The 72,089-nt window shown below is 35.8% G+C and overlaps 2 protein-coding genes and 1 non-coding gene across 4 annotated transcripts; 2 read left to right on the top strand and 1 right to left on the bottom strand.

Moving 5' to 3' along the window:
* Window positions 1–5,815: 5,815 nt before the first annotated feature.
* LOC112744340 (uncharacterized) lies at window positions 5,816–7,385 on the bottom strand. The gene is made up of 2 exons (XM_072217840.1): window positions 6,258–7,385; window positions 5,816–6,146 (listed from the first exon to the last, which is right to left on the bottom strand). The coding sequence occupies exon 1, from the start codon at window positions 7,238–7,240 to the stop codon at window positions 6,443–6,445; it is 798 nt and encodes a 265-aa protein (XP_072073941.1). The 5' UTR covers window positions 7,241–7,385; the 3' UTR covers window positions 5,816–6,146; window positions 6,258–6,442.
* A 20,106-nt stretch (window positions 7,386–27,491) lies between these two features.
* On the top strand, window positions 27,492–27,598 carry LOC112763598 (small nucleolar RNA R71). Its single transcript, XR_003182904.1, has one exon. It is a non-coding gene; the product is annotated as a small nucleolar RNA R71 (small nucleolar RNA).
* Window positions 27,599–30,350: 2,752 nt separating this feature from the next.
* On the top strand, window positions 30,351–42,383 carry LOC112744349 (PHD finger protein ING1). Of its 2 annotated transcripts, none has more exons than XM_025793951.3 (8): window positions 30,351–30,692; window positions 37,059–37,135; window positions 37,297–37,368; window positions 38,247–38,434; window positions 39,023–39,086; window positions 39,206–39,305; window positions 41,756–41,912; window positions 41,978–42,383. In XM_025793951.3, the coding sequence occupies exons 2-8, from the start codon at window positions 37,108–37,110 to the stop codon at window positions 42,086–42,088; spliced, it is 720 nt and encodes a 239-aa protein (XP_025649736.1). In that variant the 5' UTR covers window positions 30,351–30,692; window positions 37,059–37,107; the 3' UTR covers window positions 42,089–42,383. The 2 variants fall into 2 exon arrangements, with proteins under 2 accessions (XP_025649736.1, XP_025649744.1); XM_025793959.3 differs by having other exon boundaries at window positions 30,407–30,692; window positions 37,046–37,135.
* The last annotated feature ends 29,706 nt before the right edge of the window (window positions 42,384–72,089 follow it).

The following is a 72,089-nucleotide window of genomic DNA, read 5'->3' on the forward strand; positions in this document are numbered from 1 at the left end:
CAAAATAGCAGTAATAATATTTAAAATATTACTTATTTAATCCAAATCATATAAAATCCTTATTATTTCATGACTACCAACTTTATAAATTTGAATATAGAAAATAATCCAACAATTGTGAAATTGGATAAAAATCATAACTTATCTCAAATCCAATAAATCAAAACTTGCCTTAATTATCTTTAATAAAATAATCTCTGAAATTAAGGCTATAAATAACCATAGAATTTGAGACTTGATCATAATAAGACTTTTTCAAATATTCTAGGTCTTACATTCTACCCACCTTATAAAAATTTTCGCCCTCGAAAATTGATACAAAACGAAAGGAATTTCATAACAGTTCACCCTTAAACACATTTAAGGAAAAAGTAAAAATATCTTAACATATAAACATATATACGGTTTTCAAATACTTGGATGGTCGTATGCATAAAGATACAAAGGTAGGAGTGTGATTGCAAAGCAAACATTACAAGGTAGGCTCAATGCAAAAGATAACATGGGTCAATCATGCGATAGAAGGGCAAGGCATCAAAGGCTATCAAACAGGATGGAGTTAAAACGACGTGTTTATCCTCCGCACACTAATCTCATACCAACCTCAAAGTTTCAACCTTCCAATTCCATCAAGCACTTTACAATCCCAAATTTCGATCACAAGCCTGACAACCACAAACCCGTTCGCAAGGAACAAAACACCCATCACTTGTAACGCTGCACACCTACCATTTCAACTTCCATATACACATATCACGTCTTAAAGAACTAACGCATCGCGTCACTACGTCTATAAGTCGCACGTGATATCAAAATAATTCTCGAGTCTACTCAGAAGGATACAAGATTCTAGCAAGGAGAAATGATATCAAGGATAGTACTCATAGATTAGAAAGAATATATCCAATTCCAAATAAACAAGGATGCTCAAGTAATGAAGTTTGCTAGAAATAAATCAATTGACAACTTCAAAGATAACCCTTGGATCAAAGAAGTTCAATAGGATCAACAAGAAAACCAGCGCATCAGTTTGAAACAAACTTAAACTGAGTCGATGAAATATGAGGTTTACAGAAGATAATATTTCAAACCCAAGACAAAGCTCACAGAACTCAAGAGCACGATTACAAATACTTTCGAATACATTGTTTTTAAAAGAATCGAAAACTTGCAAGAAGGTCGCCTCGCAGTTTAAAAGAAGGTTAAGCAATAAACATCCTTCAAAAGAGTAACAAAAACATAAATGTGGCTTTGCTTTAATACAATTTCATGTTGAAACAGATCATGTAGAATTTTAAAACAAACTGTACACAGGTTTTGGCTAAGAGCAAAAGTATTTCCTCAACTATTTTGGAAGATAGTTAGGTGTACAATCTTAATCAAAAGCAATCATAAAACTCGGAAGAGAAATCAAATGCTCGTTCAAAAATCCTTAAAATCCATATTCAAACAAGCGTGTATAACATTTATAGCGAGAACAAAAGAAGAAGTTAAACTCTTTTTAGAAAAGAAATCCCGAGGTAAAAATTTTGCTTACAATCTGGTAAGGAAACAAGTGGTGTGTTACAAACAAACAGGTTTCCATTAAACAAGGGAACTTTTTAGAACCTCATTTAAAATAGCGCATGTCAATTTTAAAATAATTTTGTCAAAAATCGAACAATGGTTTCAATCTCAATCAAGCAATAGAAAATAAATTCCATTTAGAACTTCTTCAAAGAGAATTCAAAACTTCTTTAAAAGGTTCAAAACAAGACTCCAAAAGTATACTTGAAATCACCATCTTAGAAGGATATTCAAGAAAATTATGATGTACTTAAAAAGAGTCAGGCCATGCAAAAGAGAGGGTTTTAAATCAAGGTAGTTCAAACAAGATTTACTAGTCGTGAAACATCCAACAAGCTTCCAATTGACCCAAAAGAAAAGTCGTAGGAAAAGACAACTAAATCATTAGTAATTTCTCAAGAATAAATCTTTAACTAAAAACTCTTGTAGAGAAAATGAGAGAATAAACAATGCACTAATTTGAAACAAATCAAACTGACTCACGTACGGATGAGGTTCACCAGAAAGGACAAACCAAGATTAATGGTAATGCTCACAAGATGTAAGAAATTAGTTAAAAACAAAGTCAAGTATGACATTCATAGAGATGATAGGTTTAACAAAGAATTTAGTCCGTTCATAATGAACAAAGCTATGAGTCCAACATTTTCAAAAGAACAATAGTGGCATAAACCATGTAGTATGCTAAACCAGACTCAAATCAAAATGAATTAAGTGAAGTTTATCAAACAAAACTCGACCGGAATAAAAGCGAAAAATCCTTCCTTTCCAGAATTTCGGAAAATATCCAAATACATAATCAAATGAAGATGTGCATTGGAACTATAGTAAAATTACTAGAAAGTCAAATTGTAATTTAAGGTAAATGTAGTTCCGTAAACCAGTAAACGCACAGGCGATGTATTAGAAATAAATAATCATTAAACTGTATGAGAAATCTTCAAGTTCCAAATGTGTAGATAAGTATATATCAAATCAACAGCAACTTTTGTGAAAATCTCAAAATTAGCTGTAATAACTGTCAAATAAGAGGAAAGCCGAATCAACAAATTCTTTAAGAATGAATTCGGAACCCGAAGTTAAAGTCATAGCACATTAAGACAAGTTCAAGGCTATATCGAAGAATACTTGAATCAAGAAGAACTCAAACAGAGGAAGATAGATACAACAAGGATCTCAAACAAGCATATGCACTTAGGATCAAACAAGAATGCATATGAATAGAAGAATGAAGTTGATAAATCAAGCTACTTTTCAAAAGAACTAGCAACAAGAACTTCAAGTTAGAACATGAAAGAACAGGTCGACTTGAACAAAATCCAAGACACATAACTGAGCAGCCTCGAGAAATAGTTTCTAGCGTTCCCAAAACCCGCGATTCGCTTTACTCAAAACTCGTATTTCATCTATGATAACCCATTAGTGCTTTCATATACACAAGTCACTAGTATTAAGCCGGCCAAACTTAATATTAGGAGTTATGCAATGCAAGACTAACAGCGTTAAATCAATAGATCGTCATGTGCATAAAGCTCTAATTCTCGTCATTCGACAAGACCTATTACATGACAAACACTCAGAGTATGCAACTGAAGCATAGTCGGTCCATTCCTCAGGCTCTACAGGAAGGACTGCTCTGATACCATAATGTAATACCCTAACTACCAAAGCTCACGCTTCCGGCTGCGCAACTCTGATAGCTCGGACATTACGACGACACTTATACTATTTAATACTAAAATATGAGCCTGTTTAAAAAAACTTTAAACCGCAAATACCGTTCCCAAAAATGCTTTTGTTCGATAACGTACATCCATAGAAACCATACAACTTACAAAAACTCATAAAGAGTACATCCATATATATACATACATATATATATAAATAATATTACAGACATTAACCAATACAATCCCTATCCCTCTTATAGAATATATCAAGATAAAGGCGAGGGTACAATAATTAATAGTCCAAAGCAATACAGAACATCACAACAATAACTAAATAAATTCTTCGTAACTTCTGCGCCCATATCCTGAAAGGGGAAAAATGTAAGGGGTGAGAACATCATCCTCGAAAGGGTTCTCAGTAGAGGGTTTTTGGGAATTACTGTAATAGGATACATGAAGATAAATCGTACCAGTGATTAATAACTGACTTATGCCTCTTTTCAAAAAACAACAGTTTACAATAAAAGTAAAGTCGGAAATCTTTTCTGAAAGAGGAACCATTCAATTCTCAAAACATCAAAGCCTTTCAAAATGGTTTATCTATACTGAACCAAAGTAGCCTTTCACATTTTATTCCAAACCAGAAACCCAAAACCGAAATCAACCATCGGTTCATCTCATTCCAACCACGGCCCTAGGCCCAATCAATCCAACCACGGCCCTAGGCCCAAACAATCCAACCTTCAACCAAATCACCACAATCCAACAGAGTTCTAGTTGCAAACACAGATAGGAAGATGCAAGCACAAACAAACAGTTATTGCAAGTAGAACAATTAGCAATTAATCACATAGGCAAACCAAGTACAATATGCATACCCAAACAATGTCACATAGATGCATATGATGCATGCCTGTCCCTAATGGCTGATGATATCATCTGTCGGTTACCAAGCCAACCCGACGTGTCCGGTAGCTAACCCGGACACAGTCTCTCTGTTGTGCATTATTATCATTAGAGGGTATCTGCGCCCTGTCGCCATTAGAGGGTATATGCGCCCTGTCGCCATTAGAGGGTATATGCGCCCTGTCGCCATTAGAGGGTATCGGTGCCCTGTCACCCTTACAACAGAGAGAAAAACACAAGCATACTCGCTTACAACTTTCATCTCAGCCATTCGGCTTAAATCCACAAATCATTCAATTGCATACATGCATTTATATTCAATCATGGATCACCATCCATCTCAGCCATCCAGCTCACGGTTCAATTCAGAACCAACCAATTTATCAATAAATACAGTCCCTCGGCTTAAATTCATAATTCATAGCCAGCCATACGGCTTATAACTCATTCGGCAATCAGCCATAAGTCAATATCACACACAGCCATTCCGGCCCATAACAAAAACAGTACTTCCATCATTCAACATCATCAAATTCATAAAACCGGCATTTAAGCCATAACTCACTTTTCTCAAGCCATTTCACTTTGAAATCAAATTTTTAACTCTTTTCAGCCTTGGCTTTGAAGATCTCATTTCTCAAATCATCTCAGGCTCATAAGCCAAATTTTACTCAAAGTGAGTTCCCTTTTTAAAACAAAGCCACTCTCGGCATTCTCTTTCCAAAACTTCCAAAACCATGGCAAGTTAAGGATTTATTTCAAAGCATTCAAAATCACCCATCCAACAATGGGATTTTATAACAAAAGTTTCTCGGCAAAGTCCCAAGTCTTTAGGGAAGGTCAACTTATATAAATTCCTTAAAATTCATTGAAACTCTTAAAATCATAGATTTCTCGGTTCAAGTAAATAAAACTGAATTTACTATAAAACCGGCCATACAAAATCACAAGTTCCAACCCGGTCCAAAAATCAACTCATTTGAAACGAAACCGGTTCATTTGAATCAAACCACTTTCAAGTTTCTTTTTAGAACCCATTGTTCTAACTCTTCCAAAATGCCTCAAACTTGATTAATCAATCAAAAGTCTAGGTTCCTTTGAAATCACTAAAAACTCCTTTTTATATTGAAATCAATATTAAAGCATCATTCTTTCCTTCAGTGATTCAAACGGTAAAAATAGTTCAGTTTTAAATAAGCCGAACTCAACGTATAAGGTTCATCAAATAAATTAAGCTTGAAAACATAAATATCCTTTTAATAAATCAATTAATACAATTTCTCAAATCCAACCCTTTTTAAATAACCTTACAAACAAGTGTAGGATTTTATAGAAATTTCGGCAGCACCTCCCCTAAAACTTGGACTTTTGCCACCCGGTTCGGGTCCCAACTAAACCATTTCTCATTCCTTTTCAACAGCTCAAAACCAGAAATCAATTTAAAGCAAGCTAAATCCAACAATCGCCTCAGTGGCGTATCTCAAGGATACCATTTCAAATCAACTCAATATCAATCGATATAACTCATTTCCAAAGCTTTAAAGGAACGGCTCAATAACAAATCATTTGTCCAAAACCAAATCAATTAAAATAAACCGTGCTGAATTCAAAAGTGCATTCGACTTTTCACATCATTAAAATAATTGGCTCAAATCAAATCAATCCTCAACGGATTAAACTCAGATTCAAATCTTTAAAGAATCAACTTCAAACATTACATTTCACAAGCCACACAACAAATTCAGCCAAACCAACATCCATAATCGTTCGAGTCAATCAAATAATACATAAGGCAGATACAATCACTAAATACACAATATCTCACATCAGTATCCATATGTAATAATTCCAATACACAAAACATAGTTTTTTGGAAAGCGCCCCTACCTCAAAACGCAAAATTCCATAACCCAAATGTATCATCAAGTCCTTTCCGCCTCAACTCAAAATCAAAGGCAGCTTCAAAGCACAGCCCCACACATTTTCGCAGCAGCATAAACAACTCTAAATTACAACAAGCAACCTCAGTTACTAACTCTAGGAACATTAATACCATAAAGGCTTTAATACACGTACGGGACACTAACGTAGGGCTTTCGAAACATAATTTCTTACCGGAATAACAACACGAAGCAGCTGCGGATTCGAACCGGCCCCGGCACAGCTCTGGCGGCGGCCAGAAGCTCCGGTGGATCAACTATAAAAACCACACAGCATCAAACCTTCTCGAAATTCCAAAAGAACTGAAATCAAACTTAAAACGCTTACCGGCAAAATTTTCTGGCGACAACAGCAAGGTCTCAAGCGGCAGAAACTCTGCCTGGAGCTTCAGCGGTGATCCCGAAAGTCACAGAGTCGTCCCCGGTGATCAGAATCACAGCGGTGGTTTCTGGTGGAGGTAACTCGCGATGAAATCCAAATGACACAGGCTCCAGTAACGGTTTCCCGGCGGTTGAGGCTCGGCCAGAAGCTCCGGCGACCGTGGCGGCAGCTCCGACGGAGACGGTAGTGAGAGACAGAACTGGCGAGCTCTCCTCTTCCAGCAGCGGCGCTGCGGCAAGGAGCACAACGGCGGCGTGTGAATCGGCGACGGCAGAAACGTGACGGATCTCCCTCACGGCGCGTCTCCCCCTCGCGCGACTAGCAACGGCGCAGGCTAGAGATGACGGCGCGGCGAACAGTGGCGGCGGCGGTGCCAGGCTCTCCTCCGGCGACGCCCTTCCCTCACTGCGCTCTCGGATCAAACTCCCTCTTCTGTCAACGGCGGCGGCGACGAAGGAACGCGATGGCGTGAAGAACGGCACAGGGAGGATGCAACGGGTGGCTAGGGAACGCAGCTCGTTGTGGGGTGCGGTGAGGACGATTGGCGGCGCGGCGACACGACGCGGTGAGGGCAACGCGACTGCACGGCGTGAAACGCGACCCTCTTCACTTCCGATTCTGATCTCCTTCTTCTTCGACGTTGGTGGCGAACGGCGAGCAGAAGGGCGGCGACGGCGAGGCCCACCGCTGCTGGCTCGCCTCTCCCTCTTCTCTTCCCCTGACGCGCGACTCTGACTCCCTCTCCATCCTCTGCTTCTAATTTCGGTTTCTTTCATGGCAATGGGAAGCCATGAGTGTTGCAAGCTGTTGGGGAAAGGGGAAAATCTGCTACTGTTGAGTGTGTTGGTTTGAGGAAGGAGAAGTGTTGCTGCTGCTGTTAGAAGAGAGGGGCGGCAGCAGTTGGGGGAAACCGGGTCGGGTTAGGGTTTCCAAGGTTAGGGTTTCATTTTTGAAAATTAGGGTTAAGGGCATTATGGTAATTTCACATAAAATTAGGAATAATATAGTAATTGAAACTCAGATTAAATCCAACACTATTTGTACATAGAAAATACTATTTGCTCATCAATTTCACAAATTATTTTCAATAAAATGCCCAAATCTAAAAATTAGAAATGGTATACTTAATTTCTTCATTTTCCAAAATAGCAGTAATAATATTTAAAATATTACTTATTTAATCCAAATCATATAAAATCCTTATTATTTCATGACTACCAACTTTATAAATTTGAATATAGAAAATAATCCAACAATTGTGAAATTGGATAAAAATCATAACTTATCTCAAATCCAATAAATCAAAACTTGCCTTAATTATCTTTAATAAAATAATCTCTGAAATTAAGGCTATAAATAACCATAGAATTTGAGACTTGATCATAATAAGACTTTTTCAAATATTCTAGGTCTTACATTTTGCATTAGCTAAAAAATTACTTAAACAGTATCATTCTTTTTTGTTTTCATTGTAGCACTCAAAAGAGCAATGTTGATATAATCAATAAAAATAAGCCTCCTAATAGTTACAACCCAATAAACGTAGTGGAAAGTTGGAAAACTTACGTGATAGACCAATTCCAGCCAAGAGACCCTCACTCTTCATCAATCCTACAATCTTCTAGTAAATCCTTGCATTGCTCTCTGCAAATCAAGTTCTCAATTGGTTTAATTCATTAGAAAAAGAAAAAAAGATGTTGAATTTAGTTATGTGTCACACCTTGAAAGATTCATTGTCTGTTCTGAAGCTTATTCCTAAAACATACTTCAGCCACACAGGAAATCCTCTATATACAACTAAAAAATGATCAATTAAATTAAATTATTAAACATTATAAAAGTAGTAGGGAAACAAGGACGAGGAGGTGATGGCAACCAGACCAAGGACGTGAACCACGTATGTGAAAGGAATGGCGGTTACACCCAACGCCATCGAAACACTTAACTATTTTTCTGTGACTCAACAACCATTTTGCCTTCTGATTAGATCTTCCCACATCTGCACAGAAGCCATTTTTCATAATTTAAATATAACTAGAAAGTAATGCATCGACAGATATTTTGAGACAGATGCAGTGTATTCCATCCATACATTTAAAGTATGCCAGGAACTAAGGTGTTCAAAGTATCATTCTCAGCTTCATACTCACACACCAAAGAATCAAAACCCTAACACCTTGTCGCAAAATTAAAACTTGACTAGTTGATTTTTCACAGAGCACTTACTGCGATTCCGTGCATTTGCCGGAGCCGGCACTACCTCCACAATTTCGTTGGAGCTGCATTCGCGTCGAGGTGGTTGCGATGGTTCTCTCTTTATCAATGTGTGGTAAAATTCCACCACTTCTAGCACCCTCGTCAACAAGAACAACAACGCAGAAGATCAATCAAAGTAAAAATACACAATAAAAAAAAGAACAAGCATTCTTTGTTTCTTTCTACTAGAGCATGAACTAGATCTAAAAGTGTGAAGAGGAAAGAAAAATGAAAAGACGATGAAGGCGAAACCAAATCGCAGAGGCTCGCCAAAGGCAGCAACAACAGCATTGCTTGCGACGGCGAGGTGATAAATAAAGGCGGTAAGAAAATGAGGGGGCGGTGACTAACGTTCAGATCGAAGCCAGAACCTCATTGAAGGTAGCGACATGATGTTGCTTGATATGGCGAGGGAATGAGTGACGGTGAGGTGATGAACAATGGCGGTGAAATAAGCGGCAGCGACAAACCTTTAGATCGAGAACCAGATCGAAAACTCGCTGAAGGAAACAACGATGTTTCTTGCAACGGCAAGGATATGAGTTGCGACGAGGGGATGAGCGGTAGCAAGAAGATGAATGACAGCGGCAAGGGATTAGGGTTCGTCATTCGCTTTTCTATTGAGAAATCACACTAAGTTAAAATACATCTAAGTTAAAAAGACGAAAGAAAAATCACAAATATTCTGGCACCAGCAAAAACTGCCGAAATTAGCGAAAAAATGGCGTTTTTATGAAACTGCCGGAAAATTAATGCCATTTTAAAAAAAGATTGAGAATTTTAAATTTATAAAAAAAAATGAGAAAAAACTGATGAAGGGATTAAATTGGTGCATGGCATTCAATTTCAGGGACTAAAATGAGTCATTTGATGCAAAATAAGGGACCAATTTGGTACACATGTAACGATGACATAGTGGATGACACGTGGACAAATAGCATTGTGACACGTGGCATACCCATCCACGTCAGCATGCCACGTGTCGTTGACCAACACGTCATCATGCTGTTACACGTGGCCAAACCATGAGGTGACACATGTCACCAAGGGTCCACGTCATCAAGTCACGTCAACGCGTCGTCAACGAAAAACATGTCAGAGAATAATATGGTGCAATTTTTTCAATCTCAGGGACGTAATTGGTGCAGTTGAAATCTCAGGGACGATTTTGGTGCATGGCGTCAATCTCGGGGACCACTATGAGGATTTACTCACTTATGACTCGAGCATAAGGATCTGTATATTAAGGTGTTACATTTAAAATAACTAATATATTTATTTAGTAAAATTTAAAACATGAAAACTAGTTATATACTAAAAGTTTTGATATTTTGGATTTTACTAAATAAATATAGTAGTTATTTTAAATATTTAATATCTTAGATCTCACTAAATAAATATAGTAGTTATTTTATAAAAACTATATTAAAATATTAAGATTCAACAAGTGATCTCACAAATCGGTTTTTTAATTATGGAGTCCTATTATATAAATTAAATAATAAGAAAAATCATAATTTTAAAAAAATTTAAATTTTAAAATAACTATTATATTATTTAATGAGATTTAAAAAATTAAATTTTTAAATACATAATAACAATAATTTGATAAACTTGTTTAAATAAAAAAAATTATATTATAATTTGAAAATGTAAAATTTTAAAATACAAATGACAAAATAACTTTGTAATAATGTAATTACTTTTATTATTTTATGTAAAGAGAATTTTGTTTATTAAGGTCTAAAAAATAATATTAAAATTAGTATTATCAAAAAATATTTTAAGTTTAATATTATAAAAAAATAAAAATAAATTATATAAGGACTAATTTGATTAATTTTTAAAATTTTAGAGATAAAAATGACTTGCATATGAACTTTCAAGGACTATATATTTTGATTGTAAATAACTTTTTCACATGCGAGTGACACATGTCATGCTAGGTGTCACTGACCTAACACGTCAACCAATCATCTTGTGACACATGGCATTAATCTACTACGTCATTATGTCACGTGACACTAGGGGGTGTTCAAATCCAAACCGATCCAAATTAAACAACTCATCCAATCCAATCCAAACCAAAAACCGATTAAAACCGCACTAATTTGGATTTGATTGGATTCTATTTTTTGCAAACCGCTGGATTGGATCGGATTTTGGATCTACTTTTTATAATCAATCCAATTCAATCCAAACCGCACAATGTACTATAATATTATTATTTTAGTATTATATTTACAATTATGCTTATAACATGTTCAATTTGTTATATATTTTTCTATTATTCATGTATTATTATTAGTATTATTTAATAAATATTTTATGTTCAAAATGTTATTTATTTATTTATTTTAACTAGCCTATAATTTTATTTCTATTGTTATGTTATCATTGGCTTTTTAAGATATTGATAAGACTTATTATGTCATTGTTGATTATTTAAAATTTGATGTTGAGATTTGTTATATGTATTTAATTTACAAAACCGCAAATCTAATCCAATCCAAACCGCTTGAAATTGGATTGAATTTTGTTTTAAGTTATCCAATCCAAACCGTACAGCACCGCGAACACCCCTACATGCGTGATACGTCATCATCTAACTAACAGAAGGACTAATTTTGACTTACGTTTTATCTTTTAAAGATTAAAATGACTAAAAAAATTATTTGAACAGTAATTTAAAAAAATGTGTGATATTTTCGAAGCGAATTTAACTATTAACTCAAAAGATAAAAGAATAAAAAGAAAAAACAACTCCTAAAAAAGGTCCATCTCTAGAAAATGAAACCAAAAAGGTACTAAAAAAATCCGACCGACTCTACAACTTCTAGGGTTCTATGTGTTGCTAGCCAATCTGGTGGTATATTTGTCTCCCTTGAATAAAACCAAACCTAACACATCAACGCTGTTATAATTTCAGCTCAAACACCCTTTTGATTAAATCCAAATTCGCATGAGATCAGGTGTTTTTCAATTATTCACAAAAAAAAAAAAGCTTTAATAAAATCTGTCTCACGCAACCTAAGTAACATGTTGATCTCATACCAAAATCAAATCACATCATATAGCCCATAATTCCGCTCGAAGAATACTGTTGTCAAAGACCTTTCCAGAACTCCTATGCAGCTAATGTCCACGATGGTCTTACAAGAACCAAATAAAATGATTATTCAATATTTTTAATATTCTCAATCAAAATTAACTATTGATTAATTTTATAAAATTTTCATTGTAATAACTATTCTATGTGTTTTCGTTTAAATATTCATTTTTTTAATATTTTCCTACATAATTCTATGCACAACACGAATACATATATTAGTTAATCAAATAATAGATTTATTGTAATTAAATTAGGAAAGGTGAATGCTATGGTGTCTATAATGTGGTGCCTATTTACTAAAAAAGGTTAAAGTTATTATTTTATTTAAAAGATATAAAAATAAATAATTTTTAAAAAATTAAAACTTACTACAAAAAATAAGTTAAGGAACATTTAAACAAAAACTCATAAGCACCATAGAATTAGCCATTTAAAAATACCTGTAAAAACATGTATACATGCATAATTATTAAGTGTATCAATTCGATTTTAATTATATAAAATATAAAAAATGTTAGGCGGTTAAACAATTTTTTAAACTAAGCCCAACTGATTTCTTGTACGACATATGCATGCACCCTTTTTTTTTTTTTTTCTTTGTTTGTGTATTTTTCTTCTTTTTTCTTCTATTCCTTTTTCTTTCACGTTTTTTTTCTATTTTTTTCTTCGTTTTTTATATTTTATTTTATCATCATTATTATTATCTTTTTTTATGTTTCTTTTTTTCTCTCTCTAAAAGAGAACAAAAACAATAAAAAGAGAGTTAAAAAAATATGAAACAGAAAAAAAAAATCAAGAAAAACAAAGAAAAAAAAAATTTCTAATAATAGAAGAAAAAATTTCTATACTTTTTGCAACCAAAATTCTATATTTTGCGGTTAAAAATTTTTGTTTCATTTTTTCTCTTCTTTGATAATAAACATAAAAATTTTGAAAAAAAAAACTAAATTTTATAAACAATAACACATAAATTATGCATTATTTCCTTCTTGTTATGGGATGGCTCAAAGACAATATTCTGAGCCGTGGTGAAATTCTAAATGCATGATACTCAAGTAGTCAAACCCAATACTTCAGAGTACATATTTAGGATCCAAAAAGGATCATACCAAATGCTAGCGAAAATCTCTCTAAATACGAAAAGATTTGATCATCATTAATGACAATATCTTTTCCTAATTCATCGCCACTCATACTACGTAATGGGGAGCTCGCAATTTTCCAGATACAATACACGAATCTTAAACCTAGTACCTCTCTGATTCTTCTAATATGAGTGTTAGAGTGTGTTTGTAAGTACCACCCTATTTTTTTCGTCAGAAACCACCTTGCTCATAAACACCAAAATCTTATTTCAACTAGCTTCATCAACTCTTTCTAGGTACAAATTGTACATTCTTCCTTTTTTTTTCTTGCCAATATAATTATCTTGTGTTCAACTTTATACAAGTTTTTAGGATTAAGTAGATTTTGGTCTTTAAGGTATAGGGCGAAAATTTTTTTCGTCCGTAACCTTTTTTGCACACAAAATCATCCCAAAAGTTTAACTTAGTTTTAAAATCATCGTTTTTACTTAAATTTTAATTTTTATTACCAAATTACCCTAACTAAATAAATTATATAAAAAAACAGAAATAGCACGAATAAGGGAGAAAGGGGAAGGGGAAAGGGAAGAAGGGGGAAAAGAAAGGAAGAGGGGGGAAGGGGGGACGACACCGGTGAGGCCTGGAGCCACTGTCACCATCGAAAATCAGAACCAGAGGGAGAGAGAGCTCGTGAGGGAGAGAGGATGATTTTATGTGCAAAAAAATGTTGAGGATGAAAACAATTTTTGACCTATACGTTAGGGATCAAAATCATACTTAACCCAAATTTTTATGTCCATCCAACTTCATAAAATTTTATATTTATATATTTTTTTTATAAAATTGTGCAAACTTTTGATTCATTTTATGTTTCTCATCTTTAATTTTGTCTATGTAATTATTTTATATTAAATTTCAGAAATTTCTATAACAACTTTCATAAATTTTTGTGTTTTCATTTTTTTTATAAAATTCTGCACTTTCTATTTTTTTATATTCTTTGACAATAAACATGAAAATGTTTGAAGAAAAAACACAACTTTATAAACAATATCATAAAAAATGTGTTTTTTTCTATTCCTATTCCTACTCTTCTATTTCTACTACTTTCTTTTATTTCTTTCTCTTAGAAAAAAGAAACAAAATAATCAAAACATAAATGTCTGTGAGAATTTAGCACCGGCCAGAAGTTGGGCCAGTGCCTCGGAACCTTTTCTTGTAAAAAGTTTACCCAAACAGAAATAACTTGACTTAACAAGAGCTGTGATTGGAAAATTGCGGGAACCCTTCATAACAACGTTAATGCACTCAGAGATATTGGTCATCATGTGACCAAATCGACGACCCTCATCAGCATACTGTGCCCACTGTGACCGTGGCATTTCCTCAAGCCAGTTTGTGATTGCTACATTTTCGCCCCTCAAACGGCCAAAATAATGAGCAAACTCACACTGTGACTTCGAGTACACTGCGTTAATAAGAACCTTTTTCAAGTCTTTGTTCTTAAAGTGAGTCATGAAGTTGGCTGCAATATGTCTTGTACAAAATGCCTAAAAGGCGTGAGGTGGTTTCCATAAACTCCCTTCGGTATTCAGTGCACCATCAATGGATTTGTGTCTGTCTGAAATCACTAACACCCCGGGTTGCGGTATCACATGATCTCACAGATACAAAAAAAAAAGAATGACCATGCCTCCTTTGTCTCACCCTCAACAACCGCAAATGCAATAGGCAGAATGTTTGCATTACCGTCTTGAGCTATGGCCATCAGCAAGGTTCCACCGTATTTACCATATAAGTGAGTGTCATCAATGGAAATAAGTGGCTTGTAATGCTTGAAAGCCTCAACACACGGTGGAAATGTCCAAAAGACTCGATGAAACATGACAGTGTTGGCAGAATCAGGCCAAAACTGTGTCACTAGTTGCACCCAAGTACTTAAAGAGACATAATTAATGGGCTTATTGTACACATCTGAATTATTTAATAGCGAATAAACAAACTTGAAATAAATCTTACCAAGCAAGTACATCTGCGTAGCGAATAACCAACGAGGAAGCTCGTTGTATGACTCCTCCCAATCGTCATATATTCTAGCAATGACTCTCTATTTTGCAAGCCAAACTTTTCTGTAGGACGCCTTCTAACCAAAGTGATTCTCCGCACCTCCTTGGAGAACCATGATGTTGATTGTTGGATTGGCTTTGACCATCGTGAAAATGTGTTGCATAATCATCTTCGAATCTAACCTACAATGGTCTTGCCTCATCAAAGTTTTCATGCAAGTATAAGGACCAGTGTATCTTCTAACTTCCCACTTTTCTTGCATTCGGTGATATGATATGAGTATGCTCTAATTACAACCAGATCCAAACTAGATACATTGTGAATTGTACTTCAATTGGTCACTCTCTACTATTTTGTACTCCGCAACCCTCCTGATACTGTACTGCTTAACTGCCAACATGACTTCTTCCTTGTTCTCAAATTGTTGTCCAACCTCAAACTCGCTGCTTGGATCCTCTTCAGGGCCTCCCTGGGTAAACGACCAATCCGAAGTCATTGCATCGAGATTCAACCTCGTGAAATGATCTGGCCGGTCATATGGTCAAGAAATCGCAGGTTGTGTCAGAGCAATTTGTGTGTCACCGTGGTAGTTCATCTCTTCTTCCTCATCACAATCATCAAGAATTTTGGGTGGTTCTTCGTCAGCATCATCTCCGTTATTAGGGTTAACTTCATACTGATCCATCATCGAATCTCTGATAGCAGAACCATCATGACTTTCAACACCGTCATCCATTAAGTCAATGTTACAAACTTCAACATTAGACCCCTCCTGACTACCCTCAGGTGGCATATTTAGATCCACCATCGTCCTTCTGATAGTTCGTCTAACAGCTCCACTCAACGGACTATCATCGACAGTATCTGCAGATGATCCTCGGCCACCCAACTCAACGAGAAACACAAATAATTCCAACAGATGAACATTTGTCCATTGGTTGTGCCATGACCTTATAAGCCGTACGTTCTCGTCATCACGCAAACGGTACCTAATTCAAAACAATAGAAATATTTCTCACAACCGTGGTCTGATAAATATACTAGTAACAGAGAGAATATAATTGTAATATACGTTTTATAAAACAAACTGCCATCTACTTTGGTTGGATATCTGTAATAAATTTTTTTCACCCTTTTTGCCTCTTGTTGTCTGACGGAATGCAATATCAAATTCTTCAAAGTTGTTAAACTGTTGACTTCCGCTGTCATATAGGTAATTTATCGATTGCTCTGATCTAAAAAAAATTGAACTTTCTTTGTCATACACTATTTCACCATCGTAATGAATGGATAACAATGGATTCCATGAAATCGTAGAGAAAATGTCAATGGTGAGAAAGGAAGTAAACAAAGAAATTGTGCCTCTCTGATCCGCTCTCCAACAAGTCTGCTTTTATTTTAGAAACCTAACATAGAGTTCGCCGTGGGTACGGGGAACTCTATATAAATTATAGAGTTCGCGAGGGGTGAAATTATAGAGTTCGCCAGGGGTGAAATTATAGAGTTCGTCGGGGGTGCGACGAACATGCCCTTATTACCCAAAAAAATCGTATTCTAGAAAATAAAACTGAAATATCTTGTTTGGGGAAATAATTATTTTTTATTTTATTTTAAAAAATCCCTATTTAGATAGTAGAGTTTTGTCGTAAAAATGTACTATTTCGGTAAAAACGTCCCCCAACCCGCCTCTAGCGTCGTCCGCGCTCGCTTTCCTCTTCTTTTCCGGTTGAATCATAGTTATTAGAACCGAACCGATCGATTTGACCAAAAATCCGGTGAACCGGACCCAACACTGGTCCGGTCCAAGATTTCAACCGCTTAAAGTTGAGAATCGGCACAAACCGGTCAAACCCAGTGAAAATCGGTCCGACCGAACCGCTTAGACACAGTCGAAGGCGAACCTACGGCGCACCAATGTTCTGCAAGTCCGTCGTACTCCATATGCTCATGCACAGTTGAATGCGTTAGCTGGGTGATAAGGATGCAGAAGCTGGTGAATTAAAAATTTATTAAAATGGTTACGTTGCAAGTATAGTTCTTAACTCACCGAAAATCTGCCTATCAATTTAGAAATATGTCACTGAAAGTTTAAATTAAAATTACTGGGAGTTTTAAGTCCCAGGTCGTCTCCCAACGAGTTGTAGAAAAGTGTGCTGTATTATTAATCAGATATTTCAAAAAGAGTTGAGCTAAGTAAATTGGGATTTAAATTGAGGAATTTTAAATAATAAAAATGAAGGGCCTTGACTGGGAATTGATTGGTTAGACTCTTTATCATTGATGGTGTGATTGTAAGATTAATTTATAATTAATAGTTGTTCTGTTTGGTTATCCCTTACTAGATAAGTGAAAGTCAAACAAGTGGAAATGCCAGATCTGTTCACAAGTTGCAACCCACTTAGTTTAAAGGAATTGGCGTCGGTGACAGGATAGCAATCCAACATTTAACCCAATTACAAATTTTTTCTTTCAATCCTTCCAACTCAAGAGTTCCCTTTAATCAACTCCCCATCAAGTAATAAAACTACTCACGCATTGTAAATAAAGAATTCATGGCACATGAAAGGGAATTAAAAGAAGACATGATTATTGGAATGGAAATTAAATTAAAAAGAAATAATCCTTGCATTAATTAATCATAAAAATATCTGAATGACAAAATTGAACATAACAAAGAACATGGAAGAATAAAACCAAGTTAAGAAAACAAACTAGGGTGATGAAGTCTTGATGAGGAAAATAACTCTTTTCAATGTTCCAATGCTAAGATCAATTGAAAATTAAAATTCTAAAAACTAGAGAGAAAAACCTAAGAGAGTCAAAAAAATAGATCTAAACTACTCAATGAATGTGTCTCTTGTTTCTGCATAATCTCTGACTCTAGTCTGCTGTTCCAGGCCGAAAACTGGGCCGAAATAGGGTCCAAAGTCGCTGGTTTCAGATTCTGCAATTTATGCAGATCGCGCATGTCACGCGATCGCGTCGTCCATGCGGACGCGTCGCTAGCACTTTTCCTTTTCACGCGTTCGCGTCGCCCACGCTACCGCGTTGCTTGTGTTTTCATTTCCGCGCGGCCGCGCAAGCCATGCGGCCGCGTCACTGCGATTTGCGCTCCTTCGCGCGGTCGCTTGAGCCATGCGACCACATCACTTTTCGCTGGTTATCTCCTCAAATTCTTGTGTTCCTTCCATTTTTGCTAGCTTCCTCTCCAATCTCCGTCTCATTCATGCCCTATAAAGCCTGAAACACTTGACACATAGATTACGGCATCGAATGGAATAAAGGAGAATTAAAATTAAATAATTAAAGTCTCTAGGAAGCAATTTTCAAACATGTAATAAATTCAGGAAGGAAATCTAAATGCATGCTAAATTGATGAATAAGTGGGTAAAGATCACGACAAAACCACACAATTAAACACAATATAAACTATAAAATAGTGGTTTATCAACCTCCCCACACTTACACATTAGCATGTCCTCATGCTAAATTGAAGGAGACAAGGAAATAAGTACGAACATGCAGAAACTCATGAAATGCAATGCAATCCTACATATATAAATAAATACAACTATATGATTATTATCCACTTGATCAAAAGTAAATAAGCCCTTCAAAACTATTACAAATCAAATTCCACTAATTCTATCATCATGTAATAAAACCGATAAAAGTGCAAGAAGATAGCTTATGAAGGCCGGGAACATGAAAATTCAAGCATTGAACCCTCACTGATAAAGTATGTATGCTCTAATCTCTAGTATATAGGGTAATCACTCTATTCTTCTCTAGTCATGCTTTCTAACTTTTGTTTTTCTCCTAACCAATCAACAACAGTTAATATACCAATGCAAACATCATGAGGTCTTTTCAGGGTTGTAATGGGGCCAAGGTGTAGGTAAGGATATACATATGGCTAAGTGAGTTTTATAAATTGAATCTTTAATTAACCTAAGCTCTCACCTAATATACATATATTCTATATACTTTTAAATTCATGCTTAGCTACCCATAATTCCCTTTTTCAACCCATACTCATGTTTCAACCTTGTATTTTAATTCTATCATATGTGCATTGATCTTTGAATTCTGAATTTAACATTGGGGTAATTTTGTCCCCTTATTTATTAATTGATTGCTTTTTTTTTGAATAAATAAAGCTTATCAATGCACATAGATTTTTCATTCTTATATTTTCACATAAGCGGGTATCCAAATTTCCTTTAAATTTTCATGACACATTCCCTTAACAACTTTTGTTCCCATAATTTCCCATACTTAACTAGCACACACAATTCTATCTTAAGCTAACCAAAAATTTAATTTGGGATATGCAATTGTTTTTCAGCTTAAGGTTAGTAATGTGGTGAAATATAGAACAAATGGGGTTTTAAAAGCTCAAAATGGTTAACAAGGGTAATTGAAAAGGGTAGGCTTGATTTGGATAAGTGAGTTTAAACAAATAATGGCCTCAATCATGTGCAAGCATGTAAATATAATAAATATTGGACATATAAGATAAAACAAAATGTAGATTACAATCATAGAGAAGTAAACACACAAGAATAAAATAATTATGGTTAAATAATGTAACCATACATAAAGGCTCAAATCTTTCACAGGTTGTGTGTTCTTTAACTAAAACATCATGTTCCAAATACAACTCAAGCAGATTTATCATAAAAATTTTGAAAAATTAGTGAAATTTTATTCCAAAGATAGATTTTTAAAAGAAACTTATTGTCTTTTCAATCAAGTAGAACATGCATGCAACTATCCTAACATATGCAATTTATTCTATTCTATAAAAGAAAGAAAAATCTAACTAAAATATCCTAATTATTGGTGTCAGAGAAGAGAATTTACCTTCGGAAGTCAGGTACTGGCCGACCTCCCTATACTTAAGGCTTTGCACCGTCCTCGGTGCCGTCTGTCAGGAACAGGGGTGGGCTGGTAGCAGTATCTCCACAGTCGGGATCATCATGGCTCCCGGTGCTGGTAAAAGAAGTGGAGTCCGGGGTGTCTGAGTCTCTAAAGCGTCCCTTGAGTAGCTCCTTGAGGTGTTTGAATCGGCGCTCATTACGGTGTTCTCTCATCTTTGCTTTTTGTTCATGCTGATCCAACTTTTCAAGTATCTGCTGGAACAATTGCTCAGTGGTAGATGCTTGTGGTGTTGAAGAAGGAATATCGTCAACCGGCTCAGTAGGCTGGCTTGTAGTGGCTGCTGAAAGTCTGAGGTATTTCCCGTTAGGGACATATTAATCATCCCGTGGAAGCATGGCTTCGGTGTCCCCAGCTTTGCAGGAGACTCCGGCTGCGGAGACAAAGGTTGAGACCGAGGCGGGGAAAGGTAAGTTGCCCGCGATTTGTACATGCTCCATAGCATGTCGGATGTGTCTTGAGAGATCCAGAGGTTGGTTTGTAAGGATGCACCATAGTAGAACAGCCATGTCCGCAGTGAAGGAGGACTCATAAGTGCTCGGGAAGACGTAATGGGACATGATCTGTGCCCATACGCGAGCCTCCAAGGTAAGTGCGGAAGCCAAGATTCCCTTAGGACGGTTGCGGTGGTATCCGTAGATCCAACGGTTGCCAGGTAAAGCAATGACTCTGAGAATGGAGTCCCAGTCAAATTGGTATCGCTGGCGCTGAAGGGTGGCTTCTTGAAAAGCGTCTATTCCTGCGAGAACAGGGGGAAGACTCAGAACTTGCTGAATGGCCACTTCTGTAATGGGGACTTGCTTCTGCCGGACATAAACAGACTGCAGGGTCGGTATGTAGAAGTTGGAGTAGAACTCAACTACCCAAGAAAGATTGACCTGCCTTGGCTGTCTCTGTAGGAAACCCCATTGTCTTCGCTCAATTTGCGGCTCAACAAAGGTGGCAATATTGGGCAGGAGGATGAGAAGGTATTCATTGTTATAGTTCCTTCCTGCTAGGATAGGGAACATCTGCTCACAGTAGCGATTGGGAAATCGCACAGTGTCCTTTGTTGGAAAGGCTTTCTCTTTGTCGTCAACCTTTATTATCCTCTTAACTCTTTTTGTTGAGGGCTTGACTGCGGTTGAAGAAGGCTCTGCCACTAATGCTTTTTTAGTTCCTCTTCTTGCTGGTGGTTTGGAGGCAGCTTTCTCTTTTCCTTTCTTGGTGGCCATCCTGAAAGAAGGGAAGAGAAAGGAAATTAAATTCAAAGAGATAGAGCAAGGAAGAGGGTATTGTAAGTGATAGTCAATGCACAATAACGATAAATGGCACTAACACATGGTCCGGATTACATGTGAAAAGCTCATCAATGGAAATATAGCAAGTGCATGTAGGACAATGGAATGCAAGAGGTTTATTGGCATGCAGGCAAAGGCATGAGTAGCATATATCAAACATTCAATATCCAAGTTAGGTTACCATTTGTAACAAACTAACTATCACATTTGTATTGACAATTAAATTTAATTAATAAAATATGAAAGGGAATTTGTGAAAAGCAAGCATTGCAGAGTAGAGTAAAGTAATGTAGAAAAGTGCATAGTGCTATATGGGCTTTTTCACAAACACATGGCATGCATGGTAAACAAGATATAAAAAGTATAAAATTGAACATGCAAGCAATCCCTTAAATAGGAGAAAAATAATTGTCAAACAATTTGCAATAATCCACAAGCATATAATGAGGAATGATGACTCAAAAGGTTTCTAACACCATGTAAAAGAAGAAGAAGGTAAAATAAAGATGTGAAAAGAAAAAGAAAAGAAAAAGAAAATAATAATATATATACATACTATAATAAGAATGATAGAAAAGAGAAGAAGGAAGAAGAAGGTAAAACCTTGTTAATGGTGGTGAGAGAGAGAGAGAGTGAAAGGTGAGGTAGAAGGGGAAAGGGAGAAAGAAGAAAGAAGGGGGGAAAAGAAAAAGTAGGGTTTGGAGAAGAGAAAGATAAGATAATTTGGCTTATTGGGTTGAGCTGTGCAGCGCATGCGACGCGGCCGCGGAAGACACGCGTTCGCGTGGATGCGCGTCAGGAAGGGGGACGCGATCGCGTCGGTCACGCGGTCGCGTGACCTACATTGTGCTGCTGGCGCGAGTGCAGCCTCGCTCCAGCACAACTCTCTGTTCAATATAATTCAATTGCCAAATTAAGGTGACGCGATCGCGTGGGTAATGCGATCGCGTGAATGTGCATCAGAAGTTAGTTGATGCGGCCGCGTCGGCGACGCGGTCGCGTGACCAGGATTGTGCTTCCAGCACCAATCCAGCACCACTCTCGCACAATATAGCATTGTGCACCCTTTTACGTCGAAAATGCAGGGCACACAGCCGCGTGGAGTACGCAGTCGCGTGCGAGGCCATGATTTCCATGCGACGCGGTCGCGTGGAGTAAATTGTGCCTTTGGCACGACTCCAGCGCTGCTCCTGCGTAACTTTTTGTTCATTTTTATTTTTCTTTACTCCCCCTGCCACGCGGACGCGTCGCTTGTGCGATCGCGTCACGCGGCGAATTTTTTTTTTAGAAAGATAAAGACATGTAATTGAAAGAACACGAAAGCACTAATAAAGAGAATAGTTATTTAAAGAAGAAAAACTAAAAGTGAAGAAAAGAACGATCATACCACGGTGGGTTGTCTCCCACCAAGCACTTTGCTTTAACGTCCGTAAGTTGGACGCTCTACTAGCTCAATCTGTTGCTATGAAGGGATCTTCCAGGCGGAAGATCTCAAGCTCTTTGCTCTTCTGCACCTTCTCACCATGGTATAGCTTCAGACGGTGTCCATTAACCTTAATAAGTTCAGAACTTGAAGGATGACTTAGGTGATAAACTCCGTACGGTTCAGCCTTTTCTATTCTGTATGGACCTTCCCATTTTGATCTCAACTTGCCGGGCATGAGCCTCAGTCGAGATTTGTAAAGGAGAACAAAATCTCCAGGTTGGAACTCTCTCTTCTTGATGTTTTGATCATGCACAACTTTCATCTTTTCCTTGTATATTCTGGAGTTCTCGTAAGCTTCTAGGCGAAGGTTCTCCAGTTCTTGCAGTTGCAACTTTCTTTCAGCTCCAGCAGTATCAATCCCCATGTTGCACTCTTTAACTGCCCAGAAGGCTCTGTGTTCGATTTCAACTAGGAGATGACAAGCTTTTCCATAAACTAAGCGGAAGGGACTCATCCCAATGGGTGTCTTGTATGCTGTTCTATATGCCCACAGTGCATCTTGTAGTCTGGTGCTCCAGTCTTTTCTGTGAGGCTTTACTATCTTTTGCAAGATACATTTAATTTCTCTGTTTGATACCTCGGCTTGCCCATTAGTTTGGGGATGGTAAGCTGTTGCAACTTTATGGATTATCCCATGCTTTTTCATCAATCCGATTAGTATCCTGTTACAAAAATGGGTGCCTTGATCGCTCACGATCGCTCTGGTGATCCAAAGCGGCATATAATATGGTTTCTCACAAAGGAAACAACAGTGTTAGCATCATCAGTGCGGGTAGGAATTGCTTCCACCCATTTGGAAACATAATCTACAGCTAACAATATATAAAAATATCCACTAGAATTTGAAAATGGAGCCATGAAGTCAATGCCCCAAACATCAAAAATTTCACAGAAAAGCATATATTGTTGAGGCATCTCATCCCTCTTGGATATGTTACCAAATTTCTGGCATGGGTGACAAGATTTACAAAACTCAGCAGCATCTTTAAAAAGAGTAGGCCACCAGAATCCATAGTCTAAGATCTTTCTAGCTGTTCGTTGAGGGCCAAAATGTCCTCCACTCTCAGATGAGTGACAGGCCTCTAAAATGGACTGGAATTCTGATTGAGGTACACAACGTCTAATTATCTGGTCAGCGCCACATCTCCATAAATATGGGTCATCCCATATATAATATTTAGACTCGCTTTTCAGCTTGTCTCTTTGATGTTTAGAAAAATGTGGAGGAAATGTGCGGCTAACTAAATAATTAGCAATAGGTGCATACCAAGGGACTACTTCAGATACTGCTTGCAGGTTGTCAAAAGGAAAATTATCATCTATAGGAGTAGAATCATCCTTAATATGTTCAAGGCGACTCAAGTGGTCTACAACTAAATTTTGATTACCACTCCTATCCTTAATTTCTAAATCAAACTCTTGTAACAGCAGTATCCAACGTATAAGTCTTGGTTTGGATTCCTTTTTAGCCAATAGATACTTTAGAGCTGCATGGTCCGAATACACTACTACTCTAGTACCAAGTAAATAAGCCCGGAATTTATCCAGAGCAAAAACAATAGCAAGTAGCTCTTTCTCAGTAGTAGTATAATTGGACTGGGCAGTGTCTAAAGTCTTAGACGCATAGGCAATAACAAAAGGATTCTTACCTTCACGCTGAGCCAGCGCTGCTCCTACCGCATGGTTGGAAGCATCGCACATGATTTCAAATGGCTGGCTCCAATCGGGTCTTCTCACAATTGGAGCTTGAGTTAGAGCAGTCTTCAGCTTATCAAATGCTTGTTTGCAATCCTCACTGAACTCAAACTCAATATCCTTTTGTAGTAATCTGGATAAGGGAAGTGCCACCTTACTAAAATCCTTAATAAATCTCCTGTAGAAACTTGCATGGCCAAGGAACGAACGGACTTCCCTCACAGAAGAGGGGTAAGGTAGACTAGAAATAACATTCACCTTTGCTGGGTCTACAGAAATGCCATTATTAGATACCACATGTCCCAATACAATCCCTTGCTTTACCATAAAGTGGCATTTTTCGAAATTCAATACAAGGTTTGTATTAATACATCTATCTAATACTCTAGATAATCCACTTAAGCAAAGGTTAAAAGAATCACCATAAACGCTAAAATCGTCCATAAAAACTTCCATACAGTCCTCAATAAGATCAGAGAAAAGACTCATCATGCACCTTTGGAAAGTAGCTGGTGCATTGCACAAGCCAAAGGGCATTCTTTTATAAGCATAGGTCCCAAAAGGACATGTAAAAGTAGTCTTTTCCTTATCCTCAGGAGCTATATGAATCTGGAAATAACCTGTGTAACCATCTAAAAAGCAATAATGTGATTTACCTGACAAGCGATCCAACATTTGATCAATGAATGGAAGTGAATAGTGATCCTTACGAGTAGCTTGGTTGAGACGTCTGTAATCAATGCAGACTCTCCAAGCATTCTGAACTCTAGTTGCTATGAGCTCTCCATGCTCATTTTTCACTGAGTGACTCCGGACTTCTTGGGCACCACTTACACTGGGCTTACCCATTCACTGTCTGAAATGGGATATATGATACCGGCCTCCAATAGTCTGGTCACTTCCTTTTTGACAACTTCCAAGATGGTAGGATTCAATCTTCTTTGTGGTTGACGGACAGGTCTTGCTCCCTCTTCTAAAAATATTCTGTGCTCGCATATTTGAGGGTTGATTCCCACTATGTCTGCCAAACTCCACCTTATTGCCTTCTTATGCTTCCTCAACACATCAAGTAGCTGTTCTTCTTATTGAGAAGTCAGTTCTCTTGCAATAATAACCGGAAGCTTCTGCTCATCCTCAAGGTAAGCATATTTAAGATGTGGAGGGAGAGGTTTCAATTCTAACTTTTGATCATGGACAGGTTCTGGGTTATCTGGGGCTTGTGAAAATGGTGAAGTATCCTCATTGTCAGTTAAGAGGGTCCCCACACTTGGACCTTGTCCAGTGTGCCTATCTTCAAACTCTTCCTTTTGAACTTCAGCCACACTTTCATCTATGACATCACACTGGAAGATAGAACGATCTTCTGGGGGGTTGTCAATGACTCCATTTAGATTGAAGATTACTATACGGCCATCTATTTCAAAAGAGTATGTCCCTGAAAAAACATCCAATTTGAATTTTGATGTCTTCAGGAATGGTCTTCCAAGTAGGATTGATGATGGCTTATCTGAATCATTATGGGGCATCTCCAAGATATAAAAATCAGTGGGAAATGTGAGCCCTTTAATGTTCACCAAAACATCTTCAGCAACTCCAGCAACTGTAATAATGCTTTTATCTGCTAACACAAAACGAGCTGCCTACCTTTTTAAGGGAGGGAGCCTTAAAACATCATATATAGACAAAGGCATTATACTGACACATGCTCCTAAATCACACATGCAATCATAAATTACTACACCACCAATAGTACAACTAACTATGCAAGGACCTGGATCACTACATTTTTCAGGTAATCCTCCCATTAAAGCAGATATAGAACTACCTAAAGGAATAGTTTCTAATTCATTAATTTTATCTTTATGGATACATAAGTCTTTTAGAAACTTTGCATATTTAGGTACCTGCTGAATAACATCAAAAAGGGGAACAGTTACCTCAACCTTTTTGAATATTTCTACCATTTTAGGATCAGGTTCCAGCTGCTTCCTAGGCTTCCTTGCAAGTTGTGGAAATGGAATGGGAGTAGTGTTTTCTATGGTGCCTGCACCTTTTTGTGCCTCTTCCTGTGGTTAAGCTATCTCTTCTTCAGCTATGTCATGTATATTCTCTTCCTCTTCAACATCTTCGATTTCTACCACCTCTTCAGCTGAGGCGTATTCTGGTGAGCGTGGGTCCTCCTGATTCCTCTCCTGCAGTGTGGTTCCGGACCTCAGTGTGATGGCATTAATGCCTCCCTTTGGATTGGGTAATGGTTGAAAGGGGATTCCAGTGGTGCTTGAAGGTTGGTTACTGGAATTTTGTGCTGAACCAAGTTGTGTCATAAAAGCTTGCAGAGTAGAGGTGAAACCATTCAGACTGGCGTTAATACTGTTCACGATGGTATTTTCCATGGCCAGTTGTCTTTTCTCAAAAGCTTGTAATAATTCTTCATTAGAAGATACAGAAGAATGAGTAAATTGAGAGGTTTGCTGCTGGTTGTTCGGTGGTCCTTGGTTTTGCCTTAGGTGAGGTGCTTGGTAAGGTTGATTTTACTGCCTGTTGTTGTAATTATTCCACCTCTGATTTCCCTGATTATCTCTGCCTCCCCTATTATTGTTGTCCCTCCAATTCTGGTTTGAATTGTCCTGCCATCCATGGTTATTATTTCCACTTTGATTGTACCCTTGGTTGGGGCGGTCATAGAAGTTGTGAGTGGATGCCACCATGTTGTCTTCTTGTTGGAGCTGCGGGCATTCATCAGTGTAATGGCTGTAATCAGCACAAATTCTGCAATTTCTTTGTGGAACTAGTTGTTGGTTTTACTGCGGTTGAGTTTGCTGAGCTTGTTGATTTAACTGCATTTGCTTTAGCAGGTTGGTCATTTCACAGATGCTTCGATTTAGAGCAGCAGTCTCTATGCCAGAAGATACTTATGCAACGGCCCTTGAACAGCCTTGCTTCTGTCTGTGATTCCGAGTAGATTCAGCTAAATCACTGATCAATTGCCAAGCTTCATCAGTGGTCTTGTACTTCTTCATAGACCCATTGCTGGCACTTTCCAATGTGGTCTTATCTTGGGGCCTCATACCTTGTGTGACATAGCTGAGTAGCACGATCTTGTCAATTATGTGGTGGGGGCATGCTTCCAGAAGATTATTGAAGCGCTCCCAGTATTCAAAGAGAGTCTCATTGTCATCCTGAACAATTGTAGAGATATCCTTCCTCAGTTTATCAGTAACTTCAGATGGGAAGAATTTCTCCAGGAACTCCTTTCTGAGTGTATCCCAGTTGGATACGTTTGCTAGAGGTTGAGTGTAGTACCACTCTCTTGCTTTTCCCTCAAGAGAGAACGGAAAAGCTTTTAGCAGAATTGAAGTTTCATCAGCGCCATCACGCCTGACAGTAGAACAGGCTGCCTGGAAATCTCTCAAGTGCTTGATAGGCTCTTGAGCAGGTAGGCCATGAAACTTCGGCATCAAATTTAGCAGTGCGGTCTTTATTTCAAAATCCGTAGCTACCACTGGATGATGCGCTTGAAACAGTCGCAGTGTAAAATCAGGAGCTCCTTCCTCCTGAATGGTAATTCTTCTAGCTGCCATGTTTTCTGCACGTAAAACAACCGAATCAGTAGAACGGGGGCTGGTTTCTTCCTCAGATTCACTTTCAGATCCGCCCTCAGAGCGGACTAACCTACGCTGTTCTTACCTTATTCGTGAAATTGTTCTTTCAAATTCAGGATCGAATATTAGCAAACGCGGATCAGGAAGTGAACGTGTCATTTGACAGAAGAAACACGCAGCTCATAGTAGCAAAATTAAAGAAAATGCAAATAAATAAATTCTAATTAATAAAATAAGCACTCTATTGCAACTCCCCGGCAACGGCGCCAAAAATTGATGAGGATGCAGAAGCTGGTGAATTAAAAATTTATTAAAATGGTTACGTTGCAAGTATAGTTCTTAACTCACTGAAAATCTGCCTATCAATTTAGAAATATGTCACTGAAAGTTTAAATTAAAATTACTGGGAGTTTTAAGTCCTAGGTCGTCTCCTAACGAGTTGCAGAAAAGTGTGCTGTATTATTAATCAGATATTCCAAAAAGAGTTGAGCTAAGTAAATTGGGATTTAAATTGAGGAATTCTAAATAATAAAAATGAAGGGCCTTGACTGGGAATTGATTGGTTAGACTCTCTATCATTGATGGTGTGATTGTAAGATTAATTTATAATTAATAGTTGTTCTGTTTGGTTATCCCTTACTAGATAAGTGAAAGTCAAACAAGTGGAAATGCCAGATCTGTTCACAAGTTGCAACCCACTTAGTTTAAAGGAATTGGCGTCGGTGACAGGATAGCAATCCAACATTTAACCCAATTATAAATTTTTTCTTTCAATCCTTCCAACTCAAGAGTTCCCTTTAATCAACTCCCCATCAAGTAATAAAACTACTCACGCATTGTAAATAAAGAATTCATGGCACATGAAAGGGAATTAAAAGAAGACATGATTATTGGAATGGAAATTAAATTAAAAAGAAATAATCCTTGCATTAATTAATCATAAAAATATCTGAATGACAAAATTGAACATAACAAAGAACATGGAAGAATAAAACCAAGTTAAGAGAACAAACTAGGGTGATGAAGTCTTGATGAGGAAAATAACTCTTCTCAATGTTCCAATGCTAAGATCAATTGAAAATTAAAATTCTAAAAACTAGAGAGAAAAACCTAAGAGAGTCAAAATAATAGATCTAAACTACTCAATGAATGTGTCTCTTGTTTCTGCATATTCTCTGACTCTAGTCTGCTGTTCCAGGCCGAAAACTGGGCCGAAATAGGGTCCAAAGTCGCTGGTTTCAGATTCTGCAGTTTATGCAGATCGCGCATGCACGCGATCGCGTCGTCCATGCGGACGCGTCGCTAGCACTTTTCCTCTTCACGCGTTCGCGTCGCCTATGCTACCGTGTTGCTTGTGCTTTCCAATCCGCGCAAGCCATGCGGCCGCATCACTGCGATTTGCGCTCCTTCGCACGGTCGCTTAAGGCATGCGAACGCGTCACTTTTCGCTGGTTATCTCCTCAAATTCTTGTGTTCCTTCCATTTTTGCTAGCTTCCTCTCCAATCTCCGTCTCATTCATGCCCTATAAAGCCTGAAACACTTGACACACAGATTACGGCATCGAATGGAATAAAGGAGAATTAAAATTAAATAATTAAAGTCTCTAGGAAGCAATTTTCAAACATGTAATAAATTCAGGAAGGAAATCTAAATGCATGCTAAATTGATGAATAAGTGGGTAAAGATCACGACAAAACCACACAATTAAACACAATATAAACTATAAAATAGTGGTTTATCACTGGGGTTCGAACACCTTAACTGAAGGAAGTAACAAATCTGATAGGACCACCAAGCTGGACTGCTTCTTACTAATATAAGTACAAATTATAATACACATAGGATATTTTATTTTACTTATATTCAATTTATTTTAATTTTAAAGTCACTCATTTTTAAATCAATTATATTTTATTTCACTATAATTTTATATTTAACACGAATTAAAAGATAAACAAAAATTTTTTTATTAATTACAATTTATTTTTTCATGATTATACGATATCTATTAATATTATTTTTTCAATAAATACTTGTAGTATATAATAATAGGTAAAGACTCACATACATTTAGGCATTGCAATTTCTCCAGGCGGGGCGGGTATCCGCACGGAATTACCCGCCGAGGGACAAATTTGGGGAGTAAAATCCAAGGTTCTAAAAATTGGACTAGACTGGCCAGTTCGACTGGGTTAATCAGAAACCGGTCATCTGGTTAGTCCGAGTGACTCCCAAAACTGTCTTGCAAAAAACCGGTGAAAAAACTGGTCAAACTGGTGGTTAACCTACGAACCGGGTGAACCAGCCCGGTTTTTCAAATCAACGGTGTTTCATTATCCGTCAAAACAGCATCGTTTTGACACCGAGGGGGAAAAAAGATCTTACTGTACTAGTGACCCACCCACCTAAACCCATCCATTTCCTCTTCTATTTCGAACCCTAACACATAGCTGCCTTAATTTCCTCTTCCATTTTCGATCTCTAACCCAGCAACAAGCTCCACAATCGACCCCGGCAGAAGGAACTCCCGGTCGCGGATCGAAGCTACTGTCAGCTGCGTCATCATCTGGTCATCTGAACTCTGAAGCTTCTGGCGTCGGTGTCGTCTGGTCGCTCTGGTCGTTGGCGTCGTCTGGTCGCCCTGGTTGTCGGCATCGTTGTTTTGGTCATCTTAGAACTCAGGCCTTCTTGCTCTCTACCACGGTGAGTTCTTGGGTTTTTGAATTAATTTTTTTATTTTGTTAATTAACTATATGAATTGTTTGTTGGAAGATTGTTAGTTCAATTGTCTTGTTAGTTATATGAATTGATGGCTTGATGTAGAGTTCTTCTTCTGCTTTTCAGTTTTTTTTTATTTTGTTAATTATACGAATTAATCATTCTGTAATTCTGAATTTGCTTAATATAAATTTGATATAATTTCAATTTTGGATTCTGGATTTTGAATGCTATATAGAATTGATACAATTTTGGGACTCTGAATTTTGAATGCTACATTGACTTTTGCTGAATATAATTCTAGATTTTAAATGCTGTATGAATTGATATAATTTCAAGGCACATATTTTCTTAGATCTTTCTTTTCTTATACAGAGCCAACAATGCATATGATGTATCAAGTTATTGCTAGAGAATTAAATTAAAATTAAGTTTTTGTTCAAAGTTTTGCTTCTGCTGCTTTTTATTCTGTTATTTTAAATCCTTATATTTCATGTAGGCCTAGAAAAGTTCAGGTACGCGGGGCAACACATTGATGCTCATTTGTGTCAACAGCATTAAAGTGGTCCTTTAATAATCAATTTTTTGTTCATCAAGGACTAATTTTATGTTTATGAGGTCTAATTTTATGGAGACATGTAACATATTGATAATGAAGAGACAATTAGATGTCTCATATATCTTTGGGACTAATTTGACCAATTTAGTGATATATAAATTGATGATCAATTTGATGTCAAATGCATATTCGAAGGACCAAATAAACTTTTGATTATTTGAAGGGCTTACTCGTGTTTTGAGCTGAACTCTTTTTGTTTATTTATTTATTCTTTTTAAATGTATTACCTTGATGTTGTGTATGACATTAGGACATAATGATTTGTTGTTGCATTGCAATCACAGTTAAAGAACATAGCTTACTATGCTTGTGTTAGAATGAGAAATTTGTCATCTTTAATTTTAAGGGTTAATGATGCTTGCTGTAGACAAGTTTCATTTTGATTATTTTGGGTGTTTCTTTACTTTGGCTACATCTTGTTGTTGGATCCAAATTAATAGACATATCACTTTTATTTTGGATGCAAACTTTATATATACAAGTGCATAAAATTCTAACATCCTTACCAAACAAAAGTTTATTAATTAAACCGGTTTAACCATGGTTCAACCTCGGTTGAACCATTAAACTATTTAACCAGTCACTTGATCAGTTCAATGACCAGTCCGATTCTCACAACCTTGGTAAAATTCTCCGCGGGTGACGGGGACAGGGATCAGTTTATTATAGGGCGGGGGCGGGGATAGAGGTCCCCGCCCCGTGGAGACATGTATAATCCCCGTTATGAGAAATTACCAAAATGTCCTTCATATATATATATATATATATATATATATATATATATATATATATATATATATATATATATTAGTTTCACTCCCATCACATTGACCCTAGCCACCATTTCATTTTTGCCAACATGAAACCCTAACCTCTTCTCTCTGAGACTCCTCCAATCCACTGTCTACCTCTTCTTTCATTTCTCACCGCCTCCCCTGAAACCCCCTCACCGTCGCACTCCCAGTCCCCCTAAACTCCCTCACCCTCGCAGATTCCCTCCCTCAAAATAAGGAACGTCGTTTCCGTAATAGTTTTTCATTGCGGATGGCGGCTCATGGCTGTGAGCCAAAAATCCGCCATAAAGTTATAGCGGATGGCGTTGTGAAAAATGGCAAAAATGGCGGATTACCTAAAATACACATATATGTAAAAAAAAAAAAAACATGTAGAAAAATTGCAAATATAATAAACTATAAAATCTATCTATATAAGCAACTTTCTAGTCATAAAACATCTAATTAATATAGCAAATATAGTAGCAAATTTAGCAAATAAATATAACATCAAGTTCATATCATAACTCAAAAGTCATAAGCAATCCATAAAATAGAAGACATAAAACATAAAAACTATAAACCATCTACATTCTAGCTCTCATCAAATTCATCAAAATTAACACGATTATTATCGTGTCCCTCTACCCCCTCATCATCCTCTGATTCAGTATCATTGAATTGAATATCCTTTTCTTGTTCTTTTTCATTTTCAGAATCCTCTTCATCTTCAAATTCTGGTTCTTCTTCCTCTTCCACAATTACTGCTTTTCCTTTTCCTTTTTTTGAAGCCTTAGACCCACTTGGTCTACCCTTTGCACCACCTCTTGCAGTTGTAGGTTCTTTTCTTTTTTTATTTTGTTGTCTTCTAGTATATGTTGTAGGCTCATGTCCTCCCATTGCTTCAAAAACAAGGTTCCAACTCAAAGTGTTGTCATCTTGATGAACCAAATCAGCATCATCATCCATATTATCATCATCTCGAAAGGTGGTAGTCCCAATTTCTCCCACTAACCACTCATTACACTCATCAATGTCATTGAGTGCAATAAGGTCAACTTCATCTTTAAGGTTGTACCTCTCGATGAGTTGTTGGTTATACTTTATGAAGACTAAACTCTCTATCCTTTCATGATCAAGCCTATTTCTTTTCTTAGTATGAATATGCTCAAATATACTCCAATTGCGCTCACATCCAGAAGCACTACAAGTCAAGCTCAAGATCTTAATAGCAAGGTCTCGCATGTTTGGAGTTTCATGCCCATATGTTCGCCACCAAAATGCTATAAAATTAAAATAAATTTGTCCAAGCCTTTAATCGAACTAAATTTATAAAGCTTTGTAAAATTTATAACAATCTTACCGGGTGAAAGCTTTTTCCTTTGAGATTTTGCAAAGGATGATCCAAAAAGTCCATAGCCGGCCTTATATAGTGCTTGCTCCTCTAATATCTTCTCTTGCACAGCTATACTTGGCACCAATCTAGTGATACATTCAAACCACCCCTTTGTAACTTTTAAATCTAACTCAATGCGAGGATTATCATAAAACAACTCCAGATTCAGAAAATGACCAGCTGCATGCAACAGACGATGAAGTTGGCAATTCCATTTGTTGTCAACGATTTTAAAAACTTCAGAATATTTGCTCACATCATTAGAAAATGTTTTCATGATGCATTCCTTTGCCTTCTCCATTGCTTCATATATATAACCCATTGGTGGCTTCTTCTCCCCATCAACAAGTCGAAGCACCCGAACAAGAGGCCCCATGATCTTAAGGGTGTACTTGACATGATTCCAAAAGGAGGGCCTAATCACAATCTTTGTTACCTCCCTCCCCTTTGCCTCCCTTGACAACTTATTCCTTATCCACTCATCCGAAGTGAACATTCTTCTTAGATTTCCTTTCTCCTCATAAAACCTTTCCAAAAAGAGAAATGAAGTGGCAAATCGGGTGACTGCATACCTCACCAATTCCTTGCCATTTGTGAATTGTCTCAACATGGATAAAGTGCTAGAGTGGCTATAAGTGAAGCTAACCAAAGAAATGGCACTTTTTATGGTTTTTTGGATTAATGGTAACTTTCCAATGTCTTCAAGCATCAAATCCAAACAATGGGCAGCACACGGGGTCCAAAACAAATTCGGTCTTTTCTCCATCAGCAACTTACTGGCTAGAACATAGTTGCTCCCATTGCCAGTTACAACTTGAACAACATTTTACTCCCCAATTTCATCAACAATACCATCAAGAAGCTCAAACATTTTTCACCCATCTTCACATAATCAGAGGCATCAATAGACTTCAAAAACATTGTCCCAGCAGGAGAGTTTACAAGAAAATTGATAATGCTCTGTTGTCTCTTATCGGTCCAAGCATCTGACATAATAGAGCAGCCATACTTTTCCCATTGTTCCTTATGACCCTTCAACAAGTCTTTGGTGTATTCTAACTCCTCATTAATGAGTGGAACCTTTAGAGCATGATAAGTGGGAGCAGGTAAATTAAGACCAAAGCTTCCAACAATCCACAACATTTCTTGAAAACTCTTCAACCTCACTGGATTCAATGGAATCCCAGCTTGGTAGAACTACCGGGCTATGTATCGATGAACTCTACGAACCGCTTCCTTATTACATGCTTCCTTGATATTCTTTTGCCTCAATTTCTCCTTTTTGTTTCTTGCAATGGCAGTTTCAGGTTTTTCATAAACAAGTCCATTGGACCTCTCATAGAACTTGCCCCCCTCTAGCTGCTGCCATTAGAGTTGGATTTGGAATTTCATCAATTCCTTGAGCATCTTCCTCTGACAATCCAAAACCCAAACTATCTAAGTCAAGCTCCCTAGCATTGACACTCTGTTCCTCTACGCTTGCCGGCGTAGAACTTTGTCTTCCTCGATTTTTTTCTGGTTGTAAAACTCCCATAATTCAGCAATAACATCCTTTGGGACCATTTGACATCCAACAACATTCCCAGGCTTAATCATGAAGTGCTCATTTGCTCGTGTAATTCCTCCTCTCATAATTTTTCCACAAAAATTACAAATGGTATCATTGGTATTTCCATCTTCTACAACACTAACATATTTCCACCCAGGATCAATTCTTGTGGCACGAACAGTAGCTGCAGAACGAGCAGCAGTTCCAGCAGCATGGCCAGCAGAGGCAGAGGCAGGGGCAGGGCCAGGGGCATGGGCATCAGAATTACGGGCTGGTCTAGAAGTTGACATGGTGAACGGTGAACCTAGCTGAAAGGAAAAAATTGGAGAAAGAGAGGTTTATGAGGGAAGAGAAGGAGACAGTGAACTAGTGAAGTAAGTGAACTGAATGAAAAAAATGGAAGAGTCGTTACTTTTACGAACCAGAAAAAAGAGGGAACTGTGGTGATGAGCGTCGGACGGCGGTGACCACCAGTGGTGTCGGCTGGCGACGAGCGGCAACAGGCGGCGGCGATGGGCGGCGACGGATGGCGACAGGCGGTGGCTAAGATGCGGCGATGGAAGGTAGAGAGAAGAGAGAAAGAGAACAGAGAAAGAGTCATTTTGGACGTTCAGAGAAGAAGTATGGTTTTTGATTTGGAGCGGCTAAACTGGTTAACTTGTATCATTTAGAGTTTTGCACATTTACCCAATTACCCTCGAATTTTTTGAAAAATCCGAGAAACCCGCCATTTTTGCCATTTTTCATGGCAACCCGCCATGGCGCCGCCGCAAATGCGGCGCCTTTTGCCCCGCCGTGATAAGCACGTTGCGGTGGCCTATGTATGGCGGTGAGGCTAATTTCTGCCACGCCATTCCGCCATAGCACTGCCATGGCCGCTATTTAAAAACACTTTGCCGTCTTCACGCATCAGAATCGTTGCACCGTTGCCTTCTTCATCGCGTCAAGAGAGTCGCGCCGTCGCCTTCTTCGGCGCGTCAGCAGCGTCGCGCTGTCGCCTTTGTTGTTGCCGCAAGAGCGAGCGTCGCGCTGTCGCCATTCTCGTTGCAGCAGGAGCGTCGGTCCGTTGCCGTATTTGTGGCAGCAGGAGCATTGCGCCGTCGCCGTTTAGAGAGCGTTGCCATTTCCGCAAATCCTTTTTTCTGTGATATCTGTGATTCATGTGATTTTCAGTAAATTTTTGCAATTTCTGTGATCTACCTTAAAGTATATGTTAATTTGATTTCCGTGATATCTGTGATTTTCTGCAATTTCTGTAATTATTATTTCATATATGTGCCTTTGTCAGTGATTAATAGGAAGGATTTGGCATAATACTTCAGTTTTTTGCAATTTCTATGACTAACTCTGTGAAGTAATACCTTCAATTTGATTTACCAATAATCAATGATTATTATTTATTCATTTTGATTTAACCCCATTATTGAAGTATTACTGAATAATAGACTATCAATAGCTCTGTGATTTGGCTCTGTGATTTGCCTTCAATTTCTGCAATGGTATTTGGTTTTATCAAATTTTTTCCTTTTTTTATAAAAATCCGCGAATATCCGTGGACGGGGTGGGAACGGGGACAGATAATGGAGGCGGGGGCGGGAGGCATGTCCCCGGTCCCATGGAGATCTGTTGCCATCCCTACCTACATTTGTCTTCATATGAAGTTGATAGTTGAAAATCGTTAGATGATAATTTAGTCAAACTTGTCAAATCATCTAACGATTCTTAAATATCAACTTCACATGAAAACAAAATACTAAAACTTATTTCAGTCTCTGTCTCTCAGTCTCAGTCTTTCAGTATCTGTCTCTCTACCAAACGCTACCTACGTAAGCAATGATCTAGTGACCTAGTAGCCTGACTAGTGATCGGGCTAACCGATTCGACCAATAACCACCGATTAAATCAATAACTCAGTAACATAGTAGCCTGACCAATTCGATCATCAGTTCGGTTTTGATACCTATGGGTTGAATGCTATCTCTCTCCGTCTAATCGTCTCAGCCGCATAACACAGGCCGGACAAAGCAGCGGAGACATCGGAGTTCGGACGGAGCACAGCCCTAATGTCGTTCCTTGAAGAATTTCAAGCCAGTAATTCACTCCCTTCCCTTCTCCATATCCTTTTCATTACTCACTAATTCTTTTAATTGATTTTTTAGGGTTCTAGACTATTTGTTCCTTTAATTTTTCTTCTCAATTCACAATTATAACAATCTCTTTGGTTTTTTTTTCCATCCTTGTCTTACCTGCAGATTTGGAGTCTCTTCCCGTTATTCTTCAGAAGAAGTATGCCTTGTTGCGTGACCTAGATAAGAGTTTACAGGGTATTTGTCCGTTTTTATTCTTTGCTATATTCTTGTTAAGAAAAGCCAATTATCTAGTTTGTTCTGGTACAATCTTAGAAATTGTGTTTGGTGGTTCATTGACATGATTTAATCGTGAGGCGAGTTGCCATTTCATCCCTCAAGGCGCATTTGTTGTGTCCCAAACTTGTAGTAATGCTGTTGAACTTCTCCTGGAATTATATTATTCTTTTAAACAAAGGTGTAATGTACCTAGCCTAATCGGATAATTACATCATTGGCTGTTTCGGCGGCTTGAATTGTGACCTTGAGGTCACACGGAGATAACTTAATAGTTGCTCCAATGCTCCCCTTTTAGACGGTCACTGCTATAAAAAATAAAAAAAATGGGTTAGAAGCAACCAGAATTAGTTATTAGTTATGTGATATATAATACACAAATCCAGTGTGGTGGGTGTTTAGAAACTTGTATTCATGTCATAATGCTTGATACTTTGTTAAGAAAATGAATTTAGCACCTTTTGTATCAAAAATACATTTGTTAGGCTGGATTGTTTTAATGTGCGATGGGAAATTACCTAGGTACACCATATTTACTATTTAGTTTGTGATGGGAATTTAGCCTGTAGTTTAGCTCAGATATTTTGAAGTCCATGTTTTTGGTTAATTTGATTCTAAAGGCTTATTACATTGTCTTAGTTTGTATATTTTATGTTGCTTACTTTGCTAATTGCTAATACCTATAATTAGTTTTTAGATATCAAATTAGTGGCATGTATGCCCTTTATTATTGTAATCTTACTCTCTGTCCAAAATGTTCACTTATCTCCTGGAAAAAGTAATTCCCTTTGGGTCGTGTTAGTTTTCCTCCACATAACGACTGTGATCTCTGTGAGCAGAGATTCAAAGGCAAAATGAACAACGCTGTGAACAAGAAATTGAAGATATTAGGCGAGGAGTTAGGTCTGGAAACATCACACCTGATACTTTGGTTATACGATTTTCTGATGAAGCACTTGATGAGCAAAAGCATAGCATTAGGATTGCTGATGAAAAGGTTGCTCTGGCTGTCCAGGCATATGATTTGGTAGTACACTTATCTTGCTATTTTTTTTTTCAAGACCTTTGATTGATTCCTGGCTTTAGATATAATTGCTTGAATAAGTATTGCAGTTTTGTGGTAACACTTGTTTGATATAGCTAAATGATGGATTGTATTTGTATTTGTTTGACAGTACCATGTCTTCCTTGCTAGTTTTTTAATTTTTAGTTTTTTTCTCAATGATTTTGTTCTCAGTAGTAAATTATTTCACAATGACTTCATTGTACTCATGTGCTAAAAGATTGATCTTATCACAATGCCAAGGTTATGCTCTTGTGAGTTTGGCTGCTCTTTTAAAGAGAGGCATGTTTTCTATGAACTGACAGTACAATAATTGTTCAGATATGAATGTATGTTATTTTCATTTGCTTTTTCCCTGTTTGCCTTTCATTTTTAAATTTGGATTATATATATATATATATATATATATATATATATATATATATATGATTTGGGAAAACAAATTTGGGTTTTGGAACAAAATATAGTAGAGCCAGCATTTTAACGTAAGTACAAAAACTTGTTGGCTTGTTGGTGTGGATTTTGTAATAATATATTTGTGATTTTTTGCAGGTAGATACACGCATACAACAACTTGATCAGTATCTGAAGAAGTTTGATGAGGAGCTTCGGCTCGGTACTTTCTTTTATTCATCTCATGATCTATACAAGTTGTTAATGTGCTATATCGTAATTGATAACAAATGAATCTAATTGTTTTTATTAATTATGCATTTATTTTATGATTTATATCAGAAAGAGAAAATGCTGCAATAAGTGGAGTTCCTGCTTCAGCTCCTGATGGCAATACAAAATCTGGAAGGGGTAATGAAGGTGGCAGAGGAGGGCGTAAAAAGTATGTGAATCTTCTAGGACTATTTATGATTCAATTTTTGCTTGCTTATCACTTGGTGTGTGTTCCTATGATTTTCAATTATCTTCACTTAATAAGATACCTTCTTCCATGGTTTTCCGTTATGGATTCAAATGATGGGCATATCTTCAAACGGACCATAATTATTTAGTAAAATGTTGAATGAAATAGAAGTTAGGAAGTTTGGGAAATATATTTCTTGTTTTGGTAGCATTTAGGAGAAAAAGTGTTCAGAGACATCTTAGTATGTTGATGCCCGTGAGTGAATGGACTTAGTATGTGATGCCCTTGAGTGAATAGACAACTGGCAATAGATTGCAAAAGGAAAAACATTAGTCTCCCAAACATGCAGTCCTAGTTTTCTTCTTCAGTTAATGCTTCTTTTGTTTACAATGGAGGTTGAAGTTATGTGATCGTATTGTAATGATTAGAGCGTGAAGATATTGTAGATACTATGCCTTTACAATACAATCTGCCATTCTGTTGTTTGGTATTCTTGCATATTTCTTTGTAACGCTCTGTTGTCTTGAATCCGATATCCTACATTCCTGTAAGTACTACAAACTATACATAGAAATGCCAAATAATCCAAATCCTTTTGATGATACAAAATTGTGTTGTCAAGCAACACTTGCCTTGGTTTGAAAACCAGGAATTAGATAATCTTATTTTACCTAAATTTAGAAAGCCAAATATTTATAGCCATGATAGTTACTTTAGTGACTAAAGTGTTATCATTATCCATGGTTAAATTTGAAAGTTTATATATTTTATATAACATTTGAAAAAGATATCTTAGTAATTGACATAATTAAATAACATAATAGTGTTTATAATTATATAATGGAAACCATAAATAGAAATAGTAGAAATCTGAATTGAAATCAATGTGAAAGAGATGTTCTTGAGCAAGTATAGAGTGCTCGTTGCTTCTGAATACTGATCCTTAACCTTACTGCTGGCCTAAAATGGAAGGTAAACCTCCCTTTACATCATATACCCTCTGCAGCACTCACTCTTTTCACATGCTACTGCCACCTCAGCAGTTAATTACACTTAGACCCACTATAATTGTCCCAAGTTCCCCTAGCTTCGTATTAGTTTAATATTGGCCTATTTTAACTTGATCACAAAATAAGTGAAATAAACATCTTTAAAATATAACTCAAGAAAATTAGAGGGGAAAGAAAATGGATGGAAAAAAACTGGTGGGACCCACCAATTTTTTTTCTCTCCAACATTGGAAAGAAAATGGAGAGAAAACTAATGTTTCTTTCTCTACTTCCAATACTACCCCTTCATTTTTTTAATATATATTATAATATAAGGGTAAAATTGTCTTTTTATAACATTTCTTTCCTTCTTATTTTCCTTCCATCCAAACACATTTAAAGAAAATAAAAATCCACTCAATTTCTTTCCTTTCCTTTCTTTCCTTTCTATTTCCTTCCTCTCTATTTCTTTCCTCCCAACCAAACATAGTCGAGAGTAACTCTTGTACCTATAATGACAAAAATTCAGATAGGCAAGCATTGTGTTGTAGGATAGACATCTTTCTTCTACTTGGTGTAAGGCACATGGTCTTCCTTTAGAAAGGTATCCCACAACAATCATTTTTTCCCCAATATTGAGAGATTTGAAAGTTTTGCAATTGTCCCCCCCTAAAAACCAAATCTTTTGTATTGGAGTCCTCAATACCTTTTATATTATCCTTCTCTCCTTATTAATACCAATTCTTTTAGAAAATGTAGACAAATATCCAACGGAAGTGGCAAAAAGGTGTACATCTTAAGGGCAAAAGTTTGAATGTAGGAACTTATAAACTTGGTTGTAGAATCATGAGTTTTGCAATTTTATTAGAATTGATGTAAGGTCATTTGTTTGACAAAGAGTGAGTTCCTATGCTAATTAAGTCTATATGCAATTTTGTTTTGGAAAATAAAAATATAACAATTTATTTGTATCAAATTAGCTTAATAAGTTAAACAAATGTTTCATAATCATAAGTAAATGAATATAAACTTGTAAACTTGTGGAATCGATTAGTTAGTGATTTTGTTTCAATTTACATAAAAACTCTAACGAGTTTAACGTAAATTCATTTTTGCATGGTAACGTTATGAAGAGAGTTAAAATAGTAACTCTTGACTTTGACAACTATGGTTTAGAATTGTGTAGATAAATGACCTAGATAAATTAGCAGATTTTAGTTTGCGACTGAATATTTGTTTCTTGAATTAAAATTTTGAATTCCACATTGTAGTTGTTAAGACGGACACGTAAAAGGCTTATAATGTGATATGTCACATATCTATTGTTTCCGTTGTTTGTGTATGCCGCATGATGCATGCATTTATGCAGCATCTCTGGTATGATGATGGAAACAAAATAAAATATAATAGAAAGAACTTGATTCACAACTGCTATTGCAGACGCCAAACATCTGTTGCAGTGGCAACAGAAGCACAACCTGCACCTGTGAACCCAACTGGCATGGAATTGGATTTACCAGTTGATCCAAATGAACCCACATACTGCTTTTGTAACCAAGTTAGCTATGGCGAGATGGTTGCCTGTGATAACCCTGACGTAAGTATTTACTTTACTTTCTTTCTTTTATCCCTAACATATTTTGACAATATCTGGGTTTGCAGTGCAAAATAGAGTGGTTTCATTTTGGTTGTGTTGGTCTGAAAGAACAACCAAAAGGAAAATGGTATTGTTCAAATTGCGCAGCAACAAAAAATCGTCGCAGAGGCAAATGAGGTTTGACAGAAGAACAAGATTAATAGTAAAATGGGTGATTGTATATTGTTAATATGTTTAGAGGGCGCAACTTTAATGTTTCAGGGCCTTGAAACTTTGCATCACTGGCCGTCTTTGCATCTTACGTTATTGATCTTGCAAATGGAGCTATTATTTCGTTGTTAGGTCAAACTTTCATAAAGCGAGAATTTTTTTGTATAGATTTTGTGCAGAATGTAGTTTCTACTCTCAACTAAAATTATTACAAAGTTTACTTGAATTATAGTTAATTCACCTATTTAGTTGACCAAGAAACCATCCTTCATTTACTCTTTATATTTATGTAAAATACCATAACTACTTTTAAACTAGATGATACAATGTTGGAAAGTTCTTAGATGGTGAAAGTTATTTTGTGGTGTTTAAAGGACCAAGGTGTTTCGAGAAATTGTAACAATTTCAAGCCTAATTTGTAAATATGGGTTTTTTAGCATAAGTTTTCAAATTCTCCCATGGTCTAATGAAGCAGGTAGATGTTATTATCAGGATTTCTGCTACGTAACACCAACAATTATTCATGCCGGTATTATTATTACTTAAAATATACAAAATTATTATTAATTAAATACTATTTAATTTATATTAGAAAAAACAATTCTAAATATAAATAAAAAAATTTGATAATTTGAATTAGATCAATAAAGTTTTTTAATTTTGTTTTTTTTTTTTGTTTTTTTTTTTATACAATTGAGAAAAGAATTTCAGTTGATTTTAGAATAATAGTGGATAGAATAGGATTTAAACTTTACTCAAATCTTATTTGTAAATTTAAACATTTTCACCTAAGCCCTTTCGTACTCTAAATTTTACAACTCACCCTGCAAAATCAATTTATTTTCACTAAATATAATATTTAATTTTTTGCATTTCACATTAATGATACTAGATACTTGTATGCAAAAGAGGAGACTTCGAATTTAAATCTTCATTTGTTCAGTTATATGTATTCGTATTTTTATCAACATAGAAATTATATATTAAGAGTACACTATATCAATTGGGATACATCTAAAATGTTAGATTTCCGCCCGGAAATATACATATTTGATTTTTATGATTAAAATATCTAGTGGTTAAATTTAAAAAACGTGTTGTACCATACATGTTTGAACTTGCAATTATTGATAAAGTTTTTTTTTTTAAATTCAAAATAAAAGATACATAAAAAATGACCAAAATGCATTTTTGATTGTCTTATTATTGGTCATGATTTTATTGTTAGACTCACTAATTATGTATGAAGAATAAGAAGATGAATAAAATTCACTACAAAAACGATAATTAAATGAAGGATAAACCATTAAGATTGTCTTCGAATTTTTAACAGGTTAGCAAAAATATTTTTCACTTTTGATAACAATAAAAATATCTTTAAAATATTATAAAATACGATAAGAATAACTAAAAAATATTTTTTTATAAGTAGCAAATAACTTTTGTATTTGACAAATTGCTTATGCATTTAATAAAAAATTTAACAAGAATATTTAAAATGATATAAAAAAAATCTAGATAAAATTCAACTTCTAGAATTATTTTTCTTTTTTTCTTGGCCGTTAACTGTAATAAATCCCAAAAAAATTTTACTAAGCGTAAAATCACCAAATTTTAAAAATAAAAATATCTTATTTTTTTAATTATGCTTATAAAGGTTTACATTAAAATTAATTTCTAAAGCATTTTTTGAGAATATATATTTAATTTTGGGTATTTTTGTTGCCTTTTAAAATGTTTTGAAGATAATTTTGTCGTTAATAAAAATAGCGATATTTTTCTCCGTGTATTCGAAAATTGGATCGATTTTAGTAGTTTATCCTTGAAAAAAAAAGATTTAGCCATCAGGGGAGAGCTACACATATGAAAAGGGGGCAATGGCCCCCAAATTTTTAATTTTTGTTAAAAAAAAAAAGAATAATAGACATGGTCTCTCTTTTTTTTATTTTTCAGTTTCCCTTTTTTTTTGGATACATTTTTTCAGTTCTCCTTTCATTCATAAAAAAAATCAGTCTATTTTTATATAACATTAACAAAGTATAATAGTTATAGACTTAGTCTAATAGTTTACTTTATTTAAAAATCAAATATAAATTTTTTTCTCTCAATATCTTCATTCACTCAAATTTTTTACTTTTACTTTGCAGTAGGTAATAATTTTAGTAAATTATTAAACACCGTCCCTCCTAAATTGTTAGTCTAGCTTAGTAAATTATTAAACACCGTCTCCCCTAAATAGTTAGTCTAGTTCCGCCCCTGGACACCATTATTTTATATTTTTAATACGTTAATTGTAAAGAAAAATACAATTTTTTTTTATTTCAATATAGTAATTACATCTATTGAACCTTTATACAATAAAAGTTAATTAATTTTAACGTAACATACACTATTAATTTTAATATAAAAATTATATATATTTAAAATGAATTGAAAATGCTATATGCATTTAATAAATTTCTCCTATTTCAATTTTAAAATAATCACACCTGAAAAATAATGATATATCTTCGTATGAATTATATTATCTTAGAGTAATACTTCAAGTGTATATTAATTATTGATAATATGCTTTATTATATATATGCATATTATTACATAAAGAAAAAGTAATTGAAAAATGAGTAAATAATTATTTCTGACTATAAAAAATTTGAACCGTGATAAAATTAATTATGAAAAATTAAAATTAAAATTTTATTCATATAAAATATATTTTATTCCATAAAAATGATCCATTTTTAAATTTTTGTTGATAATTCTGTAAATACTCCTCACCTTTCATATTTTCTCAACTCCCTAAAACCTCCACTCCCTCCTTTTTCTCTACCTCTACCCTCTACCCTTTTTCGCCGCCACAACCCCCTTCCACCACCACCATCCCTTTCATTCTCCCTCATCCTCCCTTTCCCTCCATCCTCTATCACTAGCTCCTCGTTCATTTGAGCTTGAGTCTCTATGTCCAGTTTTTTGTATCTGGTCAAGTCCCTCTTCACGGTTCTCAAGAAGATCACAAAGGCAATGCCGGCGAAAAAAAAAAAAGATGACCATGAGTGAGTTAAAGATGGAGAATCAGTGACGGTGTTCCTCCACGGAAGAATCGCACCGTTCCCTCTAAGAAACTTCCCGCACCAGCTCCGGAGCCTGACTTGGAAATCGTCTCAATCCGGTGTCCACTCAAACTTCCAACTGAGGCTGTTCTTTGCCTGGACCACTTTGTTTCTAGTCATCCCAAGGAGAAAATGAGTTTTTGTAGCAGCAAAATACGGTAGCTCCTCAGCCTCACGCGGTGGCTGCCGCCGCCGCTATTGATGTCGTCATCATTCATGACTTCAACGATCCATTTGGCCCTTGCCTCTCCTTTTCGGCTCTGGTGGACCTTCTCGAGGTCTCGGTCCGCCACGAGGTACTTGTCATTATGGTTGCGGAGCTTAACGACTTTTGCCTTGGTAAAGAATTCCATTAACAGAAAAATAGTTAGGCGAAGCTGAAAACTGAGCTATATGGCTATGCGGGAAGTGCGAGACTTTCAATTATTTGTGCGCTTGTATAACTCTCTATATATTATACTCTCTGTGCCATTATTGTTTGATGATGATGCTCTCAAATGAACGAGGAACTGGTGATGAGGGATGGAGGGAAAGGGAGGGGATGGTGGTAGTGGAATGGGGTTGTGGTGGCAGAGAAAGGTGGCGGGTGGAGGGTAGAGGTAGAGGTCGAGGAGGAGGAGAGACCGGCGCTTATATTGGCGCTTATATTGTTAGGGTTAGGAATTAGGTTTGAAGATGAAAGAAGATGAAAGGTGAGGGGGATTTATAGAATTATTAATAAAAATTTAAAGATTGATAATTTTTGTTGAACAAAATATATCTTATTTGGGTATAACTTTAGTTTCAATTTTTTATACTCAATTTTGTTAGCGTTTAAATCTTTTATGATAAAAAATGACTATTTAGTTTTGAAAAATTAAAAATCTTTTTGTCAATTATTGTCAATTAGCATGATTGTAAATTTAGTTTTATTATCGATTATTTATTATAGAATTTTCCTCGTCTAAAATTATTCATCTTACAATTTATTAAATATTTGAATTAACTGTTACATGAAACTTTAAAAGTTCCAAGTGAAAAATTTTGGATAAGTACGACGGAAAAAGGTCCTCTCCAATTTTTTTTAACAATTGATAGAATCCAGTGTGATCTATCATCTTTGATTCTATGAGTGGGCCCAGAAATAAATAAGAGAGAGAGAGTATAATGAATGGTTAGATTGAACACTGGATATCATCCAGTTTTTTACTCACTGGAGAGGATCCACTCCCTAAGTACGACCTACGAATTGTACCATTTTTCAATTCATTCATTGTAATTTCACTAATATATAGATCATTCACGCAATATTAAATACCACAACCACAAAAGTGCCATATTATTCCCTACTCCTTAAAGAATTTGATTATACTTTGTGTGATTCGAATTTCCCAATCACCATAGATTGTTGAAATGGTTCGACTTTTACAAAGAATAAAAGAAATGTTTTTGCTAACTCATACAATCCAAGCTCATACAGAGACAGAAAAGGTCTAGAATAAGTTGCGTGTGTTGTAAAATAAAAAATAAATATAAAATATAAAAATATAAATAAAAATTTTTAATATTAACATCAATTAATATTATTATTTTAATATAACTAAGATAATTCATATGTATATTTAAGTTTTATATGTGTATTGTCTGAGATCTTGTCTTCTATTTATACACGAACTAAGTTTAGATTTTCAAACTTCATTAATTTAATTTTTTTTGAGAACTTGAGCTTTTTTTTTTATTGAGAAAATAAGCTGTTCATATTATAAAGAAAGTCAAATCATTAATGGACATTCATATCACAACACTCTTCTTTAGATGTTCATTTAAGATTATATCTCATTAAAATTTTACTAAAGAAAAATCAATGACAAAAAATTTTAGTGAAAAAAAAAATACAATATTCTTTGTGATGAGGACTACCTTGTTAAAAATTTTGTCAAGAAAAATCCAATAAGGACAAAAACCTGACCAAGAAAAAAAGAGTACAGCCTCCCCCTCTTGTTAACATTATTTAATATTTTGAAATTGGCGCATCCCAATTTTATGTACCAATCTTTCAAAAGAGGATTTTGGAAGTGACTTTATAAATAAATGTGCCAGATTATCGCTTGAGTGGATCTGTTGGACATCAATGGTTCCTTGATTTTAAAGGTTATAACTAAAAAAGAATTTGGCAGAATATGCTTTATTCTCTCACCTTTGATGTATTCACCCTTAAGTTGAGCAATGCATGTTGTATTATCTTTATACAGAATAATTGGAGCTATTTTTCTATCAGTCAGTTCACATGATTATAGAATATATTGGATTAAACTCCTGAGTCAAAAACACTCGCGACTTGCTTCATGTATCGCTAGTATTTTAGCATGATTAAAGAATGTTGCTGCTATTGTCAGTTTTATAGACTTCCATGATATAACTGTATCACCATATGTGAATAAGTATCCTGTTTGAGACCTTCTTTTATGTGGATCAGACAAGTATCTTGCATCTGTATAGCCAACTAATTGTGAATTGGATTCATATGGATAAAACAATTTCATATCAACTATCTATAAAGATATCAAAAAATCTATTTGATTTCATTCTAATGTCTTTTAGTTGGAGAGAAACTATACCTTGCTAGTAAATTCACAGCAAATGATATATCAAGTCGTGCATTATTAGCAAGATACACTAGTGCCCCAATGACACTGAGATATGGTATTTCGGACCAATGATATCTTCATTTTCTTCTTTAGGATGGAATTGATCTTTTTTCACATCCAAAGATCTTACGATCATTAGGGTACTTAATGGATGTGACTTATCTATATAAAATCTCTTCAAGATCTTTTCTGTGTATGTTGTTTGATGAATAAAAATCCCATTATTTGTATGCTTGATCTGCAAGTCGAGGCAAAATTTATTATTTCCAAGATTTTTCATCCCAAATTCTTCTTTTAGAGCTTTTATAATTGTTGGAATCTCTTTAGGGGTCTAATGATGTTAAATCATCAACATACATAGCAATTATAATGAATCCAAATGCAAATTTCTTTATGAAAATATATGGATAGATATCATCATTCTTGAATCCGTGTTTAGCCAGATACTTAGTAAGACGATTATATCACATTCGTCCATATTGCTTTAAACCATATAAAGATCTTTGCAATTTGAATGATGATATCTGAATATCTTATACCCAGAGATGAATCCAGAAATGTTATTATGGAGGGCCAAAAACACATAATATTAAAAATTATGTAAAAAATTATATAATATAAGATATATTACAAAAATATACCAATAGAGAGTATATTTTAAAGTACAAAAAATATGTGTGTATTTTTTACGAAGGAAGTGGTCGATTCTTTATATCATAAAATTCATCGATAATAGAATTTGTGTCAAATGTTTCAACAATTTTTTTCAATATAATTAAAAGACAATTAGCAAGAAACTCATCTTTCATTTTATTTCTGAGTTATTTTTCACAATATTCATATTTAAACAAGATCTCTTAGTTGTAGCAGTTGAAACAGGAAAAATTAATAGCAAATGAATCAAAAAAGACGGTCACAAGAAGAAAAAGAATTCACTTTATGAGATTTGAACATTTTTATTTAATTAAAAATATTAGTAATAATATATTTTTTAGATTTTTTTAACATTATTACTTATTTTTTTAGATATTAAAAATTATTAACATTTAAATTGGACTGAACTTTTATTTATACTAGACTAAATACTAAATAAAATTTTTTTAAAATTAAATTATACATAATAACTTATTACTATTAATATTTTTTTAAAAAGTTGGGGGTCGAGGCCTCCACTCGCCCCCTTATGTCTGTCCCTGTTTATACCCATTTTGGGCTTATTTTCTAGTTAAATTTAGTTGGAATTTAGTGAGTTTTAATGTTAAAACCCTCTTTGGATGCTACTTTGAATTTTTCTGGTATTTTTATGGTTTCATGTGAAATTTGAATCAATTTAGCAGAGTTTTGAGCAAAAAGAAGAAGTTTTGAAGCTGGTCTCTTGGGCGCGGCGTTTAGCGCCAGCAACCAGCAAAGATCAAAAGTGTGTCTACCTCTTTGGGCGCTAAACATTAATGTCAGCATTTAGCGCCAGCAATCCGGATCACAATTACACTCTTGGAGCATCTTTAGTGGATTTAACTCTTAGTTATTATCTTATCTTTTATTTTTGTAATTTTTATTTACAAACAGAATATTTTAGATTTAGAATTTATTATTTTATTTTAATTTCAAATCAAATTAAGTTAGATATAAAAGGAAAAAGATTCACCCTTTAGGGGGATCTTCTCACTTCCACACGTTTCACTTTTTAGAACCCTTGTTTTCTTTGTAAGTCATGAGCCACTAAACCTCCTCGGTTAAGGTTAGAAGTTCTGTTTGTTTCTATGGATTAAGATTATTACTTTTCTATTTTAATTAATGTATTGATTCAGTTTCAAGGATTGCTTTCGCTCTTCGTCTTATGAATCTGGGTAGAACGACAGTATAACCCTTATTCTACATGTATTCTTGTGTTTCTCGACAGAGCTATCTCGCTTGAACAACAACCTGAAAGCAAATTTCTACTAAATTGCTAATTACTTGAACTAATATGGATACGTGACGTATAATCCGTTTATGTAACACCCTAACTTTTAGCACCTCATGATCGTACTAAAAGTTCGAGCGCTACTTACCTTTATTCCTTTAATTATATACTATGTTTATTTAATATTGAATCTTCGTGAATACAAATAGAAAATCTTATTAAGAAAATGAAAGGAAACTTTATTTTAATCCTTTTAATCACAAAAGTATATATATTCATATAGTTTTATATACATAGACTTATTTCAAAGAGCCTCAATTATAAATCCTATCCCTTTAAAAACCAAAATCGTAATCGACGAGGGAAAAATAAATTCTAACAACTCAACTTGTGAACATAATCTTCTATACTTTTGTAGCTCTATACTAAACCTTCGCACCTGTAGCAGAAAGGGGTGGAAATAGGGGGTAAGAATTGGGAAGTTCTTAATAGGATCGGGGTTAGATGTTTAGTTCATTTATATATACTTGGTCAGCAACAACAGTCAACAAAGTACAATTCAATTTAACAATTATAGAACACGGAATTCAAACAATCATTTAGCACATCCACAATCACAGAAAGCACATTCACAAACAAATATGCGCAAACAAGTATGATGCATGTCTATCCCTAATGCAGGTAATGAGCTCATCGGTTGATTTTGACCCGCTCTCGACGTAACTCAGCAACCTTTGTCTGACTTTGGTTTCTAGTGTCATAACCTCTATAAGTAATCTCTGTCTTACAGGTGCAACTCTCTTGAGCTGATGTATGCAAACATAACCTCTGTAAGCAACTTCAGTCTTACAGGTGAGGCTCTCTCTGGCCAATGTATGTATCGATAACCTCTGTAAGCAACTTCCGTCTTACAGGTGCGACCATCCTCTGGATTGGCCGATGTATCTCTAGAAAGCAAATCTCAATGGACTCACCACCATATCTCTGCTCGCTTTCAGCAGGTAAGCAATCATCTCAGCTCGTTCTCAGTACCAAATAATATCTCTACTTATCTCCTTTTCTTTTTGTTCTTTCTTTCTTTTCTTTTCTATGCAATGCCCTCCTATAGCAGGGATATCTTTTGTTAATACGTTCTTTTATTCCTGCTCTCTACTCCCCTGTGGCAGAGATTTTTTAGATTCTTTTAATCTTTTCTTTTCTTCTTCTTTTTTTCCTTGTTTTAATACCATAAATCGTCTTCACACTCTTCCCTCATCTCTCCCTAAATATTTTATGAAGAGTGAATCGTAAGGTTCTCAACTTATATTCATCTTTCTACAATTTTTAAGTAGGTTAATGTTTAACTCTTCTATTCTGTTATAGTACAAATTACTAATATATAATACATTTCAAAAATACATTGATAATAATCTTAATAAATTAATAACAATAATAATATTTTTCTTTATTACTCAAAACTTATAACTTAAGCTTTATTATTAAGATTTTATAAATTATTTTGAATCTTTGAACTTTCTAAAATATTTATATTTTTAGCCCAACATCTTTTATAATTTATTAAAATACTCTTACATATAGTATAATTACCAAAATAATCTTGCATCTTTTATAAAATATCTATTTTACTCCTGAACTTCTTAACTATTACCCAAAAATACCCCAAAACATATATAATTACAAAACTAACTTTAATCTTTATTAAATTACTATTTTAATTTTAAATATAAATTTTATTTCCCTAATGATAAGTTTACCAAAGGACTGATCCCATTTCCAAAATTCTTCAGGTTTTCAATTTGAGTTTTAAGTCCGTTTTTAAGCTTTACTATTATCGATTTTTCACCGCTTCTCATTTAATCTCTCGACCATCAAATTTCATCAATTTTAATTAATAATTCTCATTTACAGCATCTCCGAAATCATCAAAATAACTCCAGCTGAGTTATTTTTCATGACCGAACTATAATTCATAAGCAACAACAATAATTCAATAAAATTTTAACATAAATTTAATTAAACTCAACTAATAATCAATCAAACTAATATTCACTTATCAAATTGACATTTAATTATTATAAAATTACCAAACTCTACCTCCGTACGAAATTATATCACCGTCAATTTTTACTGGACAAAAATAATGCCAACATATAAAAAAAAGATACGAATATTTTTGCTGAATTAGATTTTTAATTGGAGTTACAAATCATAAAAAATTGAATTCAGAATTTCGGTGAAATTTACAATTTTCTTCCATGCAAGCTTCGGATTCTCTCCCTTATTTTCTTTCTTCTTGTTCGATGATGATAAGAAAGAAATGAAGAATGATGATGATTGATGGGTGATTAATGAAAACACGGGACGTATCTTGTTAAGTATATATATATATATATATATATATATATATATATATATATATATGTATATATAGTTTTGTAATCAATTAGTTATTATTGGTGATTTTAATGGTGTGAGATTTTATTTAAAGATGTGAAATTATTCATTTTATTTTTGTTGATTAAATACTGATTAAATTTTAATAAAACTACTGATTTCCTAGACTTTTCCACACACACATATATATATATATATATATATATATATATATATATATATATATATATATATATATATATATATATATATATATGCCATGTTTGGCTTTTTTCTTTGTTAGTATTTTCTTAATGGCTTCGACTAAGGACAATAATAATAATAATCATATACTAATGATAGTAAAGTAATGATAATAATAAAGGATAATAATAATAATAATAATATACTAATGATAATAAAGTAATGATAATAATATTTATAAAAATTAATTTAAATTTCACTTATCAAAATAATTTTTAATAAATAATTTAAATTAATAGAATAAGTCTTAATTAAATTAAAGTTTAATAATTAAAATTTTTTAATTATAATTCTTTTACAAATAAAATTTTAATATAATATAATAACTCATAAATAACTAATCATTTAATTTTCAAAAATTTGAGGTGTTAAGTTTTGTTTTGGGTAATTAGGATTTCTGTGACCATAAATTAGATTTGCTCTTCACTCTCTAATCTAAATTAAGTGACCAAAATATTGGTGGTTAAGTTGGATTATAGGAGACTAAATCACTAAGACATTATGGTTTAGTCAATTACAGTTTACTGCGAAACGAATCTTGCATGATTAAAATAGTTGATAAGAAAGCTTAATCTGGACGAATAAACAACTCTGAAACCTTAACTATTTTCTCTTATATATTTCACACTACTTTTACTATTTGCGTTTTCTATTCTTTAAATTATTTTTTAATGCTTTTGAAACCTAAAACATCACTTTCTGCTTGCCTGATGATGAGCGGATATTTTATACGCTTTTTGACATCATTTTTATATAGTTTTTAGCAGTTTTTATTTAGTTTTTATTAAGTTTTTATAGGTTTTAGTGTTAAATTCACATTTTTTGATTCTACTGTGAGTTTTTATATTTTTGGGAAATTTCAGGTATTTTCTAACTGAAATTTAGGAGCTAGAGCAAAAGTCTGATTCAGAGACAGAGAAAGCACTGCAAATGCTGTCCAGATATGACCTGCCTGCATTCGGAAGAGCTTTTCTGGAGCTACAGAAGTCCAAATGGAGTGCTCTTAATGGCTATAGAAATCTGACTTCCAGAGCTTTCCAACAATATATAATCGTTCATACTTTGTTTAGGACTAGAAGGCCTAAAACTGGCATCCAACGCCAGCTTCCTACCCTCTTCCAGGCATCTAGCGTTCAAAGAGCAGAGCCCAGCATCCAAAGGCCTAGAGAGGACCCTCTAGCTGGCATTCCACGTCCAAGGAGCCTCATAACACGTGAATCGCATCAAAACTCAGCCCAAACACTCACCAAGTGGGTCCCAGAAGTGGATTTTAGCACTAAATAGACTATTTTACCCTTACTAGCCATCTGTTTAGTATTTAAGAGCTATTTTACACAATGTCTTCAGATCTCTTTAGGAGAATACACACCATTTTCATTTTTCCACTGTATTTTCCTTTCAGTATGAGTTTCTAAACCTCCTAGGTTGAGGTGAGGAGCCCTGCTAAGTCCTATGAATTAATAAAAGTACTATTATTTCTCTCTTCGATCCGTGTTTGATTAATTCTAAGATGTATATTTATACTTCATCATGGTTAATATGATGATCTAACCAATTAGCTCTGTTCATCATATTAATACGAACGTTCCTGACAAAAACCCGTGTCTACTTGAGTTAGAATGCGTCTTTCACCGGACAAGGATGACCAACAGCTTCAATATACATCTCTCATACGGCTAATCCACGACTTCGTTGGGGACTTCTCGAGACATAAGTTCAGCCAATTTCTTGGGAGATTAGGATCTCTGTGGTAGAGGCTAGAACCGAAAGATGCAGCATTCTCTGATATGAAAGATCCGACCTTGTCTGTGGCGTCTTGAGTAGGATCATTATGGAGAATAGCCTGCAGGAACTTCACCCTCAAGTAGAGATGGATCCACACTAAACCTGGGGTTCATATCCGAAGGAGTATTGGCAGTTGTTCAAACTAGTGTCAATCACATACAAGCTGTCATTGAAGAAATCACTCACAAGCAAAGAGAGCAGTAGTACCAGAGTTGATTCAGAAAGACAAAGCAATTCCGACTCTCAACTCTATTCCTATCATATATCCAAGCATTTATGACATATAATTATTCAAAGTTTATCCAACATAAAACCTTCTGATTCCACCTGACTAAGACCTGCAAGACAATCAAAGCTTGCTTCTGTAACGACCCAACTCCCAGTATGCCATGGTCATACAAGAAGCTAAGTGTTACCAACTTGTTCTTCCTAATTATTAACTATTACTTAATATATGAGCCTGTTCCTTGTTAGAACGTTGCCAATTTTACGGGTAACTTTTTTTTTTTGTTGCGGACATTCAGGTAAAATAAACCAGCATATAATAAGAATAATAGAAAAGTGGCATAAAGAAACATAGAAACACAGCGGATAATATACATCATGTACACTATAACAAAACATGTAGCGTTTACACAAGATCAAGTCAGTTTACATCCTCGTCATCCTACGTAGCTAATATTTACACGACACTCCCAGGGCCTGGCCCATACAAAAAGCCGCTAAACTGGCACCCAGGCTAGCCTAACCACTATATAGCTCCTAGCTCTCGGGTGTACTAACACAAGTGAGAGACTATCTATCCGATAATGTTAGACTAGAGTGTCATCAAAAGAATGCCCCTTCCGCAGTCAAACTATATCTACTCGTGGCCGTTCGGAGAATCGCCGTGAGGCTCGTCCATCTCCTCATCCTGCTCTATCTCTATCTCAGGATCCTCCTCCTCCTCCTCATCATCTGCAGCTACAACTATACCCTCAGATCCACCAGAAACACTACAGTCACTATGTACAAAACCATTCGCGAGCACAGGTCCGTTCGCGTATATAGGAGCTACCCCATCATCCGGTAGTGCCGGCTCATCAGGCTGTGGAAAGTCAGGGATCGGCTCAGGGGGGAAAATCCCACTCTGGTGGTATCACAGGTACGTAGTCACCAGCTAACTCGGGCTCATCAGGAATGATAGGCTCAGGTTCCGCCTCATTCAAAGGTTGAGCTGGTATAGGGTGCTCGAGGTCAACAGGAAAAGGATGTACAGGTGCGTCAGGATGTAACCAGGATAAGGGAAAGTCGTAAGGAGCATCAGGGTCAAAATGCGGGCTAGACAGAGGATGTTGAAAGGCTCGATCAGGTAACGCGTATCGTCTAATACGAGGCTCCAATCCCATGATGAAATAACTGTGATGTACCGGATCCTCGTAGACGTAAGGGTCCTCGAACTCATAGAAGATCACGCCCGTCTCCATCTGGGGGAGGAAGGGAGAGAGAAGGGGTAAGAACTGGGGAGTTCTTAGTAGGGTCGGGGTTATTAGTTACGTTCATTTATTTGGGGTCGATTAGCAGACGAATAACATAATATAGCGAAACAGTAAACAGAAGATAAAGATAGAAATAAAAGTAGAGACAACAGAACACATACAGAAGAACACAAGGAAATAAAGCACACACCTAGCACTCAAGCAGACAAACATAAAGAAAGAGTCACACACAAGAAGAAAAGCAATAGAGAGTGATGCGCAGACAAGAATGATGCATGTCTAGCCCTAGTACAGGCCATGAGCTCATGTGTCGGTTGGCTGCCCGTAATCCCGACATTTATCCGGTCACGAGTATTCCCGATTTCCCGGATACGATTTTCCGTTCCTAAATAAATGCGCATATAATAATAGCCGCTCATTTGAGACAGCCTCTGCTTACTGCAGGAAAATATATATATACTCTGCTCTGCTCTGGGGAAGCGGAAAATAGCTGTAGGTAACTTAGTTTCCCTACAGAAGCTCTGGGTTGCATTAAGCAACTAATATATATTAAATATAGCTCTGGGTTGCATTAAGCAACTAATATATATTAAATATAGCTCTGGGTTGCATTAAGCAACTAATATATATTAAATATAGCTCTGGGTTGCATCAAGCAACTAATATATATACATATCTCTTTACTCTGTTCTGGTTGCCCTTTTCTCTGTATCTCTTTTCTCTTCTCTGATTACTCTTTTCATCTGTATCTATATCACTCGTTTTCTCTTTATATCTTTACTTTACTCTGGTTACTCTGTTTTCTGTGTTTCTCTACTCTGCTCTGATTACTCTATTCTCTGTGTTTCTCTGCTTAACGTATGTATTTAAAGCTTATGTAAATTTCGGTATGAATAGTTAACCTGTCCCAAATATAGGTTCATTAAGTCTATACTGAAACAGTTTAACTTTTCATATTATACCTAACCCTAGTCGCAACTCAAGTACTAACTAAGTTGCCCTAGTTCGTTCACTAGTCTCTGTCTGTTTTTCTGTCGTTAAAACTTTATAGACTTTTTCTTTGGTTTTTATCTTTTCTTTAACTTTTATCTTTTCTTTATCTTTTCCTCTCTAACATGTTATTACCACTCCCTAAGTGTTTTATGAAGGTAATTATGAGATTCTGCACTTAAAGTTGTATTTCTAAAGCTTTTACAGAAAACTGCCTTTTCTGCATTATTTTATTATTTTTATTAAAATATTATTTTTAATTAAATATTATTATTTATTATTTTATTATTAAATTTTCGAAAATTAACTCACTTTTACTTTTAACCTTTAAAATTCACTTTTTACCACCCGTAACTTTTAATATTTCTACTTTTACCACCCTAACTTTCAGAAATTACCAAACAACCCCTAAAACACCAAAAATTTTACTTCCTTGCCCTTTTTAAGATCTAAGGCCTGTTCTTCATTGTTCTTCATCACACTCAAAGTGTTCTTCATGTTCTTCATAAATTCTTCAAATTCTTTCTCTGTTTTTACCCGTTTTTCAATCTTTTCAGCAACCGATTTTTACTACAATTCATAATAAATTAGCAGCCACTAAAACCCCATCTTTTCTACATGATTTCATCACAAATTGAACCTCAATTTAAGCCTAGGGTTTCGTTTTTCCAGCTGCTCCAAGAACATGAACATAAAGCTTGAATTTCATCAAATTTCATCAAAATTTCACCAAATTTTCACCAAGAATCAATCATATATGCAACCAATTTTTAGCACAGCCAAATAATACAACATTCACACATCTCAAACACAAATGATCAAGATTAATTTCGTGACACCCTACCTGGTTTTGCTGCTCCTAATTCAATCAAACTTTCAGGTGGTCCTTAAGCACTTTTTCCTCCTAAATCACACCAAGAAACACATATTTAACCATGTTTCCTTGAAACTGAATCAAAAGAGAGATGGTGCAGCCAACTCACCTTGATCCCAGCCTTGATAAGTCATATGATCATGTAGAGAAAGAAGAGAGGATCATTTTGGTCGGATTGGAATTTTGATTTGAGTTTTAGTTCAGCAGAAATCAAGCTTTGAAGATTTGGAACCAAGAACTTTTCTCTCTTTTTCTCTCTACCTATTTTCGGCCACAAAGTGAAAATGAGCCAGCCTTGGGGGTTTTGGGGGTGTAGGGTGAGTTGTGATTGGTTGGCTTGGAGGTGGATTAAAATAATATTAAAATATCTCAGGTGTATAACTACTAAAACTAGGTGTATCGGAACACTTGCAAAAACATCTCTAAAAATTATTTTCTGAGCTACTAGCATAAATGACACTAGTAACATATTTATTATAAGAATAAGACATGAATAATGATGCCTTGGCATCGCCAAAGTCATCAGAGAGTGCTGGTGCTAAGCTGCACCAGTAAACTGTGAACCCGGTTAAACCGATTTTCTGTTTTTAACTAAAACTGACCAGGTAACCTTATAATATCATTCAAGAAGCTTCTAATACTCATATAATGATGATATTACCCTATTATCTCTCTTCTCTCATGAATCGAGTCCGGTTCGTCAAACTGAGACTATCTACGAAAAACCGGATCAAAACTCCTAACCGATACGGTTCAAAAACTATGTTCTTCGTAACTGCATTATCGAGCTTGCCTCATAAAAGGTTCTAGCTTAAAGATGACATAATGACAATTAGGATTGATATACTTGATAATATATCAGAGCTTCTCCCCTTACTGATCCTCCGGAGTTCTCCGTACTTTCAGAAAAGATCTCGCGTACTCGAAAACCGGGGTTGTTACATTCTACCCTCCTAAAAGAAAATTTTGCCCTCAAAATTTCAGTTACCTGAGAATAGATGCGGGTAATCAGCTTTCATCTTATCCTCTAGTTCCCAAGTGTGTTCTTCTTCTCCTCTTTATCCCCAAGCTACTCTGACTAAGCGAACAGTCTTGCCTCTCAGCTGCTTATCACTTCTTTCTATGATCTGAACTGGTGATGCTTGATATGTCAAATCGTTTCGTAACTGTACTGTCTCTGGTTTTAAAATGTGACTCTCGTCGGGAATATATTTCTTAAGTTGTGAGACATGGAAAACATCATGAAGGTTTGACAGATATGGAGGAAGGGCTACTTGATAAGCTACTAGACCGATTCTTTTAAGTATTTGGAAAGGTCCTATGTATCGAGGGTTAAGCTTTTTAGTCTTAAGGGCTCTACCTATTCCAGTAGTCGGGGTTACTTTAAGAAATACATGGTCTCCCTCACTAAACTCTAAGGGTCTACGTCTATTATCGGCATAGCTCTTTTGATGACTCTGTGCTGTTTGGATCTTCTGGCGAATCCCCTTTATCTTCTCAGTAGTTTCTTGCACTAAGTCTGGACCCAAGACACTAGCTTCTCCATCATCATTCCAACACAATGGTGTCTGACATCTCCTTCCATAGAGAGCTTCATATGGTGCCATCCCGATACTTTGTTGGTAACTGTTGTTGTAGACGAACTCGACTAACGGCAAATATTTATCCCAACTACCTTGGTTATCCATCACACAAGATCTTAGCATGTCTTCCAATGTCTGGATTGTCCGCTCTGATTGTCCGTCTGTCTGAGGATGGTATGCTGTACTCATATGCAATTCTGTTCCTAAAGCTTTCTGGAAAGCTCCCCAGAATCTGGAAGTAAACCTCGGATCTCGGTCTGAAACAATTGACGAAGGTATTCCGTGCAATCGTACGATTTCTTGAATATATATCCGTGCCAGCCTTTCTAATGTATAGTCAACTCGAATCGGAAGGAAATGCGCTGATTTTGTCAACCTGTCCACAATTACCCAAATGGCATCGTGTCCTGTTGAAGTCCTTGGCAATCCCATAACAAAATCCATAGTGATCTGCTCCCATTTCCATTGTGGTATTTCTAAGGGTTGCAGGGTTCCTGACGGTTTCTGGTGTTCCACCTTCACCTTCTGGCAAGTTAAACATTTTGAGACATAATCAGCTACCTCTTTCTTCAAGCCCGGCCACCAGAACATTTGTTTCAAATCCTGATACATCTTTGTTACTCCAGGATGCATAGAAAATCTACTTTGATGAGCTTCTGCAAGAAGCCTTTGCCGTAAATCCCCAGAGCTAGGCACACAAATTCTGTTCTTGTATCTCCAGAGACTGCTACGATCTAGTCTTACAGCTTCTGGTTCTTCTACTTTCATCCGTCTCAGCATCGTCATCATTTCTGAGTCCTGTGCTTGTGCTTGCTGAATCCTAATCTTAAAATCTGGTGTTATATGCAACTGCGCCAAACAGACTCCATTTGACGTCTCAGTCATAGCCAACTTAAGGTCCTCAAATTCCGCAAGTAGCTTCTCTTCCTTTATCATCATCCAAGAAATACTCAAATTCTTCCTGCTCAAGGCGTCTGCCACCACGTTTGCTTTTCCTGGGTGATAACTTAACTTAAAATCATAATCCTTTAGGAACTCCATCCATCTTCGCTGTCGCATATTAAGATCCTTCTGGTCAAAGATATACTTTAAACTTTTGTGGTCCGAGAAAACTTCTAGTTGAGCGCCATACAAATAGTGCCTCCAGATCTTCAGAGTAAACACCACTGCAGCCAACTCTAAGTCATGCGTCGGATAATTTCATTCATGAGGTCTCAGCTGCCGGGAAGCATAAGCCACCACATTCTTGTCTTGCATCAGCACACATCCAAGTCCTTTATGAGAGGCGTCACAGTATACTTCAAAAGGTTTCTGCGGGTCGGGTAGTACTAATACAGGTGCAGTTGTTAACTTCTCCTTAAGCATCTTGAAACTTCTATCGCACTCAGCCGTCCAAACGAACGGAACTTCCTTTCGTGTAAGGTAAGTCAAAGGTAAGGCTATCTGTGAAAATCCTTTGATGAACCTCCGGTAATATCCAGCAAGTCCGAGAAAACTCCGAACTTCTGTAACGGTCGTAGGTGGTTCCCATTGCACTACTGCTTCAATTTTTGAAGGATCCACTGCAATTCCTCCCTGTGATATAACATGTCCCAAAAATGCCACCTTCTCTGTCCAGAACTCGCACTTTGATAGTTTAGCATATAACTTTCGAGTCCTCAGTATCTGCAATATAGCCCTTAGATGCTCTTCATGCTCTCCTTCTGTCTTCGAATAAATGAGAATATCGTCTATGAAAACTACTACGAACTGATCAAGGTACGGACGGAAAATACGATTCATGTAATCCATGAAAATCGCAGGAGCATTAGTTAGTCCAAACGACATAACCGTATACTCATAGTGACCATATCGAGTTCTAAATGCAGTCTTCGGTATATCTGATTCTTTCACTCGAATCTGGTGATAGCCCGATCGCAAATCAATCTTCAAAAACACAGTTGCACCTTTTAACTGGTCCATCAAATCATCTATTCGTGGAAGTGGATAGTTGTTCTTGATAGTAACTTTATTTAACTGTCGGTAATCTACACAAAGTCTCATTCCACCATCCTTCTTCTTTACTAGCAATACCGGAGCTCCCCAAGGTGATGCGCTGGGACGAATAAATTTCTTTCCAAGTAGCTCATCCAACTGCTTCTTCAACTCTGCAAGTTCCAGTGGTGACATCCGGTATGGTGCTATGGAAATCGGTCCAGTTCCAGGTACAAGTTCAATGCTGAATTCTATCTCTCGCTGAGGAGGAAATTCAGGTATGTCGTCCGGGAAAACATCAGGAAATTCCTTCACCACTCGGATTTGTTCTAAGCTTACTTCACTGTCATTTGAGCTAGCCGCTAACAGAACGTACCCCTCACAATCACTCCCGTTTAAGGTAACTCTTACAGAATTCAGATATAAGGTATATGACAAAAATGGTTTAATATCTAAACTATCAGACGGAATAACAGCAGTTCTTTCAAAGCAATCAAGGAAAACATGATACTTAGATAACCAATCCAACCTTAGAATAACTTCTAAACCACATAGAGGCAAACAGATTAGATCATGTATAAAAGTTCTATTCCTAATAGTGAATGGTACTTGCAGGCACACTAAACTAGTCAAAACATTTTGGGATGCAGGTGTATGGACAATCAGATCAAAGTTCAACTCAGAGAAATCTAGTCCCAACTCACGAGCAACAGTTAAAGAAATAAAAGAATGCGATGCACCCGAATCATACAGTACAGTTAGAGATCGATTCTTGACATAACACTGACCTTGGATCAGGGCGTCTGATTGCATAGCATCATCAGCAGTCATGGCAAACACTCGACCTTGTTGCTGGGTTCTCGCTGGATTCTGGGTAAACCTCTTTGGGCAATTCTTAGCCATATGTCCTGGTTCCCACAAGTGAAACAAGCGTTCATTCCTTACAGCATCCAAATCTAACATAGCTATGGCCATGGAGATCATAACAGCTATGAGGATAGCTGTGCCTCACATCGATTCATCGTTCGAAGCTCGATTAAACTATGCCTATTCGCAGTCATTAAGGTCCTATCCGCACCAAACAATCAACATTAAGGTGATCAGTCTTAATATCTCAAGTAAGGCACGAACACTCCCAAAATGAGCACTCATAGACATTCATGCCAAATGTATCTTAAAGATACCCTAACAGCATGAAACACACAAGCAGAGTATGCAACGAAGCATAGTCAGTCCACTCCCCAGGCTCTATTGGGAACAAACTGCTCTGATACCAACTTGTAACGACCCAACTCCCAGTATGCCATGGTCATACAAGAAGCTAAGTGTTACCAACTTGTTCTTCCTAATTATTAACTATTACTTAATATATGAGCCTGTTCCTTGTTAGAACGTTGCCAATTTTACGGGTAACTTTTTTTTTTGTTGCGGACATTCAGGTAAAATAAACCAGCATATAATAAGAATAATAGAAAAGTGGCATAAAGAAACATAGAAACACAGCGGATAATATACATCATGTACACTATAACAAAACATGTAGCGTTTACACAAGATCAAGTCAGTTTACATCCTCGTCATCCTACGTAGCTAATATTTACACGACACTCCCAGGGCCTGGCCCATACAAAAAGCCGCTAAACTGGCACCCAGGCTAGCCTAACCACTATATAGCTCCTAGCTCTCGGGTGTACTAACACAAGTGAGAGACTATCTATCCGATAATGTTAGACTAGAGTGTCATCAAAAGAATGCCCCTTCCGCAGTCAAACTATATCTACTCGTGGCCGTTCGGAGAATCGCCGTGAGGCTCGTCCATCTCCTCATCCTGCTCTATCTCTATCTCAGGATCCTCCTCCTCCTCCTCATCATCTGCAGCTACAACTATACCCTCAGATCCACCAGAAACACTACAGTCACTATGTACAAAACCATTCGCGAGCACAGGTCCGTTCGCGTATATAGGAGCTACCCCATCATCCGGTAGTGCCGGCTCATCAGGCTGTGGAAAGTCAGGGATCGGCTCAGGGGGGAAAATCCCACTCTGGTGGTATCACAGGTACGTAGTCACCAGCTAACTCGGGCTCATCAGGAATGATAGGCTCAGGTTCCGCCTCATTCAAAGGTTGAGCTGGTATAGGGTGCTCGGGGTCAACAGGAAAAGGATGTACAGGTGCGTCAGGATGTAACCAGGATAAGGGAAAGTCGTAAGGAGCATCAGGGTCAAAATGCGGGCTAGACAGAGGATGTTGAAAGGCTCGATCAGGTAACGCGTATCGTCTAATACGAGGCTCCAATCCCATGATGAAATAACTGTGATGTACCGGATCCTCGTAGACGTAAGGGTCCTCGAACTCATAGAAGATCACGCCCGTCTCCATCTGGGGGAGGAAGGGAGAGAGAAGGGGTAAGAACTGGGGAGTTCTTAGTAGGGTCGGGGTTATTAGTTACGTTCATTTATTTGGGGTCGATTAGCAGACGAATAACATAATATAGCGAAACAGTAAACAGAAGATAAAGATAGAAATAAAAGTAGAGACAACAGAACACATACAGAAGAACACAAGGAAATAAAGCACACACCTAGCACTCAAGCAGACAAACATAAAGAAAGAGTCACACACAAGAAGAAAAGCAATAGAGAGTGATGCGCAGACAAGAATGATGCATGTCTAGCCCTAGTACAGGCCATGAGCTCATGTGTCGGTTGGCTGCCCGTAATCCCGACATTTATCCGGTCACGAGTATTCCCGATTTCCCGGATACGATTTTCCGTTCCTAAATAAATGCGCATATAATAATAGCCGCTCATTTGAGACAGCCTCTGCTTACTGCAGGAAAATATATATATACTCTGCTCTGCTCTGGGGAAGCGGAAAATAGCTGTAGGTAACTTAGTTTCCCTACAGAAGCTCTGGGTTGCATTAAGCAACTAATATATATTAAATATAGCTCTGGGTTGCATTAAGCAACTAATATATATTAAATATAGCTCTGGGTTGCATTAAGCAACTAATATATATTAAATATAGCTCTGGGTTGCATCAAGCAACTAATATATATACATATCTCTTTACTCTGTTCTGGTTGCCCTTTTCTCTGTATCTCTTTTCTCTTCTCTGATTACTCTTTTCATCTGTATCTATATCACTCGTTTTCTCTTTATATCTTTACTTTACTCTGGTTACTCTGTTTTCTGTGTTTCTCTACTCTGCTCTGATTACTCTATTCTCTGTGTTTCTCTGCTTAACGTATGTATTTAAAGCTTATGTAAATTTCGGTATGAATAGTTAACCTGTCCCAAATATAGGTTCATTAAGTCTATACTGAAACAGTTTAACTTTTCATATTATACCTAACCCTAGTCGCAACTCAAGTACTAACTAAGTTGCCCTAGTTCGTTCACTAGTCTCTGTCTGTTTTTCTGTCGTTAAAACTTTATAGACTTTTTCTTTGGTTTTTATCTTTTCTTTAACTTTTATCTTTTCTTTATCTTTTCCTCTCTAACATGTTATTACCACTCCCTAAGTGTTTTATGAAGGTAATTATGAGATTCTGCACTTAAAGTTGTATTTCTAAAGCTTTTACAGAAAACTGCCTTTTCTGCATTATTTTATTATTTTTATTAAAATATTATTTTTAATTAAATATTATTATTTATTATTTTATTATTAAATTTTCGAAAATTAACTCACTTTTACTTTTAACCTTTAAAATTCACTTTTTACCACCCGTAACTTTTAATATTTCTACTTTTACCACCCTAACTTTCAGAAATTACCAAACAACCCCTAAAACACCAAAAATTTTACTTCCTTGCCCTTTTTAAGATCTAAGGCCTGTTCTTCATTGTTCTTCATCACACTCAAAGTGTTCTTCATGTTCTTCATAAATTCTTCAAATTCTTTCTCTGTTTTTACCCGTTTTTCAATCTTTTCAGCAACCGATTTTTACTACAATTCATAATAAATTAGCAGCCACTAAAACCCCATCTTTTCTACATGATTTCATCACAAATTGAACCTCAATTTAAGCCTAGGGTTTCGTTTTTCCAGCTGCTCCAAGAACATGAACATAAAGCTTGAATTTCATCAAATTTCATCAAAATTTCACCAAATTTTCACCAAGAATCAATCATATATGCAACCAATTTTTAGCACAGCCAAATAATACAACATTCACACATCTCAAACACAAATAATCAAGATTAATTTCGTGACACCCTACCTGGTTTTGCTGCTCCTAATTCAATCAAACTTTCAGGTGGTCCTTAAGCACTTTTTCCTCCTAAATCACACCAAGAAACACATATTTAACCATGTTTCCTTGAAACTGAATCAAAAGAGAGATGGTGCAGCCAACTCACCTTGATCCCAGCCTTGATAGGTCATATGATCATGTAGAGAAAGAAGAGAGGATCATTTTGGTCGGATTGGAATTTTGATTTGAGTTTTAGTTCAGCAGAAATCAAGCTTTGAAGATTTGGAACCAAGAACTTTTCTCTCTTTTTCTCTCTACCTATTTTCGGCCACAAAGTGAAAATGAGCCAGCCTTGGGGGTTTTTGGGGTGTAGGGTGAGTTGTGATTGGTTGGCTTGGAGGTGGATTAAAATAATATTAAAATATCTCAGGTGTATAACTACTAAAACTAGGTGTATCGGAACACTTGCAAAAACATCTCTAAAAATTATTTTCTGAGCTACTAGCATAAATGACACTAGTAACATATTTATTATAAGAATAAGACATGAATAATGATGCCTTGGCATCGCCAAAGTCATCAGAGAGTGCTGGTGCTAAGCTGCACCAGTAAACTGTGAACCCGGTTAAACCGATTTTCTGTTTTTAACTAAAACTGACCAGGTAACCTTATAATATCATTCAAGAAGCTTCTAATACTCATATAATGATGATATTACCCTATTATCTCTCTTCTCTCATGAATCGAGTCCGGTTCGTCAAACTGAGACTATCTACGAAAAACCGGATCAAAACTCCTAACCGATACGGTTCAAAAACTATGTTCTTCGTAACTGCATTATCGAGCTTGCCTCATAAAAGGTTCTAGCTTAAAGATGACATAATGACAATTAGGATTGATATACTTGATAATATATCAGAGCTTCTCCCCTTACTGATCCTCCGGAGTTCTCCGTACTTTCAGAAAAGATCTCGCGTACTCGAAAACCGGGGTTGTTACATTCTACCCTCCTAAAAGAAAATTTTGCCCTCAAAATTTCAGTTATTGATATCTCATTATTTTTATAATTTTCAGAATTTTCAGGTACCTAAACATCTTCTACCGTCAAAACTATATCAGAATTTTGGAGAACTGTAGGTTTTTTACTATGTCTTTATCTTTTTCAATAGGAATAGTATGTACCTATTTTTTTCGAGGATTTTTGTCTTTGGAACCAACAAGCCTACCACACTTTTGACGTGAATTTGTTTTGGTGGCCATTTGTCCGACTGAGACTTCAATTCGAATTGGGACATTTTCAGCTGGTATATAGGGTTTAGTTATTCTTTTCGTATCAGAAATATATCAGGCAATTTATTTGCTATTCTTTGCAAATGTAAAATCTTTTGAACTTCTAGTTCACGTTGTCCTTATTGAGGATCTAAATGCATCAATGATGATATATTTCAATTAAGTTCCTTTCAAAAAACTTATTCTTTCCTCATAATGTTGCAAATTTTGATTCATCAAAATGACAATCTGCAAATCAAACTTTAAATACATCTCTAGTTTGTATTTCAAGATATCTCACTATAGACTGAGAATCGTATCCAACATATATCCCCAATTTTCTTTGGATCCTATTTTGGTGCGATAAGGCGGGAAAATTATAATATATATCGCACACCCAACTATTCTCAAAAGGAAAACATTTAGCTGCTAGTCAAAAGCTAATTGTAGAAGAGAGAATTCGTAGTAACTTGTTGGTCTTAAGCGAATAAGTGCTGCAACATGTAAAATAGCATGCCTCCAAGCAGAAGTTAGGAGATTTGTTCTCATAAGTAAGGGTCTAGTAATTAGAGCCATATAATAAGTGACTCTACTAGTCCATTTTGTGTATGGACATGAGCTATTGGAAGTTCACCACTTATATCATTGGCCATATAATAAGCATTGAAAACTTGAGAGGTGAATTCACTAGTATTATCAAAATGAATTGTTTTGATTAAATTTTGTAGAAAATCTGCTTTTAATTGAATAATTTGAGCAAATAATCTCGCAAATGCCAAGTTGCGAGAAGACAATAAGTACACATGTGACCATCTCGAAGATGCATCTAATAGGATCATAAAATATCTAAAAGATCTACATGGTGGATGAATAGGTCCACATATATCGCCTTAAATTCTTTCTAGGAATTTAGGAGACATAAATCCAATCTTTATTCGTGATGACTTTAAAATTAGCTTTCCCTGAGAACATGCAACACAACAAAATTCACTAGATTTAAGAATCTTCTGGTTCTTTAGTGAATGTCCATGAAAATTTTTAATAATTCTCTATATCATGGTTGTTCCAGAATGACCCAATCGATCATGCCAAATTATATATTCATTTAGACTAGTGAACTTCTGGTTTATAATGGCATGAGATTCAATTGCACAAATTTTAGTACAATATAACGTAGAAGAAAGTGAGAGTAAATTTTCTAATATAACTTTTTTATTTAAATCATGAGTAGTTGTGATATATAAGTACTCATATTTTTCTCATTCATTATTTCAATATGATATCCATTTCGCCGAATATCTTTAATACTCAACAAGTTCCTTAGAGACTTACTGGACAATAGTGTATTATTTATTATAAATTTTGTTCCTCTAGGAAACAAAATTATAGCTCTTCCAGAGCCTTCTATCACATTGCCTGAGCCAATAAGTGTATTAGCGCATTCTTCTTTTGGTATAAGATGAGTAATATATATATATTACGTTTGAGAATGGTATACGAACTTGCACTATCTATAAGGTAAATATCTTCATTATATGTCCTTATTATTTTCTTCAAAGACAAATAATAATAATAATGAGATCATAACATAAAATAAGTATAGGTACATGCATAGTAAAATTGTATTCCTAATTGGGACTGTTTGTCTAAGTAACACTGTATATAAAAATAGTATCATATACTAAAAATTTTATTATTATTATTTTAGAACTTGACACATTTAGTTATTTTGAAATCCTTAAATATAAACATCAATATTTTATTAAATATTATTTATATATATCATACTTAAAATTCAAATGTATAAAGGATAAAACTTAACAAGAAGTTTCTTACATTATTTATTGACATAAGTACTTAACAAACCCAAATATTAAACATTTTCATCATTGATCAAATAACCAATATTTTCTTTAGGATCCTCAAAGAAATCAGATACTTCATAATGAGTGCTGTAATTTTAAGCAGCATCCTTTGAAATAAAATTTGTCTTTTAAAATGACTTTATTGATAGACCCATTATTGTTCCAAAATTGGCTTCACTTGAATCCTGGTTGAGAAAGGTTTGAATTTTATTCAAACTTTTTGCCACCAGATGGCTGCTTTTGTTTGCTATTCGCGGCAAAGTGTATCCTAATTTAGTTAGGCAATTTTACTCTAATATGACCTATCAAGATGACATGCTTGTTTCTTATGTGAAAATCAAAGTCGTCATTCTTGACAAGGACCAAATTGATAAAGTATTGGGATATCAAGATATTGGAATAAATGTTTTTACTTCTGAAAAGTGGGACCCTGACCTTCATCTTAGCTGATGAGCGAAAAGTAAAGCTCATGGATGCCGACAAGTATACCGGATCATTCAAATAATACCACGGTGAGTGGATATCGTTTCCATGAGGATTAAAAGATTGAGCATGCAAATATCAAGTTAAATAACTATTTAGATCAATGAAACCTGGAATGATTAAGGTTGATACTTGTCTTGCTGGAGTCTTGGATGTTGAATGCTTCGGAGGCAGTAATTCTTGAGTTAAGAGAAATCAATAATTGAGAATGTCAAGATTTCAGAGATGTTTAAGCCCTACTAAGAGAATCAAACTTTTCTTCCCTATTCTAAAGCATGCAAAGATCTTTTCACGACAAATCTTAATTAATCGATTTCTAATGTCTTGGCTCCTCAGTTTCTCTTCAATTAGCCAACCACCAATGTCTTGGTCAATAAATTAATCGAAGAGGTTAAGCACAAAAACTGATTCGGGTCCTCATAAGATTCAAAAGTAGTCCTTAGGTCGGATTATATGTCATGTATCTAAGCTAGTCTGGTCCAATTGAATTTTATGAGAAAACACAATTTTCAAAAGTTATTCTAATTTGAATTATATGTCACGTATTCAAAATCAAAATGATTGAAAATCATGTATGTGTCGCACACTTTAAAAACCATTATGTCTAGTGGATTCAAAAATTCATGTGAAAGAGTTTTCAAGCATAATTTGAATATCAGTTCTGTCAAAGCAATAAACAAATTCAAAACGGGATTAGCATACCTTTCGATACTACTAAACCTTTAAGGATGAATAACAAATAACTCAATTGTCAAACAGATCAATGAAATACTTTAAAATAAAAGAAAACTTAGATTAATAATCCATAGAAAATATAAACAGAGCTCCTCACTCTTTGACAAAGGGATTAGTTACTCATGGTGAATCGAAAAATAACAATGAAACTATGCCGAAAAAACTGGGTATCTCTCGGTGAATGTAATTCACTTATTTATACCTAGGGTTTCTTCTAATTCAAATTCAACAACTAAATCTTATCTTAATAAGAATAATAAAAATAGCTCCTAATAATTCAAATCCTAAAATTAAATAAAATAGAATTAAATAAAATTCAAATCTAATTAAAACAGAATCATCTTCAATCTTTAAGAGGAATTCAATTATCTAAGATTGGGTGTTGCACTGGATTTGGCAGCACGTAACTGAGCTTAGTGATGAGCGGATAATTTGTATGCTTTTTGGCATTGTTTTTAGTATGTTTTTGGTATGATCTAGTTAGTTTTTAGTATACTTTTGTTAGTTTTTAGCTAAAATTCACTTTTCTAGACTTTACTATGCGTTTGTGTGTTTTTCTGTGATTTCAGGTATTTTCTGGCTGAAATTGAGGGTCCTGAGCAAAAATCTGATTCCGAGACCAAAAAGGACTGCAGATGCTGTTGGATTCTGACCTCCCTGCACTCGAAGTGGATTTTCTGGAGCTACAGAAGCCCAATTGGCGCGCTCTCAACGGCATTGGAAAGTAGACATCCTGGGCTTTCCAGCAATATATGATAGTCCATACTTTGCCCGAGATTTGATGGCCCAAACTGGCGCCAAAAGTCTCCCTCAGAAATTCCAGCGTTAAACGCCGGAACTGGCATAAAACTTGGAGTTAAACGCCCAAACTGGCATGAAAGCTGGTGTTTAACTCCAGAAAACGTCTCTACACATAAAAGCTTCATTGCTCAGCCCAAGCACACACCAAGTGGACCCAGAAGTAGATTTTTACGTCATTTACTCATTTCTGTACACCCTAGGCTACTAGTTTACTATTAATAGGATCTTTTGACATTTTTATCAGGACCTTATGACCTCATGACATTTTTACACCCTTCTTTGTGTACTTTCCACAGCATGAGTCTCTAAACCCCATGGTTGGGGGTGAGGAGCTCTGCTGTGTCTTGATGGATTAATGCAAATACTACTGTTTCTCATTCAATCATGCTTGCTTCCATTCTAAGATAATACTTGTTCTTAATCCGGATGAATGTGATGATCCGTGACAATCATCATCATTCTCAACTATGAACGTGTGCCTGACAACCACCTCCGTTCTACCTTAGATTAAGTAGTTATCTCTTGGATTCTTTAACCGGAATCTTCGTGGTATAAGCTAGAATTGATGGCGGCATTCAAGAGAATCCGGAAGGTCTAAACCTTGTCTGTGGTATTCTGAGTAGGATTCAATGACTGAATGACTGTGACGTGCTTCAAACTCCTGAAGGCGGGGCGTTAGTGACAGACGCAAAAGAATCACTGGATTCTATTCCGGCCTGATTGAGAACCGACAGATGATTAGCCTATGCTGTGACAGAGCATCAGGGACGTATTTTCACTGAGAGAATGGGAGGTAGCCATTGACAACGGTGAAACCCTACATACAGCTTGCCATGGAAGGAGACTTGCGTGTTTGAAGAAGAAGACAGTGGGAAAGCAGAGATTCAGAAGATGGAGCATCTCCAAACCTCAACCTATTCTCCATTACTGCAAAACAAGTAATCATTTCATGTTCTTTTGTCTTTCACAATCAATCCTGATAATTTCTGATATCCTGACTAAGATTTACAAGATAACCATAGCTTGCTCCAAGCCGACAATCTCTGTGGGATCGACCCTTGCTCACGCAAGGTATTACTTGGACGACCCAGTACACTTGCTGGTTAGTTGTGCGGAGTTGCAAAAGTGTGATTGCAATTTCGTGCACCAAGTTTTTGGCGCCGTTGCCGGGGATTGTTGAGTTTGGACAACTGACGGCTTGTCTTGTTGCTTAGATTAGGATTTTTTTTATTATTTTTGTTGGTTTAGAGTCTTTTAGTTGAGTCTAGTTTCATATTCTAAGTTTGGTGTCCATTGCATGCTTTTGTTTTTCTTTTAATTTTCGATTTTGCATGTTCTTAGTCCCTTTTTGATTCATAAAAATTCTAAGTTTGGTGTCCTCTTTGTGTTTTTCCCTTAAAAATTTTCGAAAACTGTGTGTTTGATTTTCTAAAAATTTTAAGTTTGGTGTCTTTTTGTGTTTTTCTCTTTCCTCTTTTCAAAATCAAATCTTTTTCATAAAAATTTTTCAATCATATCTTTTTAATTGCTGTTTTCAAAATCTTTTTGATTAACTCATTGATTCAGTTTTCAATTTGCTTTGATCTTATTTTCTTTTTTGATTTTCGAATTTTTATTTTAATTTTCTTTTGTTTTATTTTATTTTTTTTCGTT

Source organism: Arachis hypogaea, chromosome 2 (assembly GCF_003086295.3).
Source record: "Arachis hypogaea cultivar Tifrunner chromosome 2, arahy.Tifrunner.gnm2.J5K5, whole genome shotgun sequence".
Lineage (NCBI taxonomy): Eukaryota > Viridiplantae > Streptophyta > Magnoliopsida > Fabales > Fabaceae > Arachis > Arachis hypogaea.

Excerpts from the sequence above, each read along its gene's own strand:
- LOC112744349 (XM_025793951.3), top strand. The coding sequence starts at position 37,108 with ATGTCGTTCCTTGAAGAATTTCAAGCCA. Across the intron at positions 37,369-38,246 it reads CCTAGATAAGAGTTTACAGG|AGATTCAAAGGCAAAATGAA; the intron begins GTATTTGTCCGT and ends CTCTGTGAGCAG. Across the intron at positions 41,913-41,977 it reads TTGCCTGTGATAACCCTGAC|TGCAAAATAGAGTGGTTTCA; the intron begins GTAAGTATTTAC and ends CTGGGTTTGCAG.
- LOC112744340 (XM_072217840.1), bottom strand. The coding sequence starts at position 7,240 with ATGAAAGAAACCGAAATTAGAAGCAGAGGATGGAGAGGGAGTCAGAGT.